The sequence below is a fragment of the Ambystoma mexicanum genome, chromosome 7q (assembly GCF_040938575.1).
Source record: "Ambystoma mexicanum isolate Mex_15411 chromosome 7q, UKY_AmexF1_1, whole genome shotgun sequence".
Lineage (NCBI taxonomy): Eukaryota > Metazoa > Chordata > Amphibia > Caudata > Ambystomatidae > Ambystoma > Ambystoma mexicanum.
The window spans coordinates 86188197-86260285 of NC_090941.1; positions in this window are offsets into that span (position 1 = coordinate 86188197).

Here is a 72089-nt window from a genome sequence, read left to right on the forward strand (position 1 = left end):
TGGAGAGAGTAATGTCCTTGAAATATGCTGTGTCAATCCCAGGCGTAGTCTCACAGCAACTGCAATTGATATAGAAAAGGGGTGTATCCTGAAATATCATCTGAAAAAAGCGAAAGTGTTTGGGGTGCAATTAGTTTAACTAACACACCAGAATTCCAGACCACATAATATGTGACAACAGCAAATCTCCCCTTTGTTTTTTTGTTTTTAATATCATCGTTCCATTTTTATTACTATTTTTTTTTCCATTCACATATCTAATTATTACTCCACTTATATTCCTCTACAATTTTACTTGCAATGTAAACATTATGCTAGATTTTCGGATATCAAACAATAAGCAGCAATTCACATCGTTTGATCAGCGCATGTTATTTTTATGCAGCATTATTGGACGAGCCGCACGCATGTGATCCTCACACATGACTCGCTTCATGGTTCTTTCCTTTAATATACGGAAGTTGCGAGTCACGCTTTTTCCTATCACATACACTCCAGATCAGAACTCCATAGAGGATCGTAACCCAGTTCTAGCAGGTATGCACCAGCTTCACGCGAAGGGGGCACATTAGTTAAACTAATCGCACCCCAAACACTTTCGCTTTTTTCAGATGCTGTTTCGGGATACACCCCTTTTCTATATCAATTGCAGTTGCTGTGAGACTACGCCAGGGATTGACCCAGTATATTTCAAGGACATTACTCTCTCCATACAGGTAAATCTTGCAATTGAATCACCTAATTACATTATCTCTGACAATATTTACGTTGTACTGAGATACACTCTACTAGACTTTCACAGGGTAATTTATAGAATTTCGCACAAAAGTGGCGCACGCGGCTGGCGCACAGTGTGCGCGCGCGAATGTCTGCGCCAGCCACTTGCGCTAAAATCGATTTCCGCGCACAGCGTATTCATGGATTTTAGCCTCCAAAACCAGCTGTGGCGCAGAGTGGCACAGCGACCCTTCAGCAGCGCCAGTTACGCCCCCAAGAACGCCCTCGCGCAAGGAAAAGCCATCAAAATTCCCAATTCAGCACAAAGGGCTGCGCTAACCCTGGACCAGTATACAGGGCTGTCAAACAGCAAACGCCGAGCGGGGAACGTGTATTACTGGGGTGCGCGGGAAGTTCCACACGCGATTTCAGCAGAGTATGTGTATTTCTGGGGTGCGGGGAAGTTTAACACGCGATTTCAGCAGGGTACGTGCATTACTGGTGTGCGCGGGAAGTTCCACGCACAATTTCAGCAGGGTACGTGTATTTCTGGAGTGCGGGGAAGTTTAACACGCAATTTCAGCAGGGTACGTGTATTACTGGGGTGCGCGGGAAGTTCCACAAGCATTTTCAAGAGGGTATGTGTATTTCTGGGATGCGGGGAAGCTCATGTCCCCTTGCACCACCACCCCCCAGCAGTGCGGGGCACCTGCCAGCAGGCCCACACTCGTGTCCCACTCATGTCCCCTTGCACCCCCACCCCCCAGCAGTGCAGGGCACCTGCCAGCAGGCCCCCACTCATGTCCCCTTGCACACCCACCCCCCATCAATGCGGGGCACCTGCCATCAGGCCCCCACTCATGTCCCCTTGCACCCCCACCACCCAGCAGTGTGGGGTACCTGCCAGCAGGCCCCCACTCATGTCCCACTCATGTCCCCCTGCACCCCCAACCCCCAGCAGCGAGGGGCACCTGCCAGCAGGCCCCCACTCATGTCCCCCAGCACCCTCACCCCCCCAGCAGTGAGGGGCACCTGCCAGCAGGCCCCCACTCATGTCCCCCTGCACCCCCACCCCCATCAATGCGGGGCACCTGCCATCAGGCCCCCACTCATGTCCCCTTGCACCCCCACCCCCCAGCAGTGCGGGGCACCTGCCAGCAGGCCCCCACTCATGTCCCTTTGCACACCGACCCCCCCCAGCAGTGCAGGGCAACTGCCAGCAGGCCCCGACACTGTCCCCCAGCCACCATGTCATCACAGTCTAGATCCCTGGCCCTTATGGCCAGCCTCCACATGCCAAAGACCCACCCAAGTATTGCATCCACCCACATAGAAATGCCAATTACATGATACAACCCCAATGGCAAGTATATAAATGAACACATGTCCGTCACACACACAATGGGTGCAAGTGAATGTCAAAACACATATCATGACATGCATGAAAAAAATGAGATAATACCACAAATGGAAGCATAAAAAAATGTATGTTAAAGATAACATGAACGTAAATCAAATTAAACACACAACAAAGGGAATAACAAAAGAAATGGTCCATGTCCGATAAATAAGGAAAATAAAGAAAACATAAGAAAAAGAAATCCAAAAAGAAATGTTGTCCAAAGTCCCAGTCCAAAAAATCAAATCCAAGGGAAAATAAAAAGTAAAAACCATTGCTCCATGGTGAACACAAAAAAAATATTAAAAAAGATGAATCCAATGTAGAACTATGTACAATGGAAGAATCCAGGGTCCATGAGCTCAACTTAAGAAATGAAACCTACCAAAAACTACTACCTAATAAAAAAACTATGTACAAAAATGTGGTGCTGTAACGCTCACCTGACTCCCACGGAGGCGCTGGTCTAGTCTGGGTTGCTGTGGCCTCTTCGAGCGTGATGCGCAGAACTCGGAACACCGACTGAACAGGACCCTCAAATCTTGCTTGTCTGGCCCGTAGGAATATCCTTCTGCAGATGAGAAAGGGGATTAACAGTCTGCAGAATAGTGTGCTTGCTCCCCCCTTCCCCCCTTCGTTCTTCTCTAACTTCCTCCGAAATCCCCGGTTGAAGCTCACCTTATGGTTTGAAAGGATGAACTCTCCACCCTGCTTCTGGTGCAGGGGCGCGTGTTTGTCCAGTTACTTCACTGGTTTTCTGAATGGCGCTGGCAAAATCCACTTGACTTTTCCGAGCGGAACGCCGTAAGTATGAAGATTACAAAAGTTGAAGTGTTGAGCCTCCTTTTCTGTTGCCTTCCTAACCTATGATCTGTCATTTATTTCAGGTGCAGAATGAAGGCGATGCGTTGAGGGATTGAATTGCCGATGGTAAACTCAGGTGAGTTAGCGATGGGGGCGATCCCTCTTAATGTCTTTATATTCCTCCAGTAATGCCTTTTGTCCTTTTCCCATAGGGGCCAGGGTGCGGTACCTGCCAACGAAGCGGCGCCGACCCGAAATGAGGAATGGTCCACCAACAGAAGACCGGTAAGTGTTATGGCGGAAAATTAAGCCTTCCTCATATGTTCCTTCTGCTCACCTTTTGTCTCTTCTTCTCTCCCCTAGGCGCAGAGATGTGGCGACCGGTGCAGACAGTCGCGGTGGAGCCAGAAGAACTCCCGAGGACAGGTGAGTGAAGCGCAGCGCTGCAGCGAGCAACGCAGTGCTTTTAAATGAAAGTCTTTTCTCAGGAACGCTGGCGTGAAGGTTCCGGATGCAGGTAAGAAGTTTGATAAAATTCTTGGTTTTCACCTTTCTCTTCTCTTCTTTCCTTACAGGTGTTCCAGGATCGAGGCGGGCGTGGCTGGAGACCAGATGCAGGAGCAGACACGGTGAGCGTTCAGCTGCTTGGATGCAGAACAACGCGAAGCGTAAGCTACTGTCTGGGTGTGGCTTAAATAGCCCCCAATGTAGTTCCAGGTAAGTATCCTTCCCTGGCCACGCATGAGTGGCAAAATAGTCCCAATGAAAAAATAGTCCCCTTCAGGTCTCAGGGAGGCCTGAATCTTGCAGCATGGTCTGCATCAGGTAAGTGCACAAAACACCTTCTTTTATGAGCCTGGCGCCTATGGCGCCAGGACTGATGTCCAACATGAGCCTGGCGCCAACGGCGCCAGGACAGAGTCCAAAGAGCCCCTATAAGGGGCCGCTGGGCTTTTACCCGGGGGCATGATGCCTGCTCGTGGGGGTGCTGGGCCTGGCCTGCTGCTCCGGGGGTAGGTATCATGACAGGTGCATTGTCCAAGCGGTCCAAAATAAAGAAAAAACGAAAGGAAACCTAATACTAACTAACTATTTACAAGGGCAGTGGGCAAGTCCAACGGCTCACTTGTTGATGTCCCGGCCAGGGCATCATCGAACTCCTGCTCAATGTCCCGGAGGCGGTCCCCTTCCATGGCCCTGAGGGTTCGCAGGGACGATGACATCTGGATCTCCAGGTCCCTGCGAATGGCCTCGAGGCACTCGGCCCGCCTCAGGGCCCTACGCATGGAGTTCTCCGCCCTGACCATTGTGAGCCGTGCCTCTTCCGCCCGCTGCCGCTCCGCATCTATCGCATGGACAAACCGCTGCCAAACAGAAGCCACTTCCCGTCCAGGGTCCTCCTGCCCTCCGGCCGATGCCTGCCCCTCCGATGATGAAGGTCCCGAGCCATCATGGCTCCCACCTTGCTGCTGCTGCTGTGCCGCTGCCTGTGCCCTGGCTCCTGCTGCCTGCACATCCTCCTCCAGCTGGGGTGCAGTTGTTGAGCTTGCCACCCTTGCCGGACGTCCGACTCCCAACTGTGGCAGGGATGTGTCCTCCACCAGCCTGGCCGCAGGGTCAGAGGCAGCTCCACAGGGCACCCAGGTGACACATGGGTGGGAAGATGGCACAGAGGACGACTGGCGCATAGGGCGTTCAGTTGAGGAGGGGGTCGGAACAAGGTCCAGAAAACGGAGGAATCCAGCCCTGGTGAGCTGTCCCAGTGGGTCAACGCGGTCAACAAGCCATGCGAGAAGACGTGCAGTCTCCTCATGAAAAGACTGCAGGTCAGCTCGCATGGCATGTTGACGCAACGCCATCCCACCCAGGACAGGCTCAACCCGGTGCCGGATAGCCACATCCGCAGGGAGAGGAAGGCCAGTTGGTGTAAGCCGATCCCCTCCCTGAGAACGGGTTTAGACGTAAGTATCCCTGCTGGTGCAAGATGATGCAGTCACAGGATCGGGGACAGGATTACACACAGGCCCCTCCGCGGCGGCCTGTGCTGCCTCCTGTCCCTGCCCCTGCACTGCACCACTAGCACAAGTGGAATCCCCACCTCCAGACCCGTCTCTGTCCCTTGCACGGCCTCCTCCTCCTCCACCAAACCCCCCACCAACCTGGATTATTCCATGCCATCTTCCTCCGTCGGGCCCTGTGGGGTCTCAGCTGCCCCTTCGGCTGCCGACCTGGGATGCAACACCGGACTCCTCACTCCCCGACGAGATGACAACCTGGGAGGGGAGCCGGGCTGGCGGTGCGATCCCTGCCGCTGTGCTCCACAGCACCCTCTCCACCCTCTTCATCAGTCGACGCTGCAGACAGGGAGAGATAGGACACAGGCATCAGGGCACTGTACAATGGACTCATACACACATGTCAGTTGCACATGAGTGTCATTGTCAAACTTCAGACATGGCATCACAATCCCCAACACACATGTCATTTCAAATCACACACATGAGCTATTCCACAGCCATATCACAACAGCCAGCACCATCCATACACATACAACAGCATGAGCAGGCAAAGAGGAGCCAGACATCACATGAGACACAGGGAGTGCACTAGACATGCACATACGCCACCACACTTACATGCATGTGTACACCTCCACCAAGTGTCACAGTGATGAGATCGGCATCCATGTCACATCTGGCAATCAGTCTTCTACATATCAGTCTCACATGCATCCATGTTGCATGACAGTTGCACACTTGTCAGATACACATACATGCACATGTACACAGTGCAGATACATGCAGCTGGAACCAACAACCATGTGTGACACCACAACCTTGACAACTGACATACACAGTCATTCAAACATGTGTGCTCACACATCTGCATTTGGCCTGCATGCTTACCCACAAATACACCATCCATGTGTCTCACACATGAAAGCACTTGCATGTATCAGCCTCATGGCCCTGTACATACACATCGATACATGGCCCTACAAAACCACATGTGCAACCTGCACACTACTGGCACACCACCACACGCACAGCTTCCAATCAGTATGCATGTACACTTACCGCTCGACTCCAGACGGGTCTGCCTCTCAAGGACCTGGACATGGAGCGCTGGGCATACGTGTTCCAGGACCCTCATTTGGTCTTCCGACAGGTGGCCCCGGCGCCCCTTAGCATCCGCTGCCTTCAAGAGGCGCCGGGCCTTGTTCAGGGTCCTGGACCTGAAGTCCTCCCAGCGCTTCTTCACATGATGGAATTCGTGGACTGCCACCCCCTCCGTGTTGATGGCAGTCACGATGTCCGTCCAGATCCTGGTCCGTCCTTCCGTGTCGGCGTGCGACCTTCCGAAGAGGGCATCATACTGCCCCAGGACTTGCTCCACCAGGACACCAACTTCGGTGGCAATGAAGCTGGTGGCCCTCTGCCTCTCTGGCTGGGGGTTGCTAGTGGTCTCAGATGGTGGTGTGCCCGACATGGCAGCCCCAGAGGCAAGAGTGGGTGGGCAACTGGGTCCTGGGGCTGGGATGTGGAGCGATGGAATCCCAGTTGGGAGTCTTCGGTTCTAGCAGGGGTGGTCACAGCAACAGCACCCCTGGCTGACGTGCAGGCAGCAAATGGCAGGGCATGTGGGCAGCAGGCAATCAGGCAGCAGCAGATGGCAGGTGGGAGCGTGCTCGGGGCTCTGGGGGGCAGTAATTCGGCCTTCTGGCAGGAGCGTGGTCTTCCGTGTGTGAACGCCTGGCCACCTTGATATGGAGTGATTTGGCACGTGAAAATCTTGCACGTCAGTGTGTAATTCGAGTAAAGGCCCTTAGCGCGTAAGTGCGTCTGTGACTTGATGCGCGCGGGTGTTTCCCTCATAGCACGTGATGACAGAGCACACGTGGAAAAGCTGCACGTCCGAGTGTCAGCACATGTAATCGGAGGAAAGGGCGCGTACACGCGTAAGTGACGTGTACGTGTGGGCTGGTTTAAAAGGTACGTGTAGGACGCCATTTCCTTGTACGTGCTTTTTGTGGAGAGCGAGTGGGTGGATTTTGTACTTCTTGTCGGTTCACACGCAATTACTTCACAGCGTTTCAAGTTCGTACTCCCTGTTACCTCTGACAGCTTTCATTTTTCTACTTTTTTTGGGCATGTTTCCTCAAACAGTGTTCACTTCTCCTTTTGTCCTGTCTCCTCAGACAGCGTACAATTCTTCTTTTGGCGGGGGTGTTGCCAACGCGCACATGCGCCTATTTTTCACATTCTTTTTCCAGGCAGACGGTGAGTTCCGCATGTACTTAGCAACTGTGCTTGCCCCGTGTGGCACGTACCCCTTCAGAGGTCATTGTAGGCTGCGTGTATTACGCGTACGCTTATTTTAATGTTTCTGGGTGCCACAGCGTAGTGCAGGTTCATTTTTCCATGCACGTGGTCTATGAGGGGTTGCGTGCACGTTTATTTTTGTTTTTGGGCCGCCTGTGCGTTGCGTGACCCGTCATCTTCCCCCAGGGGTCACAGACAGCCTTGTTAGAGAACTAGGGTATGAATTCCATCTAGTACCCTACCCCTTTGACCCCCAATTGCCCAGGACAATAGTTTACTGCTCCCCCCATACGCACAGCAACATCAGTGCCATGGTTGGGAGGCGACCAAGCGGTAAGGGAGGCAAAGGTGGCCGACCTTCAAAAGGTGGATGTGGTGGGCGCGGTAGGGGACGTGGCCAGGATTTGCAGGGTGCCTGTAGACCCCCATGTGTAGAGGACCAATCAGGGACACCCATGCCCCCGCCCATGGTTGAGGGAAACGTGGCTGAGACCATCCCAGCTCAGCCCCTGTTGGACCAGCCCATTCTGGCACCTGACCTGGCACAGGATGACTCCCTGGCTGACTTCCAGGTCAGCAAGTCTAGGCCACGTGATGCGGTGAAAGTTGTCGCCAAGGCACGTGGATCTGGGGCAGCTATGTCATCTGCTGCCCCAAGTATGCAGGGTGGTGAGGCTGCAGGGGCAGCTGCAGCTCCATCCGCCCCAGCTCTGACTCTCCCAGCCAGGACAGTGTCGCTCCTGGTCCATCATACTGATGTTCCCCCTGCCAACATCACACTTCAGACAATGCCTGCACCAAGTCCTATGGTCAATGTGCATTCCCACACTCCAACAACCCAGTCCACCGGTGATTCTGCCCCTGCTGACCAGACGGCATTAGCCACTCTGGCTCCACTCCACCTTCTAAAAAGAGGAAGAAGGGTGCTCTGACACGACAGGCTGAGACCCCAGGCACGGCTACAAACTCCAGCACGTCAAAGAAGCCTTACTTTAATGACGCGGAGCTTAATGCACTTGTGAGCTATGTGTTGCAACATAGCCACGAAATGGTGGTGACTGCAGGGTCCAAGACCACAACTGGTCAACGTAAGGCACACTGGCAGACCATCGCCAACGACATAAGTGCCCTTGGATTTGTGAGGCTATCAGCTGATGATTGCTACAAGCGGTGGAACGACCTGAAACGCAGAGCAAACGACAAGCTGGCCTCAAGTCATGCCGCTACTCTGGTGACTGGCGGTGGGTCTCCACAAGAGGACAACAAACTCACTGAACATGAGTCTGTTGCTGGGACCTTCGTCACAGAGGAACAGATCCGAGGTGTGGGAGAACTAACGATTATGAAACATTGTCCGGTGAGTGCCCATGCGTGTGTGTGTAATGCATGTGGATGTTGTTTGGGTGACGGGTTCTGATTGAGTGGCAGGTGAGGGTGTGTGTGACTGAGTAGTATGGGTCACCCATATGCTTCACTATCCCTTCTGCCCACAGTAATTTAGCGCAACATTACGGCAGTTGTCCTTGAGGTGGCATCATGCAACAACATTGTTTGTATTTTTCAGTGTTCTTTCAGGCTGATTGTTTCAATTCCCCCACTTTTGCAACACATTTCTCAACCCTATTGTGACATATGTGACATGCTTCTGTCAGTGAAGAATCCCACATAGGCCCACATGTGTCACCTTGGTAGTTGAAAGATTTGACCATTCAGGCTAAATGAGTATTGTCCTGGTCATATGATGTTTTTGGGCCTGTTTGAATGTGGAACATGCTAGTTGTTTCCTGTCATGTTGAAGTGCACAACCATTGATGTGTACATGGCCCTGCAATCACTGTATTTTTGTACACTGGATGTGTTGCAGTGTGTGGCACATGGCGTATCTTTTCACACTATGTGGCATTTTCCATCTCTTCATGTCCATCTCACATGGATGGGTGACAGTACTCATTCACTGACATATGGATGTACTTGTGGAATGTACCATGGCTATGGTACATGCCATCTGTGTGATGGCATATGTCATTTATGTGTACAGGACATGCCACTCACAGGCCAATGTGTGATGGCAGTGCTACCCAGCATGCAGCAAATGTATTGCTCTTCCATCTTGGTGTCATCAGTGTCAGACTTTTGCCTCCCCTTCCAACTCTGTGACAGTGCATGCATGGGAGGGTTATAGTCATGTGGGACATGTGTAAATCATCTACTGGTTCTGTAGCTTGTCGGGCCTATTTGTGTGCTATGATGCTAATGCCTATTTCGATTTTTTGTCTTTCATGTTTTTGCAGGGGATGACGCACTTGATGCTGGTGAGGTTGAGGAGATGTTGCAGACCCAGGAGGAACCTGAGGCACAACCGGCCACCAGTGGGGGAAGTGGTGTGGTGGTGGGTGAGAACCCACTCTTGCTGCAGATGATACTGTCAAGGGGTGTCTCTGGGTGCACCTCCCCAGACCACTATTCAGGTGTTGATTCAGATGATGAGACCTATGTGGCGTCGCAGGTAAGTGTTTCTGGAAGGGGTTCTGTTCTGTCCAACCCACCTGCACCAGGGGTAGAACCCTCTATGGGGATGTCAGTGTTGGTTAGTCAGCCTTTGGCGGTTACGGGTGCAGGGTCACACTCCACAACATCTGATCCTGTTCCTAGGCCAGGAGATCAGAGGGGGAATGCAGTCCTGCATCCTCAGGCAGTACCGGCACAGCAAGGCGCAGATCGCCTTGCCCCAAACAGGTGTGGGGCCCGCCGACGCGGTGGCCGTACGCCACCAGGCAATACCGCATGGGAACAATCCATTTACGGTATGGCAACCCAACAGACAGCAGCAGTTGAGATGGTGGCTCAAGCAATGGAGAGGGTGACCACTTCCATTGTCCCCCCTGAAAGGCAGATGGAGCTACTACAGCAGGCAACAGACTCCATTTGCCAATCACACAGGGAGGACATGTTGGCGTCCAACAGAGACAGACGGGCGGCACTGGAGACTCTACGCCAATCGATTTCAATAGCGTCCCAGGGCCACAGGCAAGCCCTGAGGGTAGAACTCCATCACCTCAGGGAGACTCTTGTTGACCTTTAGACTTCTACTAACTTGAGGACAGACAGCAGCTGGAGCGGCTCACACGTTCGCTCTCAGCTGAGATGCAGGCAACTCGGGAGGAGATCCGGGCATCACGTCAAGTGCTGCATGGGGATCTCCTCACTATAATCCTCCTGAACGAGATCTTCCACACCCACATGCTTGCTGCCATGGAGGACCATACCAGGGCTTTGCGTGGGCTGCCTCCCATAGCACCACCACCTCCTGTGGCAGCAGCAGAGGGTGTTCAGAGCGACAGCAGCAGTTCTCCCACATTGGCATAGCCGTGCAGGCCATGAGCCCATGGAGGTGTTTTTTTTCCCAACATCCACACAGGCGGCTGTTGGTGCGCACCCTGTCCTCCGACCTCCTAGGTGCCCCGGCCCCCACATGGCCATTTTTGATTTTGGAGTTTTGCTTTTTTGATTTTTGATTTTTGATTATTTTTTGACAGTGTGTTGCCTTGTGTGGCTCCCGTGGGCATCCACTGTATTCCGGCTGGGCACATGCAGGCTTGTCCTGAGTTTGGGTTCGATGCTTGGGTTCGTGAGACACACACCACTCCTGCTTCCCGTTTCCATGGGCTTGCAAAGGGTGTGACCAAGTGACAGTGATGTACACAGTGATGTTGGGCTCCCATGAGCTGTGTGGGCAGTCTGTAGTCAATACTGTGTAGACATTCCTTGTGTATATTGTAGTTGTATTGTACACTGCATGTTGGAATTATGTATGCTTCTGCTTCCATGTCTCCCTCTGAATTTGCAGGTTCATTCCTCATATCTTCACAAGGCCGTCTACTTTGGAGATGGAATTCATGTTGTATGCAGTACACAGACAAGTTTTGAAGCCTGCAAGACTACAGTTGGAAGGGGGCGATGTGGTGGCATATTCAGGTTGTAAGACTACGACTACTTTAACTTAGTACTGTCATGTTTTAGTTATGTTTGAGCTTGTGTAGCTGCATTGTATTGTTGGTAAGTATTTGGTCATGTGTGTTGTTAGTTCAACATTACTGGGAGCATATTGTTTGTGGCCACTTTCCATTAGGGACACTGTACTTTGTGACACTTGTGTCAGGTTTTCGGGATTGCTTTGTTTGCTCTCACATAGCATGACATGCCATGGTGTGTTGGGTGGTGGTGCTGGGGAGGGGTTGGGTGACATGGCACTGTTCTCATGTTGTATTTTGAAAGGGGGTAATGCATTTAGCAGCATATGTGTCTTTTGATGACACAGCATTGGTGGTGTTTCTTTAGGTAGGTATGCACACATTGTGACACTTCCAGGTGACCAATCTCAGGCTGGTATGGTAGTGACAGTTGACTGTCCCTTGAGTCATCATCATTGATTGTCAGATGGTATGTGCCAGGGCTGTGTGCACTCCACAGGGGTGTGATTCTAAGTGAAGTAATTAGCCACCAGCTGCGTTTGGGCTGCCTCACCCCGTGCCCTTTCCCCTCCCATGCGCAGCGGGTGTGCATGTGGTTGGGGATGTGGGGGCACCACCATGACCACCGGCAGGCCACGGTGTGTTGCAACATTGTGCAGGACACATGCTGCCACTATGATCCTGCACACTACTGGGGGAGCGTATAACAGCTGCCCGCCAGAACGGTCAAGGGAGCGAAAGTGTGACTTGAGCACTCCGAAAGTGCGCTCCACTATGCCCCGGGTTGCAAATGGGCTGTGTTGTATCTTACCTCGGGTGGCATGGTGGGGTTCCGAATTGGAGTCATCATGTGGGTGCTCAGAGGGTAGGCACTGTCCCCTAGGGAGGTGGTGATGGGTATCATTAGTAGGGTTGTGACATTACCCAGTATCTGGTATGCATGCATGTGCTGTGGCATTTATACTCACCGAGCAGCCATGAATCGCCATGCCACCTAGCTTCTATGTCCCGGTTTAGGGTTGACATTCTGTAAATGAAACTGTCATGGGTGGACCCTGGACAGTTGGCATATACTGAGGTGATGATTCCCTTGGCATTACATACTACCTGGACGTTGATGGAATGCCAGTGCTTGTGGTTTCTATAGATGTGCTCTGATTCCCTGGGGGGACGTAGAGCCACATGGGTGCAATCAATGGCACCTAGGACTTTGGGGAATTGTGCCACCCCGTAGAAATCCTGGACGGCAGCCTGCTATTCTGCAGGAGTCCTGGGCAGGTATATGTGCCTGCGGACTGATGGGCGTGAAGTCATGATGGCCAAGACCTGGTGTAGGCAGCGTGACTGTGTGGTCTGTGACACCCCCCCCCAATATGGTACTTGTCCGCTGAAATGATCTGGTGGCCAAAAAGTGCAGTACATTGAGGTCCTTCTCCAGGGGGCTGAGAGCTTGGGAGCAGAGGGTGGGTGATGTGAGGTCATCCTCCCACTCACTGACCAGTCGAGTATTATGTGAGGTGGAAACCTGTACCTCCCATACACCTGGTCATCAGGCATGCCAAAAAGGGTGGTTCTGGGTGTGAAAATTCTGGGCCTGTCTATCCTCCTCCTCCTCCTGCGGTATCCCGCGACCACTGCTGCTAGGAACGGTATGTTCATCCTGAGCTTGCGTGCACTTTTATGCTGCGTGGGTCCACGTACGTCTGCTTCCTGCTGCCAGATTAGCGCGTCTTTTTGGGCACGTGCGTGTGTGCGTTCCATGCATTTGCCTCCTGTACTTCCCCGCCCACCCCAGTAATACACGTACCCCGCTCGCCCAGGCCCAATCGCGTGTAAAACTTCCCACGAGCCCCTGAAGTACACGTACCCTGCTCACCCAGGCCCAATCGCGTGTAAAACTTCCCGCGAGCCCCTGAAGTACACGTACCCCGCTCACCCAGGCACAATTGCGTGAAAAACCTCCCGCGAGCCCCTGAAGTACACGTACCCCGCTCACCCAGGCACAATCGCGTGTAAAACTTCCCGCGAGCCCCTGATGTACACGTACCCCTCTCGCCTAGGCACAATAGCATGTGAAACTTCCTGCGCACCCCCACAATACACACTATTTTTGACATAGCGGGTGTCCGTGTTTGTCGCGTACCCCTTTGCACGTCATTTGTCCTATAGGGCCACAGTATGGGACATCGTTCAGAGCTGTATATACAGGCTTTTTGTTAGAGCAGGGACGCTACCGCCTGCCTTCGTGTGGCGGACATGTGCTGATGTACATAGTTGACTTTTGGTTTGTGTCATGAGATCGCCATTTCCCTGATGGGGGGTGGCGGTGCAAGGGGACATGAGTGGGACATGAGTGGGGGCCTGCTGGCAGGTGCCCTGCACTGCTGGGGTGTGGGGGTGCAATGGGAAATGGATGGGACATGAGTGGGGGCCTGTTGGCAGGTGCCCTGCACTGCTGGGGGGTGGGGGTGCAAGGGGACATGAGTGGGAGCCTGCTGGCAGGTGCCCCTCAGTGCTGGGTGGTGGGGGTGCAAGGGGACATGAGTGGGACATGAGTGAGGGCCTGTTGGCAGGTGCCCTGCACTGCTGGGGGGTGGGGGTGCAATGGGACATGAGTGGGGGCCTGCTGGCAGGTGCCCTGCACTGCTGGGGGTGAGGGTGCAAGGGGACATGATTAGGGGCCTGTTGGCAGGTGCCCTGCACTGCTGGGGGGTGGGGGTGCAATGGGACATGAGTGGGGGCCTGCTGGCAGGTGCCCTGCACTGCTGGGGGGTGGGGGTGCAAGGGGACATGAGTGGGGGCCTGCTGGCAGGTGCCCTGCACTGCTGGGGGGTCGGGGTGCAAGGGGACATGAGTGGGATATGATTGGGGGCCCGTTGGCAGGTGCCCTGCACTGCTGGGGGGTGGGGATGCAATGGGACATGAGTGGGGGCCTGCTGGCAGGTGCCCTGCACTGCTGGAGGGTAGGGGTGCAAGGGGACATGAGTGGGGGACTGTTGGCAGGTGCCCTGCACTGCTGGGGGGTGGGGGTGCGATGGGACATGAGTGGAGGCCTGCTGGCAGGCGCCCTGCACTGCTGGCGGGTGGGGGTGCAAGGGGACATGAGTGGGACATGAGTGGGGGCCTGCTGGCAGGTGCCCCTCAGTGCTGGGGGCTGGGGGTGCAATGGGACATGAGTGGGGGCCTGCTGGAAGGTGCCCTACACTGCTGGGGGGTGGGGGTGCAAGGGGACATGAGTGGGGGCCTGCTGGCAGGTGCCCCTCAGTGCTGGGGGGCGGGGGTGCAATGGGACATGAGTGGGGGCCTGCTGGCAGGTGCCCTGCACTGCTGGGGGGTGGGGGTGCAAGGGGACATGAGTGGGGGCCGCTGGCAGTTGCCCTGCACTGCTGGGGGGTGGGGGTGCAAGGGGACATGAGTGGGACATGAGTGGGGGCCTGTTGGCAGGTGCCCTGCACTGCTGGGGGGTGGGGGTGCAAGGGGACATGAGTGGGGGCCTGCTGGCAGGTGCCCCTCAGTGCTGGGGGGTGGGGGTGCAAGGGGACATGAGTGCGACATGAGTGGGGGGCTGTTGGCAGGCGCCCTGCACTGCTGGGGGGTGGGGGTGCAACGGGACATGAGTGGGACATGAGTGGGGGCCTGTTGGCAGGTGCCCTGCACTGCTGGGGTGTGGGGGTGCAAGGGGACATGGGTGGGGGCCTGCTGGCAGGTGCCCCTCAGTGCTGGGGGGTGGTGGTGCAATGGGACATGAGTGGGACATGAGTGGGGGCCTGTTGGCAGGTGCCCTGCACTGCTGGGGGTTGGGAGTGCAAGGGGACATGAGTGGGGGCCTGCTGGCAGGTGCCCTGCACTGCTGGGGGGTGGGGGTGCAAGGGGACATGAGTGGGGGCCTGCTGGCAAGTGCCCTGCACTGCTGGGGGGTGGGGGTGCAAGGGGACATGAGTGGGGGCCTGCTGGCAGGTGCCCTGCACTGCTGGGGGGTGGGGTGGAGGGGATCATGCATTGGTGATCGATAGTGCAATGTGACATGTGGCTTGGCTCGGGGGCATGCCCATGGTGGATGGGCTGCCTGCGGGACATGACCAGGGGTGCAGGGTAGTCCCCTGTGGTGTGGGCTGCCTGCAGGGGGCGTGGAGGGTGTAGAGGGAACACCTGGGAGGACCCACACTGCCAATTCAGTTGTAGGACTCCCCTGCACCCCAGATATACACGTACCCCACTCGCACAGGGCCTGTCGCGTGTGAAACTTCCCACGCACCCCGAAATACACGTACCCCGCTCGCCCAAGGCCAATCGTGTGTGAAACTTCCCGCGCACCCCAGATTTACACGTACCCAGTCCAATCGCGTGTGAAACTTCACGCGAACCCCAGGAATACATGCACCCCATTCACACAGGGCCTATCACGTGTGAAACTTCCCGCAACCCCAGATTTACACGCACCCCGCTCGCCCAAGGCCAATTGCGTGTGAAACTTCCCGTGCACCCCCGAAATACACGCACATGCTATTTTTGACACAGCGGGTGTTCGTGTTTGTCGCGTACCCCTTTGCACGTCATTTGTCCTAGAGGGCCACAGTATGGGACAATCATCAGAACTGTATATACGTGCTTTTTGTTAGCGCACATTTTGGCGCACATTTTTTTCATGCGCAGGGATGCTACCGCCTGCCTTTGTGTGGCGTACATGTTTAGGCCTGTGCGCGTCTTCGCCGGTGCACTGGTTTGCCCTATTGAATTCCATGAACACGTGTTGTAGGCGAGCGTGTGGGCGTTCCGCGCACTTGCCTCCTGTACTTCCCCCGTGACGCCCACATTTTCACGCGTTGTTCCCCATTCCACGTGTCACGCCCCGTATTACGCCTACTTTTGTTATGTGCGCCTCGCTATGTGTGCTTTCGCTGTGGCCGTAGCACACGCCGTTAGATGACCTGTGCGCCGGCGTGCGCCACGCAGAATTTCAGCGCACATCCCACATTTTACTCGCACACGGACTTACATGAATCGATGTGCGCAGGTTTTGCTGCGATTTTCGCACTTGCACTGCGATTTGCACAGTTTCGCACGCTTGCGCGGGAATTTTCAGCGCACATTAATTCCATGAATCGGCCTGTCAGTCTAGACCTGCTCAGGTAGCTTCCTTTTTGTTTTCATTTAGGATATCTTTGCCAAATCACGAAACTAAATAGCATTGTCTATTTGGACCCCTGAAACGGGCTGCAAACACGCCATTATTGACCGGCTATACTGCTTCACCTATGCGGAAATATTGCTAGTTACGTGTACTAACTAGAGCTACTCTCGAATACATTAGCGAAAGGGGTACTCACACTATTTGTAATCACTGCATGATAACACGTAGGTGGACAAAGGATGGACTAGCTTGAATTGTGGCACTACACTCTGCTTTTCTCATTCGGTGACTTATTTTAGCTAGCAAACGAGCATTACTTGGAGTTGGCTCCTCACTTTTGAACATCACTGTAATTTCCTTTTGCCTTAACACTGGTGCTTGAGACTCCGATGAAACTTGACTAAGTAGTAATTTAGGCCATTGTATAGGGCACAACATGTGTTATAACTGCACTATTAATGATCCCATGGTGCTGAGCTGATTGTGTGTCCTATATATTCTTGTTTCCTTTCTATGATTGTCACAATGGACGCTTCATCTTTGGACCATGCTCATTGAATGTCTGATATCCAATGGTAACATCCTACTTCATTTTACATTGTCTATGCCATTTTGTTTATCTGTTGCTTATGGTAACCATGCATATGCATTTGTTTTTTGCTCTCTCCTGATGGGTTCCGGCCACATCCCCTCCTCTGTCGTTATCAATTTTCTGATCCGAATAATTTCCCAATTTGAATCTTGTGTTGTTTGACCCTAATGCACTATGTGCACAAGTATCTGTTTTTTGTGAATTTCCTTTTATTCTATGAACAGTTTTGCCTTGAAAAGGACCGTTGTTTTCGGTCGAAACATGTGTCCATTTCTGAAGTTATATGGTACTACACATATAAAATCTTTATCATAAAGACTACAGACTACTGAGGGGTTCTTTGTACAGCATGATTTGTTACTATGCTCATTGTTTAGGACACTAATTAACCTCTGTACTCACCTAAGAGTGTTGGGCTGCGCAACGTAACAGAGATGACACTTCTGTGTTTCTCGTTGTTTCAACCAGCAGTTTTGAGGTAACTGCTAGTACCTCACACGTGCAGCAACCCCAGTTTACATCTTGAATTTTCATTCAACGGCATTCCTCAACCAAGTTTTAAAATATTTAATGGTTCAGATTGTCTGGTGTGATGCCCTAGCTGCAAGATTGCAATTGGATTGCTGCTTACTTTGCCTGTCTGCTTTTGCCACGAGACGGGTACCGAAGTGTGAGATGTCTTTCATCTCTTTTCACCCTCAGACTTCCCCCTCCAGCTGACACCCCCCTTCTTTACCACCTAAAGAGTGGAGAGTAGCTTAGTGTGGGTGAGTTTCTGGTGTGCTGCCCTAGCTGCCGGATTGCAATTGGATTGCTGCTTACTTTGCCTCTCTGTTTTTGCCACGAGACGCCTTCCGAGGCATAGAGGTCTTTCATCCTTGTGAAGTCTTTCATCTCTTTTCACCCTCAGACCTCCTACTCCAGCTGATGCCCGCCTTCTTTACCATCTAAAACAGCATAGCGGAGTGTGGTTGAGTGTATGGTGTGCTGTCCTAGCTGCCGGATTGCAATTGGACTGCTGCTTACTTTGCCTGCCTGCTTTTGCCACGAGACATGTTCTGAGGCGTGAGAAGTCTTTCATCCTTGTGAAGTCTTTCATCTATTTTCACCCTCAGACCTCCCCCTCCAGCTGACGCCCCCCTTCTTTATCAGCTAGAAGAGCAGAGCATAGCGGAGTGTGGTTGAGTGTCTGGTGTGCTGCCCTATCTGCCTGATTGCAATTAGATTGCTGCTTACTTTGTCTGCCTGCTTTTGCCACGAGACGCGTTCCGAGGCATGAGAAGTCTTTCATCCTTGTGATGTCTTTCATCTCTTTTCACACTCAGACCTCCCCATCCAGCTGATGCCCCCCTTCTTTACCAGCTAGAATAGTGGTGCATAGCAGGGTGTGGTTGAGTGTCTGGTGTGCTTCCTTAACTGTCGTATTTCGGTTGGATTGCTGCTTACTTTGCCTGCCTGCTTTTGCCACGAGACACGAAGCATGAAAAGTCTTTCATCTTTGTGAAGTCTTTCATCTCTTTTCATCCTCAGACCTCTCCTTCCAGCTGACGCCCACCTTCTTTATCAGCTAGAAGAAAGGAGTGGAGCGGAGCATAGTGGTGTGTGGTTGAGTGTCTGGTGTCCGGTGGACTGGAGGGGCTGGGGGGGCCAAAGGATGAAAGCAGGACTTTAAAGAGTTCAAAAAGTCAGAAAGAAAATGACCTGGTGCTAACGTTACCAACAATATCTTTAAACCCGTCATTTCCTTTTGAAATGGAGACCCAAGAGCCTTCGGAGGGTAAGACAATAATCAAAACTACTGCATTGAATGTTGGGTGCCTCTCTTCTCCTATCCTGCAGGTGTTCACCCATGCTGAAACTCCCTGCCCACCTATGTTAAAAGAAACTATGGAAATATGGAGAGTTCAGTTACTACCTCCCTTTCCTCAATGACGCTGGACTCTCTGCTTAGAAGTGGGGCTACCGACTCAACTCTAACCACAGACTTAACCCGATCAAGGGCTTCTCCAACAAGCCTGCTTCCCAGGACCCCAAGCCACTCTCCAAGTTCAATCGAAAATCACGTTCTACACGAGAGCGCTCTTGAGGCAAGGTGGCTGAATCAATCAGAGCCTCCATTAGCACTAACTCCTTGCAGCCTGACTAACATTCTCCTGGCAGGCCACGTTGAACCTGCATACACTCATAACTCCGGGTCAGAATGGAGGGTTGGAGGGGGAGGCGGGTGAAGTTGAGCCCGGGGTAGAGGTAGAGCACCTGGACGCCTATCCCGTCCTTGAAATTGCAGAAGAGGTGCTACCTACTGCACCTGTGGTGCTATCTATGGGGGCACAAGTCCACAGGGAGCTGCACATTTTTCAGGAACCAACATCAGCTGCTCTAACCTATATGGGGGACAACCATCCGACCTCAACTGAGGGTGTAGTCTTGTCTGTAAAACCTTTTGCCCTGGTGGGAAAAAATATGAAAGACCTGTGTGTGGTGGCTCGGTGGCCAAGAAAATGGTGTATCACTTGCTTGTATGGATAACTACCCAACTAGAGACTATGGCTGTATGGAGGAGCACGGCACAGCTCAAATGGGCGACGAGAGCGCCGGTACCATATACAATAAATGTATGTTTCCTTTAAAGAACTCCAAACAACTCTTACACAGAGTGCCTTCTGGACGTACAGGCACTACAAACTCGGTTGCCAAGACAACAATACCACTGGCAAATAAGCCTTGCCTATACCGCAGATTACCGATGCAAGGTCCTCATTCCAGTGCCAGAGTGCCACAAATGTTCATGACAAAGGCTTTCTCATTAACAAGTGACTTAGGACTGGGAGCTTTGTCAGATCCTTAGTTGCTTGAGGGACTGGAGTCCTGTGGAAAACAACATAAGGACCCCGAGGGAAGATCAAAGAAACCTTGCTCAATGGGCAAATTGGAAACCCCATTCAATTTTTGACCATTTGCTAAAGTAATGTAGCAAAAAGAACAGACGTTGTCCAATGTGATTTGGTTGAACACTAACCAAACTTTTGGTCTTGGCAACAAACAACTGAGGACGTTGGAATCGCAGTGCTGTACTATCAATCGAAAGGAATGTACACTAACTCTGGGGCAGTTCCCCTTTGATGCCTGCGGAAAGAGGTTCACCCTAGACCCTATCGACCTCCCAACATCAGGGGACATTGTGAATTATCAGGAACCAGTTGATGTCCAGGTGGTGCCCGCAAGGCTTACAGTTTTGACTCTTTCACCTCTTATTTGTCAAATGGACAAGACAAGATGTTCACCGTCAACCTCGGATTTAGTGCAGTCTGGATGTAACGTGAGAGGAGTCGGGCCCATTGAGCTGGCACTCGAACCAAGCCCTCAGATCACTGGCAGCTGGCCTAGGTCCAGCGAAGGTTCCTTGCTGCTGAATCAGGACCAGCCCAGTTTCAACTGAATCATGGACAAACAGCATTCCTGCTAACAGCAAACAGATATGTCAACTAAGAAAGAAAAATTAGACCTACTCACTATAATGTCAACTATCATTATGGCCTTAGCACCGTTTACCAAACTCTATGAATAACTGAACGATACATTAAAAGATCATACAACGCTATTGGCAATGTAATGCTGACACTGGTGGATCACCCGCTGTTGTCTTGGAAGAAGCGCTTGTAGACGGTCCACCGCAAAGTTGATGAGTCCTTCTCTCCAAATTTTATTGGATCTCTCCACTTACTCGCTGGATGACTCAGTCGGTAGTCAGCCATAGGAGTTGGTGGTGATGGGCCCCACTCCAAGGTTGGCAGGGGTGCCTCAGTCCCCAAGTTCACCCATCGGGACCTTGGTCACACCCCCATTTCTGACAATGTTGGAGAAAAAGAGGAGGTTGGAGATTAATCAACAACATATATGGGACATTGTCACTAATCAGGTTGCCAAAAGAAAATCTGGCACGGCAAATGAAGGTGGGACTTCCCCAAGTTGTTGTGGGGGCCAGGTTCCATGTTTATTGGCAAACACAAAGGTCTTGAATGCTCCTGAGCAAGTACCTACCAGTCCACCTGCAACGACCATCATTCTTCCTGTGAGAGAAAAGGAGCAGGAAACAACTCCAGGAGATACGAGGTGGGACGTACAAACACCAGTCAGAATTTAAGGGTGGGAACCAAAAACCTGCACTCATGTTCTCTCAAATTAGAGAGAGTTCTGGTTATAGACAACAACCTCATTCTTAATCATAAAACTGCCCTCAAACTATTGCATTCTCCCCCAAATATGAGGCAACTGACATCTGCGGACCTGAAGATCATTGAATTTGGTGATGAGTACCAGAAGGACTCGATCTGCATCCATATTACATCGCCAGTCATCAAAAACATGCTGATCAAAGCACCAAAAGCATCCTGATGTTCGGCTTCGACCTGACTATTGTGGGCTCAATGGAACCCGAGTCCATTCAACTACCACAAGCAGTTTTACAGAAGAATATTCCAACTGCTGGCCACAGAGCAAACAGCACAATTGTTGGTGTCACTCAGAGGGTAACATCAGTCGGAGGCTATCTCGACCCACTAGCAACAGGCAGGCTCCCGGTTGGCTTGAGGTCGAAGTTGAACATCACATTTCAAACAGAGGTACCCTGCTATCAAGTATCTTCAATGCCTCAACCAATGAGAAATAAAACATCACATTGGTCATGGTTGCCGAGAGCATTACTACTCCAAGATAACTTCTAGCCATTCAGCTGTCCAACAGCTTTGATGCCTGGGCCACCATATATAGTGAAAAAATCCCAGAAGATCATCTATTTAAAGCTGGCCTCTTGGAATATGCAAGGATTCATCCTCCTGACTAAACCCAGTGGAACAAACTTGGGTCACTACGACCTGCTTTGCCTACAAGAAACTTGGCTAAGAAAGACCCGATCCGGGAAGGCTTCGAAATCTCAACAAGCCAGGCCATCTAATGAAGCAAAGGGCATCCATCAGCCAGTCTCTTAACAGTGGTCAAATCTGGCAGCTCTCTAAAATTACTGGAGACAGTCTCATCGAACCTCCTGTTCCAAGAACTTTTGATTGGCTGGGAGACCCTGGACTAGCCTCTGAGTGTGGGAAACTCAGTTAAATTACTAATAATCAATGTCTACTCTATTCTACTCGAATCCTATGCTGACCTCGAGTGAGGCCTTTATAGATCAAATTGCAGACAGGATAGACAATGCTTACATAAATCAACAGACCAACTACGTCGTAATTTGCAGAGATCTAAACATCCCAGGATTAATAGACAACATGCACAGTCGAAACAGGGACCTTGAAGTCTCGTGGCATATCAGAGGCGTAATGGGGAGTTCTTTGATGGACTCCAAAGATATGCACATGCTTAATGGCAACTTTAGAGGTGACATACCCCGCAACCAATGTGGGAAAGTATGGGACGTTCATCTGTGATTGACTACATCTTTGTTTCCAGTAATCTTCTACCCTTGGTGAAGACGTTTCAGGTGAACAAAACAACTTCCAGATCTGATAACAGGGAAATAATGTCCACAGCAGTTGACATGTGTAACGGTGGGTCACGCTTGAAATTATCTTACAATCGGATAAGGAAACTAACCTTGGACTTTGGAACAATATGTCAGTTAAATACGCCCCACTCTTGGAACAATAATCCTTTAAATGCATAAGAAAAACAAACTTCCCTGTAAACCATCAGCATGCATTTAACATAGAAGTAGCTGCCTGAAGAAAAGAGGTTAGGAGGCTGGCCTGGGTGGCAATTGAATCTGCCTTACCTAGAGATTTGGAATCCACACTTATAGAAAAAAGAAGGTATAAAAATGGGCTGTTCGCCACCAGACGGTTAACGTATCAGAATGATTCAGAGAAAATGCTCAGGGCAATAACAGGCAGAGACCTGAGGGCTTTTTGGACATTGATAAAATCAGAGGTGACGGTGTGCAATGACGAACAGACTAACCCAATAAGCGAAGTGAGCTGGACCAACCATTTCAGAATTGTTTTTGCCGCAGACCCCAATAACATCTCTACTAGTATCCCTGCCCAGGGGACGCAGCCTTGGATCTTCTCTAATGGGATTAGCAACATCAAAAAACGAATCCTTAAGTTGAAGAGCTCCAGAGCGCCTGGGTCGAATGGGTTGACCAACTATATGTGAAAAGAGCATTCTGAAGAATGGGCCAGCTTTATACATACTTTACTGACTCAAGTTACTAGTTCTCATCAAATCCCTAGTTCATGGAGGAGGGCGTAGTGGTACCAATTCACAAAAATGGAGATCGGGTGAACCCTAAAAACTATTGTCCTATCACCCTTCTGGACGAAATTGGGAAACTCTACAGCAAAATAATCCCAGACCACTTCCACAGTTGGTGTTTAGAAACCAGCTGCAACAACCCGTTTCAAACGGGCTTCATTAAAGGACTGGGTACTTCACTTAATATATACTACTCCATCTACTGAAAGGCAACACAGGTAACACTAAGCCAAGGATCTTTTTGGCCTTTGTGGATCTTTTCCAGGTATTCAACCAAATCGACCGGTGTAAACTATGGACTAAACTTGAAGTAAAAAGCTCCCCCACAGCCTTATTAGAACCCATAAAGGCAATGCATTTCAAAGCTACATTAAGAGTGCGGCTGAATAAATCTGGCCTTTCATCCAACAAAATCATCAACTCCAGGGGCGTCAACCAGGCATGCCCAATGGCACTGACTCGCTTTAATTTCTTCTTAGAAGACATGAAAGAGGCCTACGTGTCAACAAGATTTTTCCCACCAAAGGTCGGGAAGTCCAGTTACCAAGCTTATTGTTCGTGGATGATGTTGTCTTAATCCCCCAGGCCCCTGTAGGTCTACAAAGACAACTGGACTCACTTCAAAGTTACATCAAATTCAACGGCCTCAAATTTAACACAAAAAAACATTTTTCTTGGTATCTAGACGGAGAGGGGATTGATCAAGTGAACTCTTTCAAAATCTTGGTGTATGGCTATGGGACTCAAGATCAGAAGTCTCAATGGTGGCCTATCTCGAGCAAAAGTTAAAGGCCTTGCAATTCAAGCATGTGCCATAAACTGCAAGTTCAACTGCTTCTCAATAGTGCCGGCTACTATTTTACAAATCAAAAGTGGTCCCAGCCGTGACATTTGGAGCAGAGGCCTTCTTCAACATCCCTGAGTCCATATGGTCACGTCTAGAAAGCATATTCTGGAAGAAGTTGTTAGGTGTCCCTCCATCCACACCAATGCAAATCATCCAGAGAGAACTGGCGCTTTCGTCTCCGAAAATTACAGTATAATGGAACAGACTAGCCCTTTTTAGGAAATCTTTCTTGCCTTTATGAACTGTTATCTTTGAAATGTTGCATAAAGAGTTCAAGGCCACCTGGAATACAATACTGAATACTTGGAAATTGAAAACGTTGAACCAACGGGCATAGATCGGAGGCTCACTTGACTTATTAGTGACTAATCCAACATGGATCCTGAAAAAATTTAAGGAGCAGGACTGGATTTCAACTTTGCAGGTAGCTGGCAGTTACCAGTCTGTTGCTCTTTTGCCCCCAGAGTCTCGAAAACTAAACACAGTATGTGCTTATTTAAAACAGTTCCCTGACAGGAAGGTCAGAGATCAGTTCTTGAGTACTCGCCTGAACCTCCACCCTACGAATAAGATACGGCAATTCGTGGTCTACCACAGAGGAACAAATGCTGCTATTGTAAATATGTCAGAGGTGGAAACTTTGAAACATCTCATAATTTCTGCCCGACGCTCGGGGATATACGTACAACCCATTTGGGATCCCTTGTGTCCGAGTTTCGGAACATAGACTCAGAGGTCTGGTGGAGGTCTCTGATGGAAGGACACAAGACCAAATATGTAATTGCAGTAACAAAATTTGTATCAGAAATATTGTAAGTCATCTATGGAAGATGCCTTGCCCCACATTTTCTGGGGAGGAACTTTTCGTATTGGTATTCTTTTAGATGTATTAACATTGCAATTCGTTGTATTGCTAAAAAATAGTTTCAATGTGAATGCAATTAAAACAAATAAACAAAAATGGTTCGGATGGGTGAAGTGATGCATAATGTCCAAATGGTGTGTAGGGGTTTTGTGGATTTTTTTGGGAATGTCACTTCTGTTTGAACGTGAACGGAAGATTGGAAGGCTGTCAAGATATGCCAAATATATTGAAGGAGGTGCCCATCACTCGAACTGGGATAAGCTGTTGGGTGCCTGTGAGGTTACAGCTCTGTATCCCAGAGTTGGTACACACTGTGATGGGGGGTGTCCATGCTATACTTTTATTGCAACATTTGTGTTAAAAATCGAGTCAATCTTACCAAAATTCTTAAAGGATTTTGCATATGTTTCTGGTGTGGAGCAAAAACAGCATGTTCTAGTTTGGCACTGTGCAATTAAGATTGCGGAAGAAGTCTGTTTCTTTGGAAGCAACCCGCAGCATCTACTACCTCGGTGCAAAGCATGACATAAGCAGGTTGACTGCGGAAATAAGGTGTTGTGCTCTCGCATTGTGCACTGCATTGTGCATTTTGATGAGCATTGTAAGAGGCAGCTTTCAGATATGGGCTTGTCCTAAGAGATTTTGATATTAACCCAGGGAAAGTCATATTGACGCATCGACTGGATTCCGACCATGGATCGACTGGAGAGTTACCAATTATTTGGTCATTTAAATCGATTGCAAAAAGGAGTGGGATGCAGTGAACTGTGTATAGCCGGAGAGGTACGATAGAGTGCCACAGCTAACGAACCCACTAAAACACATCCCTCTGCTTAAGCTGCTCAAACTCCAAACATAACATAATCTATATTGCACAACAAACCGCATGCTCTTCACTACACCACAACGACGAAACAACCACACATAGCCTCATACAAACAGCACATGACAACTACTGACCGAAGAATCACACCTATGCTAAGCAAACGGTCTAAACTGAACTTCATCTGTCAACAGCACATCACAGCTCACTGGTGCTTTTTCCTCGCTCAGTCCTACTAACTTACCCTACCCTCTTGCTTTTCAGATCCGCCAGAGGGCATGGGAACTACAGTAGTTACTTCGATGGCGATAGTGTGTGGTATAAATATCCTTTAACATAACTGCAGTCGTTTTACACGTAGTGAACATAATTATTTTGTCAGAATGTTTGAAGTAGGTAGAGTCTTCTTGTGCTCGACAATGAAATACAAAACAATTGATTCAAGTTACAGATAACTAACTTTCTAAATGCGGACTATTGTCTTCTAACATTTTTATTTGAAATATTTGAGGTACTTTACATTCCTTTTACTGTCACTGGCAAACGTAGCAGATGACATTTGAAACCGGACAAAGAGCTACTTTACATTCCTTTTACTGTCACTGGCAAACGTAGCAGATGACATTTGAAACAGGACAATGAGGAAGTACGCCTGGCATTGCAAAAACAACTAGTCACAAGAAAGAACAAGCTAAGCTTCAATGCCATGTAAGTAAATAGTAACTTCAATGAATTGAACCTTATTGTAGAGAGCCACTTGACCTAATCCAACTCTTTTTAATCACTTACATTTGCTATAAGATGATGTGGAAGAAAATAAATTAAGAAGCCTTTCATCTGGATCAGTGTGATCCAGAGGAGCTGCAATCGAAAAACTGTTCTTGTGGCTTTTGTGCAGCACTGACCGCAGATTCTGAGTTTGCTTCATCCGATATTCCCCTCCCAGCGTGATCTTACCTTCCACACGATTGCTATTCTCAACCTCCTGCTCATTTTCGGACGTGCTCTTGTGTCTTCTTTTGCATCACATTATATTGGGAAAGGTGCAGATTGAAGCAATGATTAAGAAATGCCACAAGACAGGAACATTTACATTGATTATTTATGGAATAACTGCCTTTTAATCATTTTACGTTTGTGAATTCTCTGCTCCGCTTTTACCTTATTTCAGAGTGCATCATCATTCTTTTCCCCACATCTTTCCATGAAGATTCCTGTTACATGTTTTTTGTGCTTTGTAAATCAGTATTATTGAACAATGATGTCTAGATTAGCTCTTGAAAAAAACAGAACAGTTGCGAGACTTATACTTGAGATTTAAGCTCAACCAACTACATACTTTAGAGAAAACAGTTGCATGGAACAGGGGCAGTTGCTTAAATAGCACACCGCTATGTCGTTTCTGTGGTGATGGAACACAGAACAAACTTTAAAGCATCTAATATTGGAGTGTAATCATTTTGGAGCATGGCGTGCACTAATAATTGGTACTGAATTCCTTGGGACAACACAGAATTCTAGGGAATGATGCTGGAAGACGTTCATGTGGGGTTATTCCCTTAAATCGAATCTGGCACTTACTAAATTCCTTGTTATTCTTGATGAAGAACTAGACTCTAAGCATGTTAATACTGAGAAATAAATCCGTTTCTGTGAGCTACTGTCTCATCTATGTATATTGTCAAGTAATGTGCAACTTTTAGCTACTTTGTACAAAAACATTGGACTCTTTCTTCTTTACAAGAAATGCATGAAACTAATATTTCATTGGTTACGTTCCGGGAGAGACTTTGGAGCAAATTAAGATGTTGTGCAAAACATTTTTTCTTGTGAAAGTATTGTAATACTAAATGTAACTTATATAAGTGGACATTTAAAAAAAATATTTTTCTTAACTTTTATAACAAGGATGATGTTTATGTTGTAACAGTGTGTTTATCAAACTAATAAACAACTTAAAAAAAAGAAAAAGAAACAGAACAGTACAACCTGAAAAGTAACCATAAAAGCTATGGCCAAATTCCAGCTTCCCGAATTCTCCAAATATTATCCTGGGGGTCAAATCACTTTGACCCTCATTACGAGTACAGCAGTAAAATACTGCCAATTTTACTACTGCTAGAAAATTGGCACTAATTCCACCAGGGGAATTACCACCAGTGATAAATCTGTAGAGATTTGGCAGAATTAGCAATGTATTTCTGACGTATTACAAGTGGAAATACAGCTGACTTACAGCTGAAAATCGAGGGTAATTCAGCCAAAAACACATTGCCGTTACTTCCACCTACTAGGTGGAGGTAAAGGCATACAGGTGATGGAAATCAAGTCATAGGTTCACGCAATCCACTCAGTAAAAGTACAAAAGGCTGAACCCTTTCACAAACCACACCCAAGGAGCATGCAGCCACAACCAGACGTTGCCTATAGGATCCACAACCTGCTCCAGCAGCACAAAAGACCTCAGCAGGGAAGGAGCCAGGCACCACAAAGGCACTTGAGACTTGTGCTGCTGACGCCACCCATACCACTTGTCCGCATATCCTCTTGGACACTAATGGACAAACAGTTAGTGACACTATCGCTTGGACCAGTACACCATCACAGGCCTTCTCTCCCTTACTGAGGCTGAACTCCAGAGAACCATCGCTATCAGAACTGCCACCCCTCCCTGGTAAAGCGTGTGTCCGTCCAACAGTTCTGTGCCACAGGTAGTTTTCATCACACTGTTGGGTTCGCTGCATGGGATGTCCCAGCCAGCATTCTCAAAGGTGCTGGAGCAAGTCCTGTATGTGCTCATGAGGTATGCCCATCAGCATATTTCCATGCCCACCCCCTATGCCCAGGTGCACGCAACCAAGGCACATTTCTATGCCATTTGCCATTACATAGTTCCCCAACACCATAGTTGCACTGGAATGCACACGTGTGGCATTAATGCCCCCCAGGCAATGGAGCAGGCATACTGGAACAGGAAACAGTTCAATTCCATGAATATACAGATGACATGTAATGCCGACCTCACCATCAGAGACTGCTGGACCTGATTCCCTGGTGTCACACATGATACTATGATAAAGAGGAACAGCACCCTACCAGCCTACATGAACACACACAGAGGACACGGTACCTGGCTTGTGGGTAAGTAGTAGTAGTCAATCTGACATAGACATAGCACAGTGACACACATGGAGAACGGAATGAGAACACATGTGAGCAAACTGCAAGTCCCTTACCACGGTCCACATACTGACCTCAGGGGACTCCACAGGCCATCCTGGCATGCAAGGTAGCAGACTCACAATTAGTGACACGAAGCAAGGCGCCTGTCAAAACCATTTCCTGCCAGTGCATGTTCATAGGGTGGTACATGGCCTAGCGCCATTACCATTTCAACTGCATGGGTGACATCAGCAGATAGACAAACACTTGATGAACGATGATGCAGACACTGTAAACTACTGCAAGTGCACTCTGTAGACCAAGACCCCTCTACCACAATTGATGCAAGGTGTGTCATCCACATGCACAGATGAGTGCATATAGACCAATGGCACAATAGGACTATATACATGTACCTCCACAGATAAACAGCCATGTCTAACACTGTGCATTCCATTTCATGTAGGTGACTGAGGCTTTCTGTGGCTACCCTGGTTGATGGCACCTGTGAGGAACCCTAGTACACTACAGGATATGGCCTGTAATGAGGCCCACATGAGGGTCAGTACATGCATTGAGCACGCCTTCCAAATGCTAAAGGCCAGATTCAGGTGCATCCAGCGGACAGGTGGTCCACTCATGTACAACCCTGAGAAAGTCGGTAAAATCATGATATGCGCTATGCTGCACAACATGTGCATATGATGGAACATTCAAATGCTTCCAAATGAGGACTGTCCCCCCCCCCCCCAGGCTCTGATGATGAAGACGTTGCAGGTGGAAATAGGGCACATCTTGACATACATGGGATTAGAGGGAAGTATGCATTGTCCGCCAGGACCTCATGGACAACTTTATTTGACTTCTCACATAAGCACCTCTCACAACAATGATGATTCACTGACTGCACATGTATCACCACCATTGAACATACACAGTAAACATTCACTAGACTCAAAAGTACTTTCATTTTAATTTAACAAACCCTCATTTACAACTCCATCACCCACAGCTGTATCCCAAACTACATTGCCCCCACCCCAAACTCCATCACCCATCCCACACCCTCATCCCTAACTCCATCAGCCTCTCCACACCCTCATTCCCAACTCCATCACCCACTGCACACCCTCATCCCTAACTCCATCACCCACCCAACACCCTTATCAACAACTCCATCACCCGTCGCACACCCTCAGTCTGTCCCATGTGAGAGACCACCAGCTCTTCCTGTTGTCCCCTTATTTCGTGGGCAGGAGAGCATGAGTTGTTTTTCACTGGGACTGCCTGGGCAGCATGATGGCCACTGATCACTCGGTAGGGGTGGAGGGCACAGAACTCACTGACCCACTGCCCCAAAGGTGTTGCATGGTGGTTGCGGTGGGATGGACCCGTGCCTGGATGTTGTCAGCACTTGGTCAGGCCTTTTGCACCCCTGAGTTCCCTGCAGTGGTAGGGGTGCCTCAGATGCAGGTGGAGCAGCATCCTCCATCATGGCCAGAGTAAGTGGTGGAATTGTGGCCGGTGTGCCAGTACCCATGGAGATGGCTGCAACTGTGCCCTTCGACTGGGGTGTTTTCTATAAAGTCTTCTTCCTAGCTGAGGCATGACCTGTGGCCTTTTCAGTGCTTGCTGCTGAAGGTGGTCCAGGGGTACTGGCACATTCTGAGGGTTCATGAGTGTCTTGTGGGCCTGTTGGGATTCAGGAAATTGTGTTTAAATACTGTGATGGACAAGTTTGAGTAGTCTTGTCATGTAATGTTGTGTTTACCATGGTATCACAGGGTGCTGTGTCTTCAGGAGGGAATACTTAATTCATACGACAGTATGCACCTTTACTGCATTGTTTGATGTGTGTGCATATGTTCAGTGTGGGGATTGTTCCTTGCTTGGAAAGTTCAATCATGGTCATCACTGAAGTACAGGGTCTTGAGTGAACATTTAGGGCAGGATAGATGTTGCTTGCGTATCCTGTAGTACTGTCAGCTGAGGGGTGCCCTGCTAGCTGTGGTGGTTTGATAACCACATTAGGTTGGACACAGTCTGCATGGGGGCTTTGCACCCACTGGTCTGTTGCAGTGGTTGTTAGTGTGAGACTCCCATCCAGTGGTGTTTGTTGCTTGACATGCGCTACATGCTTGGAACCAGCATGGTTGAGGTGTCTGTGCATGGGTGACTGGTGTGCGGGCAAGGGGGGTTGCGATGTGTCATGCAGGTGTGTCTTACGTCATGCTCATTTCACCCTATTTGCTGGGAATGTAAGGAGGTTCACTGCTTCCATGACTCATGATGTCATGGGCTGTGGTGTCGTATAGATGGGTCATGCATTGTCAGGGTTACTGTTAGCTGGATGCATGGATGTTTGTGTATGTCAACATGCTATTAGGGTTGTTCTGCAGTGGGCCCATCATTCACTCAAGTACTCACTGGGTTTCCCCCGGCTGCTGGTTCTGTCCTCTGCCAACCACACACCCTCTCGGTCCGCTATGTGGTGGATGCTGCTGACCGTCTCCTCCCATGGGGTCAGTGGGTGTACTTTTCCTCCAACTGTGGCAGCAGTCTCCCTGTGGTGGATGGAAATGAGGGTGCAGACTTGTGCCTTGAGGTCATTCCACCTCTTCTTCATGTACTCAGTGTCCCATGGGAAATGGCTTACGGCCACCTTGTCCCTTATGTCTGCCAAGATGCCATTTTTCCACTGCTGAATGTTCGTGCACTGTTGTGACCCATTCAACTCCTACGAATGGGCTACCACGTGCTCTGCTAGGGCAGTGAGCTCCTGGTTGTTAAATGTTGGTTTCCTCACCCGCATTTTCAGTACCTTCCCCTTGCATTTCCCTTGAGACATGATTGGCCTTTCCTCTGGGAATGGATGGCACTCTTACGGGTATATAATTAATAGAATATGTTTTTAAATATGGCCGCCACAGCACTTCCTTTTCCAGCGTTGACACTCTTTCCACCAGCACTAATTCCACAAGCACTAATTCCTCTGGTGGAATTAGCACCATATACACGTCAGTAACAGTAAATCGGCATATATTCAGCAGAATTTGCTTTGCGTTGTGATTTACAATGGTAATTCTGCGGTCAGAATTACTGTTACGGCCTGATGGGTGGTGCGCACACCCGCCTACTCATGATTCAGCAGGCATAAAGCAGAACACCTCAGCGGTAATGGTAATTCCGCTAGACGGAATAACCGCCATCTTTACTGCCAAACTCGTAATGAGGGCCTTTGACTCATTGCACTGCTAAAACTACAAGCAGCTAGAGGCAATTTTGTTAAAAGGTACTATGCAAACAGCCTCACTCATGCATGTTGTAGTGGACTGCAGTGTTGCTCCATACATGACTACTCTTGTATCATCACTTGTGAGTATTAGATCTGTAACGGAAAAGTCAAATAAATGATAGACTGCTACAATGTTTGTTGGAGCAGATGTGTTCAATGGGGCTCGTGTCTGTGAGGGGAAACACAATTACAAATCCTATCCTGAGATTAAAAAAAGAAAGTAATGCATTTTTTTTCTATTAAGTGCACATTCTCTATGATTATATTTATTTGAGAGTGTGGGGGAGGATTGGCTGGTAATGAATTTACACGCTGTGAAAATGTTTTTGAGTGTCAGCCTATTGTAGAAGGTGATAAATAATTTGGAACCGAGTAACTCTGTTTCCTCACACAACCTGTGTGATCCTGGGAACATCAATGTATTCCTAGGTAGCTCAGTACATTCATCTGGGAATATTGGGAGTCCATAAAACTGTTCAAGGGATACAAACTAAGGACACTACTAAAACCAAATGTGGAGACTTTCTGTTGTGTCTTATTTTTTGGTGTGGTGTGGTCCTTTTGTGCCAATTGTGTATGCTTTTGGGTGTTTGCAGTGTAGCTTGCAACATGGAAATGTATTCAAAACCAAAAACGAGCAGGAGGGTGGGCATTCAAGAATGCTTGCTGGCTGTTGGTCAGTCTGCTTATGGACTTTTCTTGATGCAGGTCTGGAAGAGCACGGCCAGTAGCTGAGCTGAGCTGCATTACCAGACGGTTCCATGTGTTAATTTCCCTACAAAAATATCGCCATACAAGAATGGCGCAGTTTGTTTGCGGCAATATTAACCCATGGAATCTGTGGGGGACACCCCCGAAACTCCCATTTTTTTTAAAGGGAGAAGGCACACCCCTGCAGCCCTCACTCCCATTTACTGTCACGATCCATGCCCCTGACCCCCTCAGGTATAACATCCCCCTGGCAGCAGTGGGGCTAAAGCCCTTCACACTGGCCCCAAGGGCCTTAAAACACCATCAGAAACATACATGGAGTCAGGAATAAAGCAATACCAGTTTTGGACCTTAATCCAACATGGGGCCTATTACCAAGCCATGCGGTCTAGTGTTTTGGGTGTGGCTGGGTCTGGAACTACTTGGCATGGAACTACTTTACCTGGGCTATTGAAACCACACCCAAACAGCAGAACATGCTTTGCGTTATTCTGCACTCCTGCAGCGTAACGCTCACCGTGTCCAGCTCCTGCTCATCTGCTTCTCCGGTGGCCCGATCCTGAAGCCCTAGATCCGGATTCCATTAATAAGCTGGAAGAACAAGAACAGCATTAGCGAGCAAGAACACTTACCTGTGAAGTAACCGGCCTTGAATCCATCCTGTGCTTCGCTTACCTCGCCCATTTCCGGAGTTCGCCGCAACCTACAAAGGTAAATAAACAAGGACAGCATTAATAACAATTCTTACCTGGGCAAGCAGCGAGTCCTGGCAGCAGCCTGAGCTTCTCTTACCTCGCCCATCTCTGGGTTTCACCACAACCTGCAAGGGAGAAGGAACAAGGTCAGCATTAACAAAGCACTTTCCTGGGCAAGCAGCGCTTGAATCGCTCATCACTCCGGAACATCATCGCAACCTGTACAAAGAAGAGAAGAGAACACAGGTTAGCAATTAACACCAATAAACAGCGCAGCGCTCCGCGCATCAATAACTCACCGTGGTCTTCGCCATCGGCGCAGCAACTCCGAGATCGCAAACCATCCCTGTAAAAACAAAAATAGACATTGTTAGGGAACAGCAAGATGCTGAGAAGACAGAGACATTGGAGGGAAAGAAAGAGACAGAATAAAGACGGAAAAGATATTATAACTCACCTGAAGACAGCAAGCAGAGTCGGATTCACAGCCGGTCTGGACCCGAAATAAGGGCACACGGACCAGTGAAGCAAGAAGGTCCACAGAACACCTTCACCAACCACGCACCCCTGCACAGAGACGCAGGATGGAGAGTTCAACGCACAAAACCCTGAGGTGAGCAGGTGGGAGTCCACCCATCACAGAACCAGTATCTTAACCCTCCATTCTCCTGTTATAGGCGCTACCCAACGTCTGGCATATAACCAAGCAGAAAGGGGTCCAGGATAGCGCTTAGACCTCCATCCAGTACCGTGTGGCACCCATGTGGATACCAGGTGAGCGTAACAGAACGCAAAGCCTCATTTAAAATATCCACTTGGGCGTCATGGAAACATCAGAGACTGACCAACTAGCCCAGTTACTGGGAGAATTACAGGCCGAGGTGAACTCCACCCGGCAAGAACCAACACCCTTAGGAGGGAGTTGATTGTCACCAACGACCGCACTGATGAATTAGCCAGACAATTGCTCCAAACACAGGCTGGGCAGGCTCCATTGTCAGGAAGTATTCCGTTGGTTCCAGCCACATCCATAAATCCAGTGCAGGTGGTCCTCCCTGGGGCATTTCCTTTGTCCCCACCGGAACGTTTTATGGGGGACCCAAGAAAATATGCAGCATTCATGAACCATTGCCGCCTCCATTTTCTTTGTAGACCCGTAGCCTTTCCTAACTATTAGTCACGGTTGCCTTCATTCTGTCATATCTGAGTGGCAGTGCCGCAGATTGGTCCATACCGTTAGTAAGCCAGGATGACCCTCTCCTGCGGGATTTCAGGGTATTTCAACAGGAGATGGAGAAGGTGTTCACCCGACATACCCAGGTTCAATCTCTGGATGATGAACTTCTGGCCCTCCACCAAGGCAGCCAAGATTAGTTAACATATATCTCCACTTTTAACAGACTTATCATTGAAACTGGGTGGCCTGATGATAAACAAACAACGGTATTTCATGGAGGATTACGGGGGGAATTGAAAGGCCCTAGCTCAGGTGGTAAACACGCCAAAAGACTGTGCAGAGTTCATCAACCTAGTGGTGCAGCTAGACCACAGGCTGCATGATCGAAGGACAGATCGAGCCAGAACAGAGAATCGGACTGTATATGTACGCTCAAAGGAGAACAATCTGCGTTCATCAGAAAACACTTCGGAACCCATGCAAATTGGGAGGGTACGCAGCCCATTAACAAAGGCGAAAGAGACAAAAGGAGACAACAGCAATTATGCCTGTATTGCAGGAAATCAGGTCACTTCCTCAGAGAATGTCCCATAAAACCCCCTAGGAGAACAGTTGGAGCTACAGAGAAAGAAGGAGGAGAACAAGAGTGGGAAAACTTCCAGGCCCGGCAAGCGTAGAGGTCCTTTTGTCGAGCAAAGGAAAAGAGCCACAGACCTCACACTGTGCCCTGCCTGTGATTTTGATCAGTCACCAACAACCGTCTCGGATGCATGCTGTGGAGGCATAAATAGACAGCAGAGCTGTTGGTATCTACAAAGATCAAGGCCTGGCAACAAGGATGGGGCTTCCCCTCTCTCAGAAAACGGCAACTGAGAAATTCACCACTGTTGACGGCACAGAGATAGCTTCTGGTCCTGTAACTCAAAGCACAGCAGAATTGACCCTTCTGTGCCAAGATGGACATCAGGAAGTCATTACCTTCGAACTTATCAAGGCCCCTCAGTTACGGGTGATTCTAGGGATGCCGTGGTTGGTGGCTCACAATCCTAACATCGACTGGCGAGCCAAGAAATTAGCCTTCTCATGCTCATGCATGCTACCAAGTGGAAATGCCATCGTCTGACCGAGAGACACCTGTCCAAGATAAAGAGGCATTGGTACTAGGTGTAACAAGTACACTACCAAGAAAATACCACGATTTCCAAGACGTTTTCCAAAAAGAACAGGTTACTACCTTACCACCTCACAGGCCATATGACTGTCAGATTGACTCCGTACCTGGTGCACAAATCCAGTGTAGTCGAATTTATGCACTCACCAAACCTGAAAATCTCCACTTGATATCCACTTTGATCGCTCATCACTCCGGAACATCATCGCAACCTGTACAAAGAAGAGAAGAGAATACAGGTTAGCAAATAACACCAACAAACAGCACAGCGCTCTGCGCATCAATAATTCACATGGTCTTCGCCATTGGTGCGACAACTCCGAGATCGCAACCATCCTTGTGAGAACAAAAAGAGACATTGTTAGGGAACAGCGTAGTGGAGAAAGATGCCGAGAAGACAGAGAAAACAAAGGTAAAGAAAGAGACAGAATAAAGATGGAAAAGACATTCTAACTCACCTGGAAGACAGTAAGCAGAGTCAGAGTCACAGCTGGTCTGGACCCGACATAAGGGCACATGGACCAGTGAAGCAACTAGGTCCACGGAACGCCTGCACCAACCACGCACCCCTGCACAGAGACGCAGGACAGAGAGTTCAATGCACAAACACCTAAGGTCAGCAATAACCCCAAGGGAGGGGATTTGGACCAGAGGGATGTGGGAGTCAACCCATCACAGAACCAGTCTCTTAACCCTCCATTCTCCTGTTATAGGTGCTACACAATGTCTTGCACATAACCAAGCAGAAAGGGGTCTGGGATAGCGCTTAGACCTCCATCCAATTTCGTGTGGCGCCCCTGTGGATACCAGGTGAGCATAACATTTACCCCATAAATTATCTTCATAAATAATATCGCATATGCTGTTTCCCAGCGACCATATATATGGCAATATTATTTATGGGGATATTACCTGATACCATACAGACATGGTGCCAGTGCTGGCCATTGCATGAAGGAACACGTTCTAGGCAAAATATGTCCAAAAAGGTCTTGACAGGAACTGGAAATACATTGCTCTGTTTCCCCTGACAAAGTGGTAACTTGTTTTTCTTCTCTGTTCTCAGTCCATGGTGTTGCCTTAAAAAATGATTGCTTTGCTTAGCAGTCTATATTAGTTTGACTATCAAACACATTTTTTTAAGACCCATGAATGTGTTAAACCATGTGTGATGATTGTATGCATGTTTTTTACATATTATTTAACATGTTCATGTTTTTGGAAGGTTGAGCAGGGGCACATCATGAACGAAAAATTCTGACTCCACATGCCATAAATATGGCACCTGTGGGATATATTTACCCACTCAGCAGTACTTCCCCACATCACCAAGCTGCACTTCAGCAGAACCAGCAAAATGGCTGCGCTGGCTCCTGTGAGCACCATTGCACCCCACCTGCATTTGTAGCGACAAAAGGATGGCTGCACTGTTTTGCCAAAGCGGTATTGGGCATGATGGAAGAGGGAGCACCCCGAGAAAGGTTACTAGGGTGTGTTATTGCTTGTCTTAAAGAAACGGAGGGAAAAGCAGCGCTGTTTTGCTGCAAGCCCAAAATTCCCATTGAAAAAGGGAATATTTCACCTTTAAAAGGATGCTGCTCTGATGCTATTTTTCCCTGTTTTCATCAAACTGCTTTTATCAAAAAGAACTGTCATGCCCAGCAATATTTACATTGTGCTCCATCAGAAAAGAGCCTTATTCCTGAATGACAGGCTGTGCCACCCAAACCTGAGAAAATCAACAAAAGCTTTCCTTCAGCTACACGGGAAACACTTTTTTCCAAAATTATCCAAAAATCACTGCTTGAAAAGAAAATCATAGCTTTCTGTGCACATGTCAATTTCATGAAGACTTTTGCCTTGTACAAACTGTTGTGTAAAACAAGCTGACTACAGATACAAAACCATGTGGGAATCCAGATGGAAGAGCAAAACTGAGTTTGAAAGGAATATGCCAGCTTTCACCACATGTGTCAGAATGGGCTTTTACAAACCAGAGAAAATAAAATGCCTTTTTTAAAAAGTATAATGTTGAATGAAAGCTTGTCCATGCCTAGCAATGTAAAAGTTTACATTGCTAGGCACATACAAGCGTTTGTTGCTGGGGAAACATATATGGGCTGTTTTATTCAACAGGCTTGTTTTGATTCAGGACAAAATTAAAGAAAAACAAAACTGTTAAACTGCATGGGCTAGATTTTTGTAAGCTCCCAAAACAGGTTATTCCAGTTGGTCAGAGCTAAGGCTTCCCCCAAAAGGGCACCACCATAAACGTCCCGGACACCTGGAAGATAATTGCTAGGTTGGAAAACTTTGATTGACCAAGACAAAGAAACTTCACATACTAATCAGACTTGGGTCTGGGCTGAGCCATCTTACAATGGAACTTCTAGGACTCGGATGGGCGAAAAAGAAAATCACACCTCCTTGTGACTCCTACAAGAAGCCTCAAAGAAAAACCCCATGGCAAATCCTGGATTTAGGGAGGTAGCTTGGAAGCTATGCTCGTGTATGGGGAACAATACTGAGCATTTGTTTCACAAGACTATTTTAAAAATAAAATTGTAAGCCTTTTATCTTTGCCACATGACTTTGCAAAAATGTGAAAAGTTGACAGTTTAAATGTGATTTTATGGGCTTTGATTGAAGACGTCATAGACTTCACTGGCACATAGGGAATAGAAATGGCAGAGAATTGGGTATTATAAGGAACGTATCCATGATGCCATTGCAAATTTTAATACTTACATTCCTAATGATAATCCACACCCATGTGAAGTTATAGAATTTTAAGTAATATAATTCTCACTGAAAAGTGCAATAAACTGGTAGAAGGGTGAAACAAGGTCCCAGAACCATGAGCATTGGACTGCTATGCTCTACATACAATATGTAATTGGCCCATGTGATTTGTTAAAGTGCCACATATGTATAAATGTGTAAATTAGGTGATGATGGATTTTTGTCAAAAAGGAATATGGGATGGCTTTTTACCTCATAAAATGCAACCTCATAAACTGGGACTCCTCCTCAAGAAGGCAACCAACATTGATTGTCCTATCCACTTCTTGGCGGTAGGCCTAGCTCAGTTCTGCCCACCAATACTTCTGTGATGTCACCATTCCCTATAAATAAGAGTGGTTGACAGAGCTCCACACACACTCTCTCCTGAATTTCCTGCGGCTGCGTTCCTGATCTGCTCCATTCATCTTAATGATTCCAGAATTCACTACAAGGCCAACGCATTGCTTACCCTACTCCATTAAGGCCAAAGCATTGCTGATCTTGTCACAGCAAGGCCAATGATGCTGAAAAAACCCACTAAAATCCCATTAAAAAAGGGAAAAGTGGAATTTGAGTATCTCCCCATCACAGAGAAACACATAGTCTCCCCATATTGACCATTTTGTCTGTATTACACCCTCTAAGAAATCCTATTTATACCGTGGTAACTTGTTAAAACTGTTAGAATTCTCTGTGCACCCTGTCCTTGATTTCTAAGTGCTAGCGCCATCTCTCTTTTCATTTCTGTCTGGTGTAAATACTAAGCCCTTAGTTATATTTTGAGTAATCAAACTAATTTCCAGTTAAAGTTGAGCACTGGGGTTATAAGGTTGACCTTGCGTATCAACCTTGGAGCTTACTGTGTTCCTCTTTAACAATATAGTCTAGATAATTTAGTTTAAATAACATTTGCCTTTCCTTCAAAACCGAAGATTTCATCGTAACTGCTCTATTTTTCCTAAAACAGAAAAACATTCCACCTCACAAATCTCATCCAAATCTACATATCCTAATTCAAGAAGTGCTCTTATTCACTTGTGCTTTGTATATGTTCTAGGAGAAGGTTAACCAAGTGCATTGCTTCCATTTTCATTGTAATTATCACCCCATTGGTGATTTCTGCACCATATCAAAATTGTATGATTCCTTTGAATCTTAAAGTAAATAAAATATATCATTTTCACCCAACAGCCTGGTCATGGCCCATTGTGACCCGGGGTATTTTAAAAAGGGGGTGTGAAACGAGTTGTCTACCATCTCAAATTGAATCTGCATAAAATAAAGAGAAAGGCATCTCAGTTGTGCGCTACATACTTGGCTGAGACCAAGGTGTGTGTCGCCCGATTGAAATCACTCACTCTTTGTTCATCCCCATATTAGCTTTGCGTGTGAGTACAAAACTTACGAAACAGTATTTTTTGTTGTTGGAGTCTTACAAGAAAGGCTGATGGGTGAAACAAGCTTTTCCCAAAGCGTTATGTCAATATAATGTTCTCATTTATATACCCTCTTGTTGGCTGTGGTTCCATAATTAAAAGGGAGACCAATTGACATAGTTGTAAAAAGCAAATTGCAGGAAGGCTAAGCGTAAAGGAAACTAGACAACAAGCATAATCAAGTGAAATCTAAGGGAGCTTCATTGGAGATGTAGCCATCAAGTAAATCTTGAAGTACAGGGCCATTGTGTAAACCGCTTAGTCTCAGTCCATGTTCAGAACAGAGTGCTTATAAAGTGCACCATGTTCTTTCCAGTCATGTTTTAAGCTAAGCAGTGCACACATTTCTGAGTTCATTCCTTCCATGTACTGTCTTGCAAAGAGTCTCCCCTTTGGGAGGTGTTCCTAGCACCACTTTCAGCAAGGCTCTAGGTAGTTCAGACAAGCTCTGAATACCCACCTGTTCCTCTGTGCATTCAGAGATCAATTTCATGTTTGTGACATTTTACTTTGACTCTTTGCTCCTTCTATCTGTAAGTGACTTCAATCCAGCATTCCAACTAAGTTAATGCCTAGTCTGGGATGCCCAATGGTAACCCTTATTTATATATTTTTATGTCAAATGTTCTTTAAATCTGGATGATGAACCCTTATATAACGCCCCTCTCTTTGAATCTCCCCGGCCTCACTGAGCCAAGAAGTAGGTTTGTTTTGCAAATTAAAAGGTTTATTTGAATAATTGAACAATATATATATATATATATATATATATATATATATATATATATATATATATATTTATATATATCACACTTTTATGAATAGAATAATATCTGAATAGCACACTTATGAATATGAACAGTGATCAGTAAGGGTAATATTACAATATCAACAATCTCTTTAATCACTTAGGAGTAGGAATAGGAAGGATAATGTAGATGAGAATACTTTGTATGAGTTCAAGGAAATGCAAGATAGGAAAGAATGCAACACAGAAATAAAACCTGATATGATTTCCACAAAATACAATATGATGACTCTTTCCCCTGTGACTACTCACTCCCCCCACTATGAAATATGAAGAGATGGAAATGAGGGCACACAGGTTTCATGAATACAATCAATAATGCAGTTTAATCCCAGTTCCCCCAGAAAGCTTAGAGAGAACAGGTATGATTTTAAAACAGGTCAATAGGCTTATGAATGTGAAAAATGCTAAAAATGACTTTATTCGCTGAAAGGGATTCAGCACTAGTGAGAGCTACTTTGGATTGGTTCGGGTCAACACTAGCAATGATTATGAATGATTAACAGATTGAAAACGAAATTCAGCAATTGCAAACAAGAAACAGTTGCAAACAAGAAACATCTATTCTGACATGTGTTGACATGTGTTGAAATTGAGCAAAATTGCAATTCGTGGCAATTTTTCCGCGTGTGGGAAACGCGATTGCGGAAAAACTATAAGGAATTGTAGGTTCGTTGGAAAGCTTATGATTTTAGCTTCAGAATGACAGTTAAATTTCGGTTCTAGGACGTGTGGTTCAAAAGTTGCAGAGTTTTTGTGAAGGTAGATTTTTCAGAAACAGAATCAAGATTTCAAAATGAAAGATTGCGCTTTAAAGATTTACCAACAAGGATAGGATTATACCAAGGGGCTATGAAGAAGCAAGACACCCAACGGGCAGCCACCAGAATAGCGGCGCCTCCCTCTGATCTCTGTCCGTCAAAACACTTGTCCCTCTTCAGAAAAATATCAGCGCAAAGATGATTATTGCTACAATTATCACAGACAATGTAATGAGAAGAATTCAGGATGGACACAAGATTCTATAATACAGTTCAGGATAGGTTGAAATGGTTGGAATAGGATTACTTTAAACTAAGAGATGACTATGGACAGTTCTAGACTAGATACTCACTCCTATGGCTTTGGAATGGAGTGGGCCCCGAAAAAGATCTGGTCAAGGGTTTGGCTGGGATTCTCTCGCCACTGGACAGTTCTCAGGGACTCTGGTCTGCACGGCCTCTTGGACTGGATCTGATGGACTCTGGGTTATAGCTCTGCTGGACTGATCTGGATCTTGGGTCCTAGCAAGGTTTTTGCCTAGAATAGCAAAACAGCACAGCCCGGCTGTTGAATGTGAGATGCCCCTTGGAGGTTTTACAGGTTAAAATCAGGTTGCAAAAGATTATGAAAGCCTGCTGAGAAGGGTTCAGCTTTTGGGTTAGGCCTCTCTGCTTTAAGGTTCTAGAGTTTGGTTCTAGAGCTTGGTTCTTGAGTCTGGTTTCTGGATCTATATCTGGATCTTCCTGGAGCCTGGATCTTCCTGCAGGGTGCTTCGCCAAGAAATTGGTTGAGGAGTGGAAAAGTGTGTGTCCTGCCTGTCCTCAGCAGTCCCTATTTATGTATTTTTAAAGTGGGTGGGGAGGCTGAATCTCTATGCCCAAAGCTCTAAGGATCTGATAGGTCATAGGATTCCCTGTCCCCTGATTGGAGAAAGGAACAATGTGTCATTATGTGGTGTCATGTTTATGGCTTAGGGAAGAACCCTCCCCTTTGTGGCTATACAGTATATCTTATTTTTCATTAAAAACTTATTTACAATATGCACAACTTGTTAATATTACATATACACATCACAGATTAATTAAGGCATGTCTCTGTTCGTTCAAGTCCCATGTTCCTATGAGCTTTGGTTCATAAATGTCATGATTCCTGCCCCTCATGTCCCCAGCCCTCCAAGATGTCAGGCTGGAGCCAGGCCACGATCACCTACATGCCCTCAAGGGCCTCTTCATCCCTCCACAGACCCACTTGGAGTCAGACTTGGCGCTTGTGGCACCAGACCCACTCACTCCCATAGGATAACATTGGGGCTTGTACTTGTAGTGCATTGATGGGGACAAGATGGATGCCCCCACATATTTCGGTTCCCAGAACTGCATTTGCGGTCTAGTCTTTTGGGTGTGGTTCAGCCCAGAGGCACCTGGGATACCCAGAGACTATTTAAGCCACACCCAGGCTGAGAAACATGCTTTGTGTTTTCTGCACCTGCAGCGTGACACTCACCGTGTTTGGATAGGTCTCCAGTAGGCCTGCATCTTTCTTCTGTGCTCAGCTCCTTCAGAACAAGAACACCATTAGGAACAGCCTTACCTTGCGGCGCTTCTGCCCATCAGTCATCGCTCCTTCTGTTCTGCGGGCATCTTCGGTGGTGTCATTCCCATCCTGGCACACCACTTCCTAAGGAAAAGGGAAAAGAACAAAATAAAGGCATTAGTAAGCATTCTGCAAACCTTCGCTTGTTTTTAAATAATGTACGAGCTTCAAACGCTTACCTGAATCCCAGACTCTCTGGGGAACTCTGTCTCTGGAACTTCTCATTCATCTGCAAGAGGGAAAAGACACTTCAGGTTAGCGTGGAAACATCTAGAGGCGCCGCATATGCGCTTACCCACCGCATTTGTTCTTCATAACCGGCATCCACGCTGAAAACGTTGCGGCACCTAAAAGTCACCGAAAAATAACACAGTTCAATGCAAATACGAAAGGGGTGCATCACGCATCACGCTCTCACTCATCTTCAGCGCTACTCATCTCAGCAGCAAACCGCCATCCCCGGACACCGGCCATCATCTAAGGAAGGAAAGGAACAAAATTAGAGAACTGTTCAAAAGACTCATTATACTTACCTGTCGGACTCTTGCCAGTGAAGTAACTAGGCAGCAACAAGCCTGCATCAATGAACGTGCCCCTGCGCTGAACGCAGGACGGAGAGCACACAATCCAAGAGAACCAGGTGAGCTGTGGATCAAAGGGAAGGGTTGGACCCAGGGGAAGAAGGGGTTCAAGCACACAGAGACAATAGGGAGTTAAACTCTACAAATCCTGTGTTTCAGGCCCAGTCTCCAGGCGAATAGCCTCCAGGGAAGCGTTTGGGGTCGTAAGAGGTCAGAACAGGCTGAGTGACGTCCCCGTGGATACCAGGTGAGCGTTACAGAACGCAAAGCCTCACATCAAAATCCACCTCGGCGTCATGGAAACGTCAGAAACCGACCAGTTTGCCCACATGTTGGGGCAGCTATGTTCTGAAGTACATGCAGCCAGGCAGGAGACCAACACCCTGAGGAGAGAGCTGATAGTAGCCAAAGAACGCACTGATGATTTAAGCCGGCAACTTCTCCAGTCACAAGCAGGGCATGCACCATTGCCGGGAAGCGTGCCTTCGATGCCAGCGCATCAGCCAATCCCGTTCAGATAACCCTTCCTGGGGCAGTTCCCTTGGCTCCGCCCGAACAATTTATGGGGGATCCCAAGAGGTTTGCAATGTTCATGAACCAGTGCCGCCTGCACATCCTTTGTAGTCCAGGGGCCTTTCCGAATGATCAATTACGGGTCGCTTTTGTGCTATCCTACCTGATTAGTAGCGCCGCGGACTGGTCTGTACCCTTTGTGGCCCAAGACGATCCTTTGCTGCATGACTTCAGGGGCTTTCAGCAGGAGATGGAAAAGCTGTTTGCCCGTCGTACTCATGGGCAGGCATTAGACACCAAACTTCTCTCCCTACGCCAAGGGATTCAAGACCTATTAACATACATAGCCACATTCAATAGACTCGCAGTTGAAGCAGAATGGCCAGTGGAGAAGAGAACCACGTTATTTCATCAGGGGTTGCGGGGGGAGCTCAAGGATGTTCTCGCACAAATAGTGAACCCCCCAAAAGACTGCTCAGAATCCATTGACTTTGTTGTTCAACTGGATCATAGGTTGCAGGACCGAAGAGCAGATCGAACCAGACCAGACCCTCGCCCTATGTATGTGCGTTCAAAGGACAATACTGCCCGAACAACGGAAGGGTCAGGTGAACCAATGCAAATCGGGGGGGTCAGATCCCCCTTGACTAAAGCGGAAAGGGATAAAAGGAGACAGCAGCAGTTATGTCTGTACTGCGGAAGGTCAGGTCATTTCCTTAAAGTGTGCCCTGTGAAGCCACCGAGGAGGACGGTAGGGGCCACGGACAAGGAAGATGCCATCAACGAATCGGAAAACTCCCCAGCCCGGCAAGTGTATGGGTCCACTTGTCGAGGGAAAAAAGTGAACTACAGACCTCCCATTTTGCACTATCTGTGGTCTTGATCAATCACCAACAACCATCTTGGATGCATACAGTAAAAGAGTACATAGACAGTGGAGCCATTGGGAATTACATCGACCAGGATCTTGCGGCAAAGATGGGGCTTCCGTTACACCCTAAATCAACCACCGACACTGTTACCACAGTCGACAGCACGGAAATAGCTTCTGGTCCAGTTTCCCAATGCACTGCAGCTTTAACCCTTCTGTGCCAGGATGGACACCAAGAATCTATTGTTTTCAACCTCATTAAGGCACCACAGTTCCGGTTGATTTTGGGAATTCCATGGTTGGTAGCTCACAATCCTCGAATCAATTGGCGAGCAAAAGAATTGGCCTTTCCCGAGACTTGCACCCACACATGTTATCGCCAAGAGAAACAACCAATAGACACCAGAACCTCCACGCTTGCAACTGTGGCAATCGGCACCCTACCAAGTGAATACCAGGACTTTCAAGATGTCTTTCAGATAGAACAGGCTAATACCCTGCCACCGCACAGACCATACGATTGCCAAATCGACATGATACCTGGCGCACAAATCCCTTGTGGGCAAATTTACGCACTCACGGAACCAGAAAACCAGCACCTGAAGGCCTATCTTGACCAATACCTAGCCAACGGGTTCATCCGTCCCTCAAAGTCTCCAGCAGCCAGTCCTCTGTTCTTCGTACCGAAAAAGGAGGGGGACTTGAGAACGTGCATCGACTATCCCGCATTGAACCAGGTTACCGTAAAAAATTGCTACCCCCTGCCACTGATCCCTGAATTGCTTGATCAAGTCAAAGATGCCCAAATCTACACAAAACTAGACCTGACGGGGGCATATCACCTTGTTTGCTTAAAACAGGGTGATGAATGGAAAAACGCTTTTCGCACCAAATACGGCTTGTATGAATATCAAGTAATGCCCTTTGGCCTTTGCAACGCGCCTGCTGCATTTCAATACTTCATGAACGATGTCCTACGGAAATTGATTGATGTCTGTGCTCTAGTGTACATCGACGATATCCTAGAATATTCTGCATCAAAGCAGGACCACATTAAACACGTCCAATCCGTATTGGAGAAACTCTGTCAACACCAGCTACACCAAGCTCGAAAAGTGCTCATTCCACGTCTCCGAGGTGGAATTCCTGGGCTTTATTCTCAGCCCGAATGGAATCCGAATGGATGTACACAAGGTAGATGCTATCCTGAACTGGCCATCCCCAAATTCATTCAAGGGGGTTCAAAGTATGCTGGGTTTTGCAAACTTCTACCGCCGGTTCATTCCAGGATTTTCGCAAATCGTGCATCCCATCACGTCATTACTAAGGAAAAGCAACAAACATTTCCAGTGGACAACAGAAGCCGAAGAGGCTTTCCAGGAACTCAAAGCAAGATTCACATCTGCCCCAATCTTACGCCACCCTCGCCCTGATCTCCCATACCTGGTGGAAACGAACACCTCAAGCATGGCCATGGGAGCCGTCCTCTCACAAAAGGACCCCGAAACAGGCCAGTTACACCCTGTTGCCTTCTGGTCACGTAAATTCACACCCCCTGAACTCAATTACACTATCACAGACAAAGAACCCCTGGCCATTAAGTCAGCCTGTAAGGCATGGCAGCACTGCCTCTTGGGCACCAGTCAAACACAATCACCGTAATAACTGACCACCAGAACCTCCAGGACCAAAAAACGGCAAAGGCCCAATCCTCACGACAACTACGTTGGGCTCTTTTTTTTGCTGAATATGACTACTTGATTACATTTCGACGAGGGGTGAAAAACGGGAAGGCTGATGCACTTTCCCGTATGGGGGTAGCAGAGCAAGGGTATCACACCCCTGACCCAATAGCAATCATCCCGAGTGACAAGCTCCTAGGAATCACAGCAACCATAACTCAGAAAGAATTACATGAAGAAATCCAAAACCTGATGAGTCCGGAGTAATTACAAGCGTGGAGTGCACAAGGAGAACATTACATGATAAAAGATCAGTTGCCCTACTTCAGGAATCGTTTATTCTTACCAAACCAAGAACTACGAGAACAAGTCATATCCGGTTATCATGATTCCTTGATCGAAGGCCAACCCGGAATCGCTAAAAGCAAAGCCAAGGTAAAATGAAATTATTGGTGGCCCACGTGGCATAAAGACATTATCCAATTCATCCTATCTTGTGCAGTGTGTGCTCAAAACAAGTCATCCAAGCAGAAACCGGCTGGACTATTACAATCGTTGGAAATCCCACCAGCACCCTGGCACACGTTGTCCCTCAATTTTATTACTGACTTACCACCCAGTCAAGGGTTTAACACTATTTTTGTGGTTGTGGACCTATTTTCAAAAATGGCACATTTCATTCCTCTTAAGGGACTCCCAAATGCTTCCACTCTGGCAAAGGTATTTCTTGAAGGCATCGTACGGCTCCATGGGTTTCCTTCAGTTTTGGTCTTAGACCGAGGTACTCAATTCATATCTAACTTCTGGAGAAAATGCTGCTGTATGGCCCAGATCGACATCCGGCTATCCACCAGTCACCATCCCCAAACGGATGGTCAAACTGAGAGGACAAATCAGATGCTCAAGCAGTATCTGCAATGCATGTTACACCAAGCTGAAGAAAGCTGGTTCAACCTATTATGGATAGCGGAATATGCTTATAATAATTCCCTACACACCAGCACTGGGCAGACACCCTTTTATACCATGTATGGTAGGCACCCACGTACTTCTGAGTTGGACGTTCCTACAACCCTGGAAATGGCAGCAGTCAGAAACTTGCACATGACCATTTCTCAAACCTTTAAAAGGGCAGCTGAACACCTACTTCAAGCTAAGAATCGCCAAAAGAAGTTTTCTGATCAACACAGAGCAAAGACCCCTAACTACCAAGTGGGAGACAAAGTCTGGCTGGCGTCTAAACACGTGTCCATTAAAGGAGCCCGAACTTTCCGTCCAAGATACCTGGGTCCATTCACCGTCACCTCCGTGTTAAATTCTGTGGCGGTCAGACTAGCTTTGCCGTCAAACATGCAAATTCATCCTTTGTTCCACGTGTCTCTCCTTAAACCTGTTCAACCTGGGACCCAGGTAGCAATGCCACCGCAGCCAGTAGTAGTCGCCGGGGAGCCAGAATTTGAAGTCAAGGACATCCTAGATTCAAAGTACGTCAGAACCAAATTATACTACTTAGTAGACTGGAAGGGGTATGGTCCACAAGACAGGACATGTGAGCCTTGTGAGTACATCCAAGCACCGTGCTTGCTTAGACAATTTCATCAAGACCATCCAACCAAATCAGGACCAGACAGAAGAGCCACCTTGACTGGGGCCTTGGGGTGGAGTGCTGTCATGATTCCTGCCCCTCATGTCCCCAGCCCTCCAAGATGTCAGGCTGGAGCCAGGCCACAATCTCCTACATGCCCCTCAAGGGCCTCTCCATCCCTCCAAAGACCCACTTGGAGTCAGACTTGGCGCTTGTGGCACCAGACTCACTCACTCCCATAGGATAACATTGGGGATTGCACTTGTAGTGCATTGATGGGGACAAGATGGATGCCCCCACATATTTCGGTTGCCAGAACTGCATGTGCGGTCTAGTCTTTTGGGTGTGGTTCAGCCCAGAGGCACCTGGGATACCCAGAGACTATTCAAGCCACACCCAGGCTGAGAAACATGCTTTGCGTTTTCTGCACCTACAGCGTGACACTCGCCATGTTCAGATCGGTCTCCAGTAGGCCTGCATCTTTCTTCTGCGCTCAGCTCCTGCAAGAACAAGAACACCGTTAGGAACAGCCTTACCTTGCGCCGCTTCTGCCCATCAGTCATCGCTCCTTCTGTTCTGCGGGCATCTTCGGCGGTGTCATTCCCATCCCGGCACGCCGATTCCTAAGGAAAAGGGAAAAGAACAGAAAAAAGTAATTAGTAAGCATTCTGCAAACCTTCGCTTAATGTTTAATACTGTACGAGCTTCAAACGCTTACCTGAATCCCAGCCGCTCTGGCGGTACTCTGTCTCCGGAACTTCTCATCCATCTGCAACAGGGAAAAGACACTCCAGGTTAGTGTGGAAACATCTAGAGGTGCTGCATCGCGCTTACCCACCGCATTTGTTCTTCATAACCGGCATCCACGCTGAAAACGTCGTGGCACCTAAAAGACACAGAAAAAGAACACAGTTCAATGCAAATACGAAAGGGGTGCATCGCGCATCGCACTCTCACTCACCTTCAGCGCTACTGATCTCAGCAGCACGCCCATACCCAGACGCCGGCCATCATCTAAGGAAGGAAAGGAATGAAGTTAGCGAACTGTTCAAAAGGCTCATTATACTTACCTGTCGGACTCTTGCCATTGAAGTAACTAGGCAGCAACGAGCCTGCATCAATCAACGCGCCCCTGTGCTGAAGGCAGGACAGAGAGCACACTATCCAAGAAAACAAGGTGAGCTGTGGATCAAAGGGAAGGGTTGGACCCCGAGGAAGAAGGGGTTCAAGGACACAGAGACAATAGGGAGTTAAACTCTACCAACCCTGTGTTTCAGGCCCAGTCTCCAGTCGAATAGCCTCCAGGGAAGAGTTTGAGGTCATAAGAGGTCAGAACAGCCTGAGTGACATCCCCGTGGATACCAGGTGAGCATTACAGTAAATGACAAATTTTTCACACTTTTGGTGGGTTTCTCAATGTTAGTTCTGCACCAATTTTTATACATGCATGCATATCACATCTGGGCAAATTTTTGTAATTTTTCATGGTCCTAACATAAACACAGTAGCTACAATATGAATAAATTCTGGGGTTTAGTCTGAGGACATCGCACGGATTCATGCTTAGTCTTAAACTGTGAGCAAATTTTTCATTTTCACAATCTCAAAGTTTCACATTTTTGTCAGTTTAGTGCAATTTGTTATAAGCATTTTTCTAAAACATATATTTAATCCAATGTTAAATCCATATTTCAGTCTGGTCCACCTCCGGAGCTGGGCTGACTCAGAGGGTCACATGTCCTTCTTCCTGCCAGCAGTTTGTTGTCAGTCACACCCGAATTAGCATTCCTATTCAGCCCAAGGACTCCATTCTCTTTACTCAGAGCAACAGGCCAGGGTGCCCCTCCTAGTTCCCTTTCACAACAGCCTGTCAATCTCTCAATCTCTTAGCCAAGAGCAGGGGAAGTTTCCTTTGTTCAGGGGGAAGGTGTGGAATGTGTTTGAAGCACAGTGTGGGAAACTTTAACTCCTAAACCCAATGTCTAATATTTGTCTAGCCTTAAAATATAACTCACATTTTTCACAAATACATCAAACCATTTCTTACTTCAAGACTTTTCAGAATATAGTTTTGAATTGTATCCACCTCTTAGGCTTCTGATAGGAAGTCTTTCTTTGGCATAGTGTGGGTTCAATGTTCAACTTTACACATGATGGTTTTAAATCGCCGCCTTCTGATAGAGGTGAGTAACGGTATTACACCCATTTTTGACAGATTTCTTCCAGCAAGCAATCCTCAAAAGTGGACTTTGTTCAGATAACATGTACTTCTGTGGACCTCATATTTATGTAGATTCTTGAAGGAGAATTATGTTGACCACCCAATAAAGAGGTTGGATCTTTTTGGGCGGTTTGTGAGCCATGATTTTTGCAAATTTGACACCAAATAAAAACGGATTTTTAAAACAGCTCTGTTTCTTTTGCAATGATTTTGCTCTGTGGGCAGCCAAATGATGGGTTTTGGCAGTGGTCTCCTGTGTTACCACTGACATAGGCAAAAGTGGATGGTGGCCTATTTTTCAGCTTTTTACTGTGCACTTTCTGGTGATTTCTAGCGAGCAGCATGCTTTCCGGTGGCCATTTCTGAGGTTTCTGCTGTCAGCAATGCACAGGGAGGTTGCAGGGCTTGGACCATTGGGTTAAGACATCCCACATACCCATACCTGTCTTTCCTCATAGTGCTTTGAACATACCCTAAGAAGGAATTTAGCACTTTACAAAAAGGCTAAAAAAATTAAAACACAATATTTAATGGCTGTCCAATTCTCCATCTTCCCTAGCTGTACAGCAGTGGTAATTTAAACTCCAAACGCCATAGTTACCAAAAGTGACCCATCTGAAAGCAGGAAAGATGCAGCTTACTGCCACCTCAATTATTCCTAGACACACATGGTCATTTATTTGATTCGCCAGCAGATTATATATAGTCTAATGTATGGTCTTTGTTCTTTGGGTCACTTAACCGATTCACATTCTAGGATATCACTTCAACCTCAGTCAATCTTTGTGCTATACTTCTAAAATAAAATCCCCTGTTGGCTGCCGACAACTTCTCTTCCTGTGACATATTCTAATCCTTCTTAAGAATAATTTGTCCTACTCCCAGTCACACTTTCTTACCACTGCTCCCCGTTTCCTCTCCTAATTTAACTCCTCCAAACACATCCATTGACCCCCTTCCAGCCATTTAACCCTAGCCCGCGTACTTTCTTCTCCCTCTAGAATCATCCCTCCATTATTACACTGCTGCACCCCTGTGATGGTCCCATTTGGCTAATATTTTGCTTTGTCCTAGATAGTGACTATTCTGGTACACCACACACTTTCCTGGTACCCCTCCTATTATACTGTCTCCACTGCGTAGGCCTCGCTTCTTCTTCTCTCCCTTGTATTTATATATCTGCATCTTTCCTGCCCCTTTTCTGTGCTTTGTCACCTCCCTCCTTCTTTGTGCTCCTAAAATCCGGATATGGTTGTGAGTCTCTGCCTAGGCCCCCAATGATCTGGCATTGGTTGTAGCTCGGGGCATTTGCAACCTTTTGTGGTAGTGCCACCTCACTTCGACACTTCCCTCGTTGAATTTCTGTTCTTTCCTTCAACTTGCTTGTTCCCAGACATAACATATGCTGGTACATTTACATGTGACATAACTAGGGGAATAGCATGGGGCAAAAATAACTCCCCAAGAAAGTGCAGAGAGGAGTTCACAATAAAGAAATAAGCATACATTTTATGAAATGATATCATATGGCATTTGTAACGCACCTATACACAAGTGATTCAAGGCGCGACGAGGCAAGGGGGGGAACAAAGCGAGAACAGACAACGATCCTACTAGGCCAAGTGTCATTCAGTTCGCACAAGTGCATGGGAAGAGGGGCAAAGTGCATGGGGAAGGGAGAATGCAGTACATGGGAATAGATAATAACAATAAGTAACGGCCAGCAATTGGCAAATGCAAAGGTGTTATGCAAGAAGTCACACTTTCCATGAATAATCTGGTCACCCCTGGCATTAGTTAAACCTTTTTTCTATGTGCTTCCTCCGTTATAATGCACTAACCATTACAGACTCAGTCCCGCAAACTCACTGGTGCACTTTCTTCACAATCAAGAGCGCACTTAAGACCGGTCTCAATCCACTTGCCCATGCAAATATACTGGTGTGTCACATGAAGTCATGTTCCTCATCACAGTCATGAGTGATGAACTCCCGACTCTATGCAAAGACCAGACTTGAACATGAAGGCCAGTAGCACAGATAAGGCAGCAACTTGCTGTGCCTCCGCTGTCCACCCTGCCCACCAGGACACAGGGATTTGTTAATTTAGTTATTTTATTTATTGGACTTTTGTATGACACCTATACACAAGTGTTTCCAGGTGCCACAAGACATGATGAGCGAATCGGGGGAGGGGGACAAAAGAATAACAAAAGAACAAAAGACGGTCATATTGGCCTTGTAACAATCCTACCATGAGCCCTACCATATCAGTCTAACACAGCTACGACAGATAAGAGATTATTCAAAACACACCGAACAACCATCACCCAAAAATCAACATTAAACTAGAACAGAGAACAGCAAGAACACTGCCGCCCTGACTAACACAACAGGACCTCTGCTTTCTGACATACAGACTTAAACCCTACCTGGTCACACTGCCTATGCACTCCTAGCAACAAGACCCCTCAATAGCTTCCCTACCTACCTCTCCTTCCCACCACTCAAACTAATCTACTCACCTTTTAACCTAAAATCAGCCCAACACTACATACACTGACACCCTCACGCATGACAGGCGTATGCCTGCTTGAACTAACATCACCATATTAACTATTGTGAAGCACTGTATATCTCAAAAAATGGCCTGCAACATCCTCATGCCATGCCACCTCCTGATCCGAGACAAGTGCCTCTCCCAATATAGAGTGCTGGCCCCCAATAGATCTTGGGTTCTACCCTCTGGATAAAGCAAACACCCAATTGTGACGTGGACACCCCATAAACCCACACATAGGCGTCAGGTACCTTTGGCCGACTACCACTTCACAACTGCCTCTCCTAAACTCTCTAGCCCACCCAACCCTTATTCCAGATATTTGCACCAGGAGGATGCCAAAACCACAGAAGGGCACACACAAGGCCAATTAAGATTACTTAAAAATGAGGGACTTGTACATGCACACAATCAAGAGCCCAGTGCACAGCTGAGCTGCTCTGCTTTTGAATACCTGGACTTAAGGTCCGGAACAAAACTAGTGACTGACAAGAATATCAGAGCAGGGATTGGAATTACTCATCGTTCAACCAGATTGCTTCTTAATATGGTAGCCAGCACCACTTCTATTAAGCCTCAGACATCCAGCAGCAGTGCCATGAATTCTATTCTACGGCATGTGATGCCTTCATCTTTAGAAATGCAAAATAAGGCACATTAACTGCTAATTTAGAAAAAAAAAACTCATGGGCATGGTAATTTTAAGAAACTGTCCCTCGTGATGAATCCTCTTCTGCTCAATTGCCATTAAAAAGCGTTGACCACTTACGTTTAAAATCATCAGTCCGTCGGGAGATGACACTTGGAATTGATAGAAAAATATGTGCTTGATCTACTTTTCTAATGCAACACTTGTACTGCTGAAGACAGTGATACATCTGTTATTTAATACCGTGTCAGAGCACCTGGAATATCAGATCATTAATATCCATGGAGTCGTTGATCCCTTACAGCGTTCGCAGGCACTGTCCTGCTCGCTCTATACAGTATCAGCTTTGCGACACATCGTGCTGTCAAAATATGCACCTCCCTGTATGGCTCTTTGATGCATGTTGGTGAAAATAGCACTCTCAGAAGAACACAAAAGGCAAACATGCTTGGAAAATTGACTACCCTCAGGGCGAAGGTTCACATCTATCAGATTGAATTTTACGATTCAATTTCATTAGATTGTTCTTTTGTTTTTGTTTTTTTTTGTTTTTTTTCAATTTCACCACATTGAACTTTCAATGTGGTGAAATATAGTTTAAAACAGAATTTCTATGAATGACATGTTAAGTTTAAGGTGGCAGAATTGATTGTGGAACACAGTGTGTTTTTATTAAACATTGGCTAACGCAGAGAGGCACACAGAGTGTATGGTTATTTTCTTTTAAATAGTCACAAAACATTAATGGGTCGATTCATGGAAATAATGTGCGCCGAAAATTCCAGCGCAGAGGTGCCAAAACGTGCGAATCGCAGGAAAAGTGCGAAAATCGCAGTGTAAGTGCGAAAATCGCAGGGAAACCAGCGCACAGCGATTCATGGAAGTCCGTGCGTGAGAAAAACATTGGATGTGCGCTAAAAATGTGCGCCGCGCACGCCGGTGCACAGGTCATCCAACAGCGTGCGCCACGGCCACTGCGAAATAGCGCGGCGCACATCACAAAAGTAGGCGGAACACAGGGCGTAACACTCGGAATGGGGAACAACGCGTGAAAATATGGGCGTCACGGGGGAAGTATAGGAGGCAAGTGCGTGGAACGCCCACACGCTCGCCTACAACCCGTATTCATGGAATCGAATAGGGCAAACCAGCGCACGGTCAAAGACGCGCACAGGGCCAAACAAGTACGCCACAAGAAAGCAGGCGGTAGCACCCCTGCGACTTAAAAAAATGTGCGCCAAAATGTGCGCTAACAAAAAGCACCCATATACAGCCATGATGATACAGTGGCCCTCTAGGACAAATGAGGTGCAAAGGGGCACCGACAAACACGGACACCCGCTGTGTGAAAAATAGCGTGTGCGCGTGTTCCTGGGTGCGCGGGAAGTTCCACACGCGATTGGCCTGGGTACGTGTACTTTGTGGTGCACGGGAAGTTCCACACACGATTAGCCTGGGTACGTGTACTACGGGGTGTGCGGGAAGTTCCACACGCGATTGGCATGGGTAGGTGGGGGTGCGCGGGAAGTCCCACATGCGATTAGCCTGGGTACGTGTACTTCGGGGTGCGCGGGAAGTTCCACACGCGATTTGCCTGGGTAGGTGGGGGTGCGCGGGAAGTTCTACACGCGATTGGCCTGGGTACGTGTACTTCGGGGTGCGCGGGAAGTTACACACGCGATTGGCCTGGGTACGTGTACTACGGGGTGCGTGGGAAGTTCCACACGCGATTGGCCTGGGTACGTGTACTTCGGGGTGCGCGGGAAGTTCCACACGCGATTGGCATGGGTATGTGTATTCCGAGGTGCGCAGGAAGATTCACACGCAATTTCTGCAGGGTACGTGTATTTCGGTGGTGCCGGGGAATGCTACACATGATTTGGCCATGTGGGTCCTCCCAGGTGTTCCCTCTATACCCTCCATGGCCCCTGCAGGCAGCCCACACCACAGGGTACTACCCTGCACCCCTGCTCATGTCCCACAGCCAACCCATCTACCATGGCCATGCCCACCAGCCAACCCACATGTCACCTTGCACTACTGATCACCAACACATGTCTCCCATCACCCCCACTCCCCAGCAGTGCAGGGGCAGCCTCCACCAGGCCCCCACTCATGTCCAACTCATGTCTCCCTGCACCCCCACCCCCCAGCAGTGAAGGGGCAACAGCCACCAGGCTCCCACACATGTCCCCCAGCACCCCCACCCCCCAGCCACCAGGGGCAGCCTCCACCAGGCCCCCAGCCATGTCTACCACCACCCCCACCCCCCAGCAGTGCAGGGGCAGCCTCCACCAGGCTCCCACACATGTCTCCCTGCACCCCCACCACCAGCCACCAGGGGCAGCCTCCACCAGGCCCCCACTCATGTCCCCTATCACCCCCACCCCCAGCAGTGCAGGGGCAGCCTCCACCAGGCTCCCACACATGTCCCCCTGCACCCCCACCCCCCAGCAGTGCAGGGGCAGCCTCCATCAGGCCCCCACCCATGTCTACCACCACCCCCACTCCCCAGCCACCAGGGGCAGCCTCCACCAGGCCCCCACTCATGTCCCCTATCGCCCCCACCCTCCAGCCACCAGGGGCAGCCTCCACCAGGCTCCCACACATGTCCCCCTGCACCCCCACCCCCCAGCCACCAGGGGCAGCCTCCACCAGGCCCCCACTCATGTCCCCTATCACCCCTACCCCCTAGCAGTGCAGGGGCAGCCTCCACCAGGCCCCCACTCATGTCTACCACCACCCCCACCCCCCAGCAGTGCAGGGGCAGCCTCCACCAGGCCCCCACTCATGTCTACCACCACCCCCACCCCCAGTAGTGCAGGGGCAGCCTTAACCAGACCCCCACCCATGTCTACCACCACCCCCAAACCCCAGCCACCAGGGGCAGCCTCCACCAGGCTCCCACACATGTCCCCCTGCATCCCCACCCCCCAGCAGTGCAGGGGCAGCCTCCACCAGGCCCCCACCCATGTCTACCACCACCCCCACCCCCCAGCCACCAGGGGCAGCCTCAACCAGGCCCCCACTCATGTCCCCTATCGCCCCCATTCCCCAGCCAACAGGGGCAGCCTCCACCAGGCTCCCACACATGTCCCCCTGCACCCCCACCCCCCAGCCACCAGGGGCAGCCTACACCAGGCCCCCACACATGTCCCCTATCACCCCCACCCCACAGCAGTGCAGGGGCAGCCTCCACCAGGCCCCCACTCATGTCTACCATCACCCCCACCCCCCAGCAGTGCAGGGGCAGCCTCCATCAGGCCCCCACCCATGTCTACCACCACCCCCACTCCCCAGCCACCAGGGGCAGCCTCCACCAGGCCCACACTCATGTCCCCTATCGCCCCCACCCTCCAGCCACCAGGGGCAGCCTCCACCAGGCTCCCACACATGTCCCCCTGCACCCCCACCCCCCAGCCACCAGGGGCAGCCTCCACCAGGCCCCCACTCATGTCCCCTATCACCCCTACCCCCCAGCAGTGCAGGGGCAGCCTCCACCAGGCCCCCACTCATGTCTACCACCACCCCCACCCCCCAGCAGTGCAGGGGCAGCCTCCACCAGGCCCCCACTCATGTCTACCACCACCCCCACCCCCAGCAGTGCAGGGGCAGCCTCCACCAGACCCCCACCCATGTCTACCACCACCCCCAAACCCCAGCCACCAGGGGCAGCCTCCACCAGGCTCCCACACATGTCCCCCTGCATCCCCACCCCCCAGCAGTGCAGGGGCAGCCTCCACCAGGCCCCCACCCATGTCTACCACCACCCCCACCCCCCAGCCACCAGGGGCAGCCTCAACCAGGCCCCCACTCATGTCCCCTATCGCCCCCATCCCCCAGCCACCAGGGGCAGCCTCCACCAGGCTCCCACACATGTCCCCCTGCACCCCCACCCCCCAGCCACCAGGGGCAGCCTACACCAGGCCCCCACACATGTCCCCTATCACCCCCACCCCACAGCAGTGCAGGGGCAGCCTCCACCAGGCCCCCACTCATGTCTACCATCACCCCCACCCCCCAGCAGTGCAGGGGCAGCCTCTACCAGCCCCCCACTCATGTCTACCACCACCCCCACCCCCCAGCAGTGCAGGGGCAGCCTCCACCAGGCCCCCACCCATGTCTACCACCACCCCCACCCCCCAGCCACCAGGGGCAGCCTCCACCAGGCTCCCACACATGTCCCCCTGCACCCCCACCCCCCAGCAGTGCAGGGGCAGCCTCTACCAGGCCCCCACTCATGTCTACCACCACCCCCACCCCCCAGCAGTGCAGGGGCAGCCTCCACCAGGCCCCCACCCATGTCTACCACCACCCCCACCCCCCAGCCACAAGGGGCAGCCTCCACCAGGCCCCCACTCATGACCCCTATCGCCCCCACCCCCCAGCCACCAGGGGCAGCCTCCACCAGGCTCCCACACATGTCCCCCTGCACCCCACCCCCCAGCCACCAGGGGCAGCCTACACCAGGCCCCCACTCATGTCCCCTATCACCCCCACCCCCCAGCAGTGCAGGGGCAGCCTCCACCAGGCCCCCACTCATGTCTACCACCACCCCCACCGCCCAACAGTGCAGGGGCAGCCTCCACCAGGCCCCCACTCATGTCTACCACCACCCCCACCCCCCAGCAGAGCAGGGGCAGCCTCCACCAGGCCCCAACCCATGTCTACCACCACCCCCACCCCCCAGCCACCAGGGGCAGCCTCCACCAGGCTCCCACACATGTCCCCCTGCGCCCCCACCCCCCAGCAGTGCAGGGGCAGCCTCCACCAGGGCCCCACCCATGTCTACCACCACCCCCACCCCCCAGTCACCAGGGGCAGCCTCCACCAGGCCCCCACTCATGTCCTCTATTACCCCCACCCCCCAGCCACGAGGGGCAGCCTCCACCAGGCTCCCACACATGTCCCCTTGCACCCCCACCCCCCAGCCACCAGGGGCAGCCTCAACCAGGCTCCCACACATGTCCCCCTGCACCCCCACTCCCCAGCGGTGCGATTTGCCTGGGTATGTGTACTTCGGGGTGCGCGGGAAGTTCCACACGCGATTGGCCTGGGTACGTGTACTTCGGGGTACGCGGGAAGTTCCACACGCAATTGGCCTGGGTACGTGTACTACGGGGTGCGTGGGAAGTCCCACACGCGATTGGCCTGGGTACGTGTACTTCGGGGTGCGCGTGAACTTCCACACGCGATTGGCCTGGGTACGTGTACTTCGGGGTGCGCGTGAACTTCCACACGCGATTGGCCTGGGTACGTGTACTTCGGGGTGCGTGGGAAGTCCCACACGCGATTGGCCTGGGTACGTGTACTACGGGGTGCGTGTGAACTTCCACATGCGACTGGGCCTGTGAGAGTGGGGTACATGTATTCCAGGGGTGGGCGGGAATATTTACCCGCGACTGGGCCTGGGAGAGCGTGCTACATGTATTCCTGGGGTGGGCGGGAAGATTCACACGTTCGCCTACGACGTGCCGAACAATAAATGGTCCAATCCTGAGACACGTACGCCAGCCTGAAGCAGGCGTACGTCGACCCGCGCAGCATAAAAGTGCGCGCAAACAACAAACAAGCTCATACCCCAGGATGAATATACCATTCCTAGCAGCAGTGGCCGTGGGTTACCAAAGGAGGAGGAGGAGGATGGTGAAGGCCTGAATTTTCACTCCCAGAACCAGCCTTTTTGGGATGCCTGATGACCAGGTGTATGGGAGGTACAGGTTTCCCCCACACAAAATACTGGACCTGGTCAGTGAGTGGGAGGATGACCTCACATCACCCACCCTGTGCTCCCAAGCACTCAGCCCCCTGGAGAAGGTCCTCAATGTACTGCACTTCTTGGCCACAGGATCATTTCAGCGGACAAGTGCCATAGTGGGTGGGGTGTCACAGGCCACGCAGTCACGCTGCCTACACCAGGTCTTGAACATCATCACTGCACGCCCATCAGTCCGTAGGCACATATACCTGCCCAGGACACCTGCAGAAAGGCAGGCTGCCACCCTCGATTTCTACGTTGTGGCACAATTCCCAAAAGTGCTAAGTGCCATTGACTGCACCCATGTGGCACTACGTCCCCCCAGGGCATCTGAGCACATCTATAGGAACCGCAAGCACTGGCATTCCATCAACGTGCAGGTAGTATGTAATGCTAAGGGAATCATCACCTCAGTATATGCCAACTATCCAGGGTCCACCCACGACAGCTTCATTTACCGAATGTCTACCCTAAACTGGGTCATAGAAGCTGGGCGGCATGGCGATACATGGCTGCTTGGTGAGTATGAATGCCACTGCACATGCATGCATGTCAGATGCAGAGTTATGTCACTACCCCACTAATGATACCCATCACCTCCTCACCAGGGGACAGTGCCTACCCTCTGAGCACCCACATGATGACGCCAATTCGGAACCCCATCACGCCTCCAGAGGTAAGATACAACACAGCCCATATTGCAACCCGGGGCATAGTGGAGCGCACATTCGAAGTGCTCAAGTCACGCTTTCGCTCCCTTGACCGTTCTGGCGGGCAGCTGTTATATGCGCCCCCAGTAGTGTGCAGGATCATAGTGGCAGCATGTGTCCTGCACAATGTTGCAACACGCCGTGGCCTGGCTGTGGACATGGTGGTGCCCCCACATACCCAACCACATGCACGGCCGCTGCGCATGGGAAGGGGGAGGGCATGGGGTGAGGCAGCCCGTACGCAGCTGGTGGCTAATTACTTCACATAGAAATCACACCCCAGTGGAGTGCACACAGGCCTGGCACATACCATCTGATAAGCAATGATGACTCAACCTGACAATTAAGACGAACAAAGGGACTGTCAACTGTCAGAACCATAGCAGCCTGAGATTGTTCATGTGGAAGTGTCACAATGTGTGCATCCCTACCTACACAAACACCACCAATGCAGTGTCATGAAAAGACACTTCCATGCTGCAGAAATGAATACCCACTCGCACAATACTACATGAAAACAGTGCCATGTCACCCACCCTCTCCCCGGCACGGGCACACAACACACCATGGCATGTCATGCAATGTGAGAGGTAAGCAATTAATCCCCACAACATGCCCCAAGTGTCACCAGCTACAGTGTCCCTAATGGAAACATGTCCACACATGAAATGCTCACAGTAATGCAGGACCTACAACCCACATTACCAAATACTTACTAAGAATACCAATCACCTACACAACCTCCAACCTACCTTAAACATGACATTACAGACCTAAAAATTAGCTAGCCTCGCCACCTGATGATGACATCCCTCCGAACACTTCCAAGTATACAGTGTTAGCGCCACGCAAGAGTGTAGGTGCACTGCTTACAACATGGACTCCAGTTCCAAGGTGGACCGCATTGTGAAGACATGAGGAATGGACCTGCAAATATGGAGGATGAGATGGATGCAGAGGCATATATCAATACACCATGCAGTGTACAATACAACAACAATATGCACTATGAATGTATACACAGTATTCACTACAGACTGCCCACACAGTTCAATGGAGTCCAATGTCACCATGTACATCAATGTCACTTGGGCACACCCTTTGCAAGCCCATGGAAACAGGAAGCAGGAGGGGTGTGTGTGACAAAAACCCAAGCATCTGAACCAAATCCATGACAAGCCTGCATGTGGCCAGCCACAATGCAGTGTATGCCCACGGGAGCCACACATGGCAACACACTGTCCCAAAAAAAAAAAAAAAATCAAAAATGGCCATTAATGGCCCAGGGGGGCGGGGGAGGCCACCCAGGAGGTCCGAGGACAGGGTGCACACCAAAACCCACCTGTGTGGATCTTGCGAAAAAAAAACACCTCCATGGGCTCATGGCCTACACGGCTACCCTATTGTGGGAGTATCACTGCTGTCGCTATCCTCACCCTCTGCAGCTGCATCAGGAGGTGGTGGCACTATGGGAGGCAGCCCACGCAAAGCCCTAGTCTGTTCCTCCATGGCTGCAGCATGCGGGTGTGGTAGGTCTCGTTCTGGAGGATAAGTGTGCGGAGGTCCCCATGCAACAACTTACGGGATGCCCGGACCTCCGCCCTAGTTGGCTGCATCTCAGCTGAGAGCATACGGGTGAGACGCTCCAGCTGCTGTTCTGTCCTTCGGTTTGTTGAAGACTCAAGCTCAACAAGAGTCGTCCTGAGGTGAAGGAGTTCCAGCCTCAGGGCTTCCCTGTGGCCCTGTGAATCTATGGAGATGGCTTCCTGTCGGACGCCAACATGTGTCCTCCCTGTGTGACTGGCAGATGGAGTCGGTTGCCTGCTGTAGTTGCTCCATCAGCCTTTCGGGGGGGACAATGGAAGTGGCCACCCTATCTCTGATGATGCTGCCTGTTGGGTTGCCATACCGTAAATGGATTGCTCCCATGCGGTATTGCCAGGTGGCGTACGGCCACCACGTCGGCGGGCACCATACCTGTCTGGGGCAAGGCTAACTGTGCCTTGCTGTGCCGGCACTGCCTGAGGCTGCAGGACTGCATTCCCCCTCTGATCTGCTGGCCCAGGAACAGGATCAGATGTCGCGGAGTGTGACCCTGCATCCGTAACCACCAAAGGCGTACCTGCCAACACTGACATCCCCATTGAGGGTTCTAACCCTGGTGCAGGTGGGTGGGACAGAACAGAATCCCTCCCAGGAACACTCACCTGCGACGGCACATAGGTCTCATCATCTGAATCGACACCTGAATACAGCTCGGGGGAGGTGCAGCCAGAGACACCCCTTGAGAGCACGACCTGCAATAGTTGTGGGTTCTCACCCACCACCACACCACGTCCCTCACTGGTGGTCGGTCGGCCCTCAGACCCCTCCTGGGTCTGCACCATCTCCACAACCCCAGCAGTATCAAGTGCGTCTTCCCCTGCAAAGACATAAAAGAAAACAAATGGAAACAGGCATTAGCACTATGGCACACAATTAGGGCTGAGAGGCTACAGAAACAGTACTTGATTGACACATGTCCCACATGACCAAAACACTCCCATGCATGCACCGTCACTGCGTGTGATGGGGAGGCAGATGGCACACATTGATGACACCAAGATGGAAGATGAACACATTTGCTGCATGCTGCCTAGCAGTGGCATCACACATTGGCCAGTGATTAGCAGGTCAAATACACATGCAATCACACAGATGGCATGTACCCTAGCCATGAAGTGAAGAGGGAGAGGAGGTCACCAATTGTTCATTCAGTCCAGTTTGCTCATATAATTGATTATTTTCATTGTAATGGTTCAAATGTTTAACCTGCAGCTGCCAGTCAAAAATGGTCCTATAGCACAGGTGCATGTCTAAACTAATCATGTCCAGGAAACTGAGCCAGTCCACTGTACCATAGCCATGTCAGACATGTGACAATATGACTGAGAAATCCCGAGTAAAAATGGTGGTATGCAAACAATCTGCCTGAATAAACAGAGGTAAATAAGCAACAGTGTTGTGGCAAGATGACACTCCAAGGGCAACTGGCGTGGTGTTCGGCTGGATGTCTAATGTTGGCCGAAGGGATGCTGCTATACCCAAATGCTGGTGCCAAGAATGTATAGGAATAGGCACATGGATGACCCAAACCACTCAGGCACACACACCCTCCTCTGGCAACCAAACAGAAGCCCTCCCACACACACCATGCACATGGATGACACACACATGCATGTGCACTCACCGGACAATGCCTCGTAATCTGCCAGTTCTCCCACGCCTTGGATCTGTTCCTCCGTGACGTAGGTGGTAGGGATCCTGAGTGTCCTACGCCGCTCTGGACACTAGGGGCAGGAGCGTGGGATTGCACACTCAGCATGGGAGTTGGTGCAGGCATTAGCTCAAGTGTGGTGGTGTCAGGGGGAATGTCAGCATGATGGACTTGGACCGACACTGTCCTGGATGGGTGTGTGAGAGGTGGGGTGGATGGAGCCGCAGCTGCCCCTGCAGCCTCCCCAGCCTGCCCACGTGGGGCAGCAGATGACCTAGCTGCCCCTGATCCACGTGGCCTGATGACACCAAAAGTTCACCGGTGCACGTGGCCTAGACCTGCTGACCCGGAAGTCAGCCATGGAGTCACCCTGTGCCAGGTCTGGTTCCACAGTGGGCTGGTCCAACAAGGGCTGAGCATGGATGGTGTCAGCCACGGTAACCTCAACCAGGGGGGGGCATGGGTGCCCCTGACTGCTCCTCCACACATGGGGTGCTAGGAGCACCCTGCAAGTCACGGCCATGTCCCCTACTGGATCCACCACGGCCACCACTTGGGGCTCGGCCACCTTTGCCACCCTTACGGCTTGGTCGCCTCCCAGCCATGGCACTGATGTTATTGTGCGTATGGGAGTCGATGTGAACTATTGTCCTGGGCAATTGGGGGTCAAAGGGGTTGGGTACCAGATGGTTATCATACCCTAGTGCTCTAGCAAGGCTGTATGTCACCCCTGGGAAAAGATGACAGGTCAGACAACTCACAGGCACCCCAAAAAAGCGAAGTAAGGTGCACGCAACCCCTCCTAGACCACGTGTGTGGAAAAATAAACCTGCACTACGCTGTGGCACCCAGAAACACAAGAATGAACGTATGCGTGTCACACGCAGCCTAGAATGACCTCTGAAGGGGTACGCGACACACGGGGCAAGTACAGATGTTAAATACGTGCGCGACTCACCGTCTGCCAGGAACAAAAGCGTGAAAAATATGCGCGTGTGCGCGTTGGCAACACCCTCGCCAAAAGAAGAATTGTACGCTGTCTGGGGAGACAGGACAACAGTAGAAGGGAACGCTGTTTGAGGAAACAGGCCCAGGAAAAAGAGGAAACGAGAAAAAGCTGTCAGAGGTAACAGGGAGTACGAACTGGAAACGCCATGAAGTAAATCACGTGTGAACCGACAAGAAGTACAGAATTCACCCACTCGCTCTCTACGAAAAGCACGTACAAGGAAATGGTGTTCTACACGTACCTTTTATACCCACGTCACAGACGCGCATACGCGATGAGGACATTTCCACCAATTAAGCGCTTTGACACTCTGACGTGTATCTCTTCATTTTTACATGCGCCATTCTCTACGGCCATGCGCGTGATGTCACAGCTGCGTATGGTGGCCTTTGGGCCAATGAAATCGCATATGCGAGCACACGTGGTAAAACTGCACGTCCGAGTGTCATCACGTGTAATCTGAGGGTAGTGAGCGTACACGCGATTGGCCTGGGTACGTGTATTTCTGGGGTGCGCAGGAAGTTCCACACGTGATTGGTGGAAATCCACGTGTGCTCTGTCATCACGTGTAATGAGGGAAACACCCGCGCGTCACGTCACAGACGCGCTTATGCGCTAAGGGCCTTTGGTCCAATGAAATCGCATATGCGTGCTGACGTGCATACGCGCTACGGGCCTTTCCTCGATTCACACGCAGACGTGCAGGATTTTCACGTGCCAAATCACTCCGTATCAAGCTGGCCACGCATAAGCACACGGAAGACCACGCTCCTGCCCAGAAGGCCGAATTACTGCCCCCCAGAGCCCCAAGCACGCTCCAACCTGCCATCTGCTGCTGCCTGACTGCCTGCTGCCCACGTGCCCTGCCATTTGCTGCCTGCACATCAGCCAGGGGTGCTGTTGCTGTGACCACCCTTGCTGGAACCGAAGACTCCCGACTGGGATTCCATCGCTCCACAGCCCAGCCCCAGGACCCAGTTGCCCATCCACCCCTGCCTCTGGGGTTGTCATGTCGGGCACTGCAACATCTGGCACCACTGACAACCCCCGGCCAGAGTGGCAGAGGGGCACCAGCTTCAGTGCCAGGGAAGTTGGTGTCCTGGTGGAGGAAGTCCTGGGGCAGTATGATGCCCTCTACGGAAGTGTGCGCGCCGACAAGGAAGGACGGACTCGGATCTGGACGGACATCGTGACTGCCATCAACGCGGAGGGGGTGACTTCCAACATGTCAAGAAGCACTGGGAGGACTTCAGGACCCTGAACAAGGCCCGGCGCCTCTTGAAGGCAGCGGATGCTAAGGGGCGCCAGGGCCACTTGTCGGAAGATCAGATGAGAGTCCTGGAACGCATATCCCCAGCGCTCCACGTCCAGGTCCTTGAGAGGCAGACCCGTCTGGAGTCGAGCAGTAAGTGTACATGCATCATGATTGTAAGCTGTGCGTGTGGTGATGTGCCAGTAGTGTGCCGGTTGCACATCTGTTTGTATGGGGCCGAGTATGGGTGGGGGTGTACAAGGCTGTGAGGCTAACACATGCGAGGGCTGTCATGTGTGAGACATGGATGGTGCTTATGTGTGTAGGCTTGCATGCCAAATGCAGTTGTGTGGGCACACATGCTTGGATGAATGTGTATGTAAGTGGGCATGTTCGTGATGTCACGCATGTATGTTGTTTTCAGCTGCATGTATCAGCACTGTGTACATGTGCATGTGTGTGTATTTGACAAGGGTGCAATAGTGATGCAACATGGATGCATGTGACAGCGGGATGTGGAAGCCTGATTGGCAGATGTGACATGGATGCCCATCAGAACACTGCGACAGTTGGCTAAGGTGTACACATGCATGCAAGTGTGGTGGTGTGCGTGCATGTTTAGTGCACTCCCTGTGTTGCATGTGATGTCTGGCTCACCTTTGCCTGCTCATGCTGTTGTATGTGTATGGATGGTGCAGGCAGTTGCAATGTGGCTGTGGTATGGCTCATGTGTGCAAGTTGAAATGACATGTGTGTTGCCGATTGTGATGCCATGTCTGAGGTTTGCCAATGCCAATCATGTGCAACTGTCATGTGTGTATATGTCCATTGTACAGTGCCCTGATGCCGGTGTTTTATTTCCCCCTGTCTGCACCGTAAACTGATGAAGAGGGCGGAGAAGTGCTGTGGAGCACAGCGGCGGGGATCGCACCGCCAGCCGGAGACGCAAGGCCCGGCTCCCCTCCCAGGTTGTGATCTCATCGGGGAGTGAGGAGTCCGGTGCGCGTCCCAGGCCGCAGCTGCCGGGGGGAGGTCCAAGAGGCGGAGGTCGGAGTTGGACTCCTCGGCAGCAGAAGGGGCAGCTGGGACCCCACAGGGCCCAACGGGGGAAGATGGCAAGGAGTCATTCAGGTTGGGGGGGGTTTGGTGGAGGAGGAGGCCGTGCAAGCAACAGAGACGGGGTCTGGAGGTGGGGATTCCACTGGTGCTCGTGGTGCAGTGCAGGACAAGGGACAGGAGGCAGCACAGGTCGCCGCGGAGGTGCCTTTGTGCAATCCTGTCCCTGATCCTGTCACTGCATCATCTTGCACCAGCAGGGATGCCTACGTCCAGACCCGTTTTCAGGCAGGGGGTGAGCTCACGACAACTGGCCTTCCTCTGCCTGCAGACGTGGCTATCCGGGTCAGGGTTGAGCCTGTCCTGACCGGTGTGGCGTTGCGTCAACGGGCCATGCGAGGTGACCTACAGTCTTTTCATGAGGAGACTGCACGTCATCTCGAATGGCTCGTTGACCGCGTCGGCCTACTGGGACAGGTCACCCAGGCCGGATTCCTCCGTTTGATGGGGCTTGCTACAACCCCCTCCTCAACTGAACCCCCTATGCGCCAGTCGTCCTCCGTGCCATCTTCCCACGCATCAGTCACCTGGGTGCCCTGTGGAGCTGCCTCTGATGGTGCGGCCAGGCTGGTGGAGGAGGCATCCCTGCCACAGTCGGGAGTCGGACGTCCAGCAGGGGTGGCCACATCAACAACTGCACCCCAGCCAGCGGAGGATGTGCAGGCAGCAGGAGGCAGTGCACGGGCAGAGGCGCAGAAGCAGCAGCAGCAGCAACGTGGTGGGAGCCATGATGGCTCAGGGCCTTCCACATCGGAGGGGCAGGCATCGGCCGGAGGGCAGGAGGACCCAGGATGGGAAGTGTCTTCCGTGTGGCAGCGGTTGGGCCACGCCATAGATGCGGAGCGGCAGGTGGGAGCCATGATGGCTCAGGGCCTTCCACATCGGAGGGGCAGGCATCGGCCGGAGGGCAGGAGGACCCAGGATGGGAAGTGTCTTCCGTGTGGCAGCGGTTGGGCCACGCCATAGATGCGGAGCGGCAGCGGGCGGAAGAGGCACGGCTCACGATGATCAGGGCGGAGACCTCCATGCAGAGGGCCCTGAGGCGTGCCAAGTGCCTCGAGGCAATCCGCAGGGAGTTTGGGGGGAACATGTGGACGGCCCTGTGGACCCTCGGGGCCATGGAGGAGGAGCGCCTCCGGGACATTGAGCAGGAGTTCGATGATGCCCTGGCCCGGAACATCCCGAAGTGAGCCGTCGGACTAGCCCGCTGCCCTTGTAAATAGTTATATAGTTAGTGTTAGGTTTCCTTTGGTTTGGCTTTATTTTTGGACCTTTTGGACAATGGGCCACATTTTTGTATATAGTTATTTTTTTTAGGTAGTGTTATTAGATAGGTTTCATTTCTTCGGTTGGTTTCATGGACCCTGGATAGTTATCTGTACATAGTTGACTTTTGGATTTTCAATTTTTATTATGATTTCGCCATGGAGCAATGGTTTTCGATTTTAATTTGTGACTTTGGACACCTTTCCTTTGCATTATGATTTGTGGTTTAGCAATTTTTTCACGGGAATGCTGTTTTTTTTGTTGTTAAATTTCTATTATTGTTTGTTTATTTTTGATTCAATTTATGTTGCTTTTAATACATATTTTTTCTTCAAAGTTCAATGTGTAGTATCATCTCATTGGTTTCATGCATATCATGATACGGGTTTTGACATTCACTGACACCCATTGGGTGTATGTGAGGGACATGTGTTCATTTCAAAACTTGCAATTGGGCTTCTGTCATGTTTTTGCAATTTCTAAGTGGGTGGATGCAATACTCGGGTGGGTGTTTGCCATTTGGAGGGTGACAATAAGGGCCAGGGATCTACATTGTGGTGACATGTTGGCTGGGAGACGTGAGTGGGGGCCTGGTGGAGGCTGCCCCTGGTGGCAGGGGGGTGGGGGTGATGGGAGACATGGGTGGGGGCTTGGTGGAGGCTGCCCCTGCACTGCTGGGGGGTGGCGGTGATAGGGGACATGAGTGGGGGCCTGGTGGAGGCTGCCCCTGCACTGCTGGGGGGTGGGGGTGATGGGAGACATGAGTGTGGGCCTGGTGGAGGCTGCTCCTGCACTGCTGGGGGGTGGGGGTGATGGGAGACATGAGTGTGGGCCTGGTGGAGGCTGCCCCTGCACTGCTGGGGGGTGGGGGTGATGGGAGACATGGGTGGGGGCCTGGTGGAGGCTGCCCCTGCACTGCTGGGGGATGGGGGTGGTGGTAGACATGAGTGGGGGCCTGGTGGAGGCTGCCCCTGGTGGCTGGGGGGTGGAGGTGCAGGGAGACATGAGTTGGGCATGAGTGGGGGCCTGGTGGAGGCTGCCCCTGCACTGCTGGGGGGTGGCGGTGATAGGGGACATGAGTGGGGGCCTGGTGGAGGCTGCCCCTGCACTGCTGGGGGGTGGGGGTGATGGGAGACATGGGTTTGGGCCTGGTGGAGGCTGCCCCTGCACTGCTGGGGGGTGGGGGTGATGGTAGACATGAGTGGGGGCCTGGTGGAGGCTGCCCCTGCACTGCTGGGGGGTGGCGGTGGTGGTAGACATGGGTGGGGGCCTGGTGGAGGCTGCCCCTGCACTGCTGGGGGGTGGCGGTGGTGGTAGACATGGGTGGGGGCCTGGTGGAGGCTGCCCCTGCACTGCTGGGGGGTGAGGGTGATGGGAGACATGGGTGGGGGCCTGGTGGAGGCTGCCCCTGCACTGCAGGGGGGTGGAGGTGGTGGTAGACATGGGTGGGGGCCTGGTGGAGGCTGCCCCTGCACTGCCGGGGGGAGGGGGTGATGGGAGACATGAATGGGGGCCTGGTGGAGGCTGCCCCTGCACTGCTGGGGGGTGGGGGTGATGGGAGACATGGGTGGGGGCCTGGTGGAGGCTGCCCCTGCACTGCTGGGGGGTGGCGGTGGTGGTAGACATGAGTGGGGGCCTGGTGGAGGCTGCCCCTGGTGGCTGGGGGGTGGAGGTGCAGGGAGACATGAGTTGGACATGAGTGGGGGCCTGGTGGTGGCTGCCCCTGCACTGATGGGGGGTGGCGGTGATAGGGGACATGAGTGGGGGCCTGGTGGAGGCTGCCCCTGCACTGCTGGGGGGTGGGGGTGATGGGAGACATGAGTGGGGGCCTGGTGGAGGCTGCCCCTGGTGGCTGGGGGGTGGAGGTGCAGGGAGACATGAGTTGGACATGAGTGGGGGCCTGGTGGAGGATGCCCCTGCACTGCTGGGGGGTGGCGGTGGTGGTAGACATGGGTGGGGGCCTGGTGGAGGCTGCCCCTGCACTGCTGGGGGGTGGGGGTGATGGGAGACATGAGTTGGGGCCTGGTGGAGGCTGACCCTGCACTGCTGGGGGTGGGGGTGATGGGAGACATGAGTGGGGGCCTGGTGGAGGCTGCCCCTGGTGGCTGGAGGGTGGGGGTGCAGGGAGACATGAATTGGACATGAGTGGGGGCCTGGTGGAGGCTGCCCCTGCACTGCTGGGGTGTGGGGGTAATAGGGGACATGAGTGGGGGCCTGGTGGAGGCTGCCCCTGGTGGCTGGGGGGTGGGGGTGATGGGAGACATGAGTGGGGGCCTGGTGAAGGCTGCCCCTGCACTGCTGGGGGGTGGGGGTGATGGGAGACATGAGTGGGGGCCTGGTGGAGGCTGCCCCTGCACTGCTGGGGGGTGGGGGTGATGGGAGACATGAGTTGGGGCCTGGTGGAGGCTGACCCTGCACTGCTGGGGGTGGGGGTGATGGGAGACATGAGTGGGGGCCTGGTGGAGGCTGTCCCTGGTGGCTGGGGTGTGGGGGTGATGGTAGACATGAGTGGGGGCCTGGTGGAGGCTGCCCCTGCACTGCTGGGGGTGGGGGTGATGGGAGACATGAGTGGGGGCCTGGTGGAGGCTGCCCCTGGTGGCTGGGGGGTGGGGGTGATGGGAGATATGAGTGGGGGCCTGGTGGAGGCTGCCCCTGCACTGTTGGGGGATGGGGGTGATGGGAGACATGAGTGGGGGCCTGGTGGTGGCTGCCCCTGCACTGCTGGGGGTGGGGGTGATGGGAGACATGAGTGGGGGCCTGGTGGAGGCTGCCCCTGGTGGCTGGGGGGTGGGGGTGATGGGAGACATGAGTGGGGGCCTGGTGGAGGCTGCCCCTGCACTGCTGGGGGGTGGGGGTGATGGGAGACATGAGTGGGGGCCTGGTGGTGGCTGCCCCTGCACTGCTGGGGGTGGGGGTGATGGGAGACATGGGTGGGGGCCTGGTGGAGGCTGCCCCTGGTGGCTGGTGTTGCAGGGGGACATGCGTTGGTGGGCAGTAGTGCAAGGTGACATGCGGGTGGGCTGGGGTGCATGGCCATGGTGGATGGGGTGCCTGCAGGACATGTGCAGGGTAGGCCCCTGTGGTGTGGGCTACCTGCAGGGGCCGTGGAGGGTGTAGAGGGAATGGGAGGACCCTCACGTGCAATTCACGTGTGGTGCTCCCCGCGCACCCCTGTAATACACGTACCCTGATGGAATCACGTGTGATACTTCCCGTGCACCCCTGGAATACACGTACCCTGCTGTTTTTGCATGTGATACTTCCCGCGCACCCCTGGAACACACGTACCCTGATGGGATTGCATGTGATACTTCCCGCGCACCCCTGAAAAACACGTACCCTGCTGTTTTTGCGTGTGATACTTCCCGCACACCCTTGAAATACACGTACCCTGCTGTTTTTGCATGTGATGCTTCCCGCGCACCCCTGGAATTCACGTACCCTGATGGAATCGCGTGTGATACTTCCCGCGCACCCCTGAGATACACGTACCCTGCTGCTTTTGCGTGTGATACTTCCCGTGCACCCCTGGAATACACGTACCCTGCTGTTTTTGCGTGTGATACTTCCCACGCACCCCTGCAATACACGTACCCTGATGGAATATCGTGTGATACTTCCCGCGCACCCCTGAGATACACGTACCCTGCTGCTTTTGCGTGTGATACTTCCCGCGCACCCCTGAAATACACATACCCTGCTGCTTTTGCGTGTGATACTTCCCGCGCACCC